This window comes from Natator depressus, chromosome 7 (genome assembly GCF_965152275.1).
Source record: "Natator depressus isolate rNatDep1 chromosome 7, rNatDep2.hap1, whole genome shotgun sequence".
Lineage (NCBI taxonomy): Eukaryota > Metazoa > Chordata > Testudines > Cheloniidae > Natator > Natator depressus.
In genome coordinates, this window is record NC_134240.1 from 44,547,095 (window position 1) to 44,616,099 (window position 69,005).

The following is a 69,005-nucleotide window of genomic DNA, read 5'->3' on the forward strand; positions in this document are numbered from 1 at the left end:
TAATCATAGCAACTCATGATCTGATTCCCTAGCGGAGGGAAGGCACTGCCTGATTTTCCTCCCCATTCTAGGGGAAAGAACCAGAGGGAAGCCCTGCGCTTAAGGAAGCCATTGTGGCAGCTTTACTGCCTGAATATTCTAAAGCCATCACTGGAGAGAGTGACTTTTTCTCCATGTGATATGCAGCAGATTCCTTCAGCAAGAAGGGAGGACAATGTTTAGCAAATTCCCCTTTGCTCTCTCTTTCCTCTTCTGTCCCTTTGCTCCCTTGTTGCCCTTCAGTGGGCTTGGACCAGGTGTAACCAAGGATAGAAAGGGGGTCCAGAGGGTCTACAATGAATAGTCCCCACTAGGACCTGAGCCAGTGGCCCTACTGTTGGTTTGGTAGAGGGCTACAGAGGTATTCACCGCGATGTAGAATGCTTTGTGCCTGACTGTAGATCCTGTTGCCCTGTCCTTTGCCCATTTGATGTCAATGGAGTTCCACTGCCATAAAACAAATGGAACAAGGTGGAAAATTGGGCCCTCTGTTTTACTCTGCTAGACAGAATCCTTCCTTAAGAATTATATTATTTTTAGGTTGCACTGGGCCAGACCTTGAGCTGATGTACATTGATGTAGCTTCAGTGACTTCACAGGAGCCATACTGGTTTATGCCAGCTAGAGATCTGGACCAGTGTGTCCAGAAAGTGTCCCAGTTGCTTCAGTTCTTACCTTGTTTCCAGCCCAAATTTCTGGGTGGGATGCTGTACTGAGCTTCTTAGGGTACGTCTACACAGCAAAAAACAAAAAACAAACAAACCTGCAGCAGGGAATCTCAGAGTCTGGGTCAACTGACTTGGGTTCACGGGACTTGAGCTGCAGGGCTAAAAATAGCAGTGTAGATGTTCAGGCTTGGCCTGGGGCCCAAGCTCGGAAACCCGGTGTTGGGGGTGGGTCTCAGAATCCATGCTCCAGCCCGAGTGGAATCTCTACACTGCTCTATTTAGACTCATAGCTCGAGCCCCACGAGCCTGAGTCAGCTGACCCAGGCTGCTGCAGGGTTTGTTTTTTATTTGCTGCATAAACGTACCCTTAGACTCAGAACAGCACAGAACTCATAGCCCAGGGGTAAGGGAATAGGGAACCTTCAAGCCACCCTTGACTTCTCCCAGGCCTGAGCTGCTGCAGGGGCTGGAGATGCCCCCATATATTTTAGCCATCCCCGGGCCCCCTCCATCCATTTGTTTGGTGGCTGACAAACGTGCAATATATCAAGAATCTGGAGGTTCCTGGCCTTTGCAGCCGGTAGTGATTGGTGTAGGATATGAAATGTGCTGGTTGTAATCCTTTCACTGGCCCTAGTCTATGTTCTGTGTTATATTAAATAGATGAAATATGAATAGCCAGCTTAGACGTATGTTACCTGTTTAAGTAAAGGAGTGATTTAACCGCACCCTTTGCTCCAGGATTATTCACTGCAAAGGATTATTTTGTTTAAAACAAACAGGAATTGCCTAGTAACTGGAATAACCGGTTAAAACAAACATAGCTATGCTCCGCATTGCACTGAAATTGATGTTGAAGAAATGACCTACTTTCTGCAGAGAGAGCTGTCATTTTAAAGCAAACGTTGTTAAATTGATACTTGGTAATATTCCTACTTCCTTCTCAGTTGCTCAATTTTGTAGCATCTCAAGGTCAGGCTGAAATGAAGCAGGTCACCAGATGAGAAATTTGGATGGGTAAATCTCTCAGATCATTTTCTAAAGATGCAGAGACAGATTACCAGTGCAGGAGACACAGACAATGCTCACCCCATCTCTTCATCTCTTCACATTAGTATGTAGGAGATGTTCATTCAATCCTCGTATTGGTTTTTATCTCCCCAACTGAAGCTCCTGCATCACTCTGACTCTGATGAATAATGGAACAAGCTTTTGTTATCTACTGGTAATCCCGAGTTCCAGGACATGCAAAGGGATGCAGTGTGTACCCTGTTCAGTTGTAGAAGGTCCAAGCACCACTCATCTGTGCAGAAATGAAAGCTTATTTTTGCTGGTATTTTTATTTATTTACTTATTTAATCTATTTTTAAAAATATTTTTTGTTCAAAGACCCAGAGCTAGGTTCTTCTTTATGCAAATAGCACCTCTTTAACAGCAGCAGACGTAGTTGCCCCTGCTACTTATCGCTCATCAACCATACCCTAGATTTATAGACTATAAAGTCAGAAGACACTATTGTGATCATCTTGACTGACCTCCTGCATAACACAGGTCACAGAACTTCCCTGAATTAATTCCTGGATGAACTAGAACATACCCTCCTCTTTCTCCTCTTTGCTGCTGTTAAGAGGAGAAACAATCACTTATATATTCTGATTGTTTATTTAGTTCAGTAAGGATGTCTACGTTTCTCGACTAGACCATAAGAAGCTTAGTTGTATTTCGTCAGTCACACTCTAGCTAGGTGAGATCTCTACTTACTTCTTAGCAGGCATTCTGCTCACAGGGACCCAAGAGAACAGCTAGGGCCTGGACTGGAAGGTATACTCAAGCCAAAGAGATCCTCCAGGAAGAGTAACTGGTTTCCTAGATCCATACTGGTGGCTTGGATGGAGGTCTTCCACATTAAGGAGCTAGGTTCTGTCAGCTAGAGAAGGTTGACCCCGCCGAGTCTGGACACCCTGTTGCCACAATGCTGATGGAGCTGGAAAAGCACATGATCTTATCCTGTTAATTTTTTTTTAGTTTTTCATCTGTTTGTAGCTAAAAGGAGTCAATCATATAATTCCAGGCCCCTATACCCCCCAAACACAGCTGTTTCAGGCGAACCCACTTGCAACATAGGATTGATTTAAAACATAGTTGGTTGAAACTATGGTAAAGAACATGATTATCAGCCATATATATGAACATGATATGTTGGGGAAGAGTCAACATGCCTTTTATAAAGGGAAATCATGCTTCACCAAGCCATTAGAAGTCTTTGAGAGTATCAACAAACATGTGGACAAGGTTGATCCAGTGGATATAGTGTACTAGGTCTTCCAGAAAGCTGTTGACAGGATCCCACATCAAAGGCTCTTAAGCAAACTAAGCAGTCATGGGACAAGAGGGAAAGCCCTCTCATGGATCAGTAACTGACTAAAAGACAGGAAACAAAGGGTAGGAATAAATAGTCAGCTTCCACAATGGAAAGAGGTAAATAGCAGGGTCCCCTAAGGAACTGTACTGGGACCTGTGCTGTTCAACATATTCATAAATGATATTATGAAGGGGGTGAACTGTGAGATGGCAAAATTTGCTGACCGTACACAATTACTCAATATAGTTAAGTCCAAAGCTGACTGCGAAGACTTACAAAGGGATCTCACTAAAGTGGGTGACTGGGCAACAAAATGGCAGATGAAATTCAGTGTTGATAAGTACAAAGTAATAATGCACATTGGAAAACATAATCCAACTATAGGTACAAAATGATGAGGTCTAAATTAGCTGTTACCAGTCAAGAAAAAGATGTTGGAGTCATCATAGATAGTTCTCTGAAAACATCAGCTCATATTAGAAGAGATCAAAAAGCCTGGGACTGTTCATCTTAGAACAGAGACGATTAAGGCGGGATATGATAGAGGGCTATAAAATCATGTATGGTGTGGGAAAAGTGAGTAGAGAAGTGTTATTTGCCCATTGACATAACACATGAACTAGGTATCACCTGATTAAATTAAAAGGTAACTGATTTAAAACAAAAGGAAGTATTTTTTTCACATATCACACAGTCAACCTGTGGAACTCGTTGCCATGGTATGTTGTGAAGGCCAAAGCTATAACTGGGTTCAATTAGCCAAGATTGTCAGGAATGCAACCCCATTCTCTAGGTGTCCCTAAACCCCCCACTGCCAGAAGCTGGGAATGGGCAACAGGGGCTGGATCACCTGATGATTCCCCTGTTCTGTTCACTCCCTCTGAAGCTTCTGGTGCTGGCCACTGTCGGAAGACAGAATACTGGGCTACATGGACCAGTGGTCTGACCCAGTATGGCCGTTGTTACATTCTTATGACTCATGGTATTCAGGAATCTGATAAAAATGTTCTCTTTACCATGTGTAGTTTATTCTTTACTCTGGGTTCATTTGCCAGGAGTACAGAGGTGGCTACACAAATACATATACTGAATTGTACAGCATGCACATCAGAATAAACATATATCAGTCTGGCTCCAGAGATACATCGATTATTAGTGACTGGTTGAGATAAAGATTAGTGGGTATTTTACCCCCATTTGAATTTGTGAGAGTTTAGGGTGGGTGAAAGGTGCTGGATTGCCAGTCCTCAATACTAAGACCTCAGTTCCCAGAATAGGTACAAAACCAGCCGGGACAGGGCAAGCTTCCCCCACACATTGGCCCCCCCAATGTGCACAATCCCTGATCTGGAGGGACCATCACTACTAAAGGAGAAAGAGGCACTCGTTGCACATTGTCTGTTTAATTTTTGGCCCCTCTGCTGAAACTGCCCACAAAGATGCCAATTAGCACTACATTTAATGTCAGTTCTTGATGTGGACATTTGCCCACTGAGAATTAGATGGACAGGATTGGGCACTGTGTCATCCTAATCAAGCTCATTTCATAGGCCAGTAAAGAACTATTTGATGGTGACACAACTGACTTGGGCTATATTTGCACTAGTGACCTGGGGGGCCTAAGACACATTCTAAAGCTCCTGGGGCATCCCCCCCATTTTCTTATTTGTTGGACCCTTGTTGCTAGCTCTGTGTAGACTCACTGATTGGGACCCCTTACCTGATTGGGAAGATTTAATATTCTCAATCATAAGGATGGTCTTGTGAGAATTATATGCTCACTTCCTCTGTCACAGCAGCATGATTCAAAATCAAGTTGAGAGTTGGCAGTGCCGTCGGGATATAGTGCTTGTCAGAAGTTATTCAGCTTGGTCACAATCCCTCCCATGGAGACACAGAGTTCAAAGTGCTACGTGTAAGCCCATATGCACTTGTTTTCTGGCACTTTGCACAGCAGATGCGGTGTGTGTTAGAGAGCATATGTGTGAAATACTTAACTATTAGCAAACACGCTGTTGTGGTACCTATCAGACTGGGACACCGCCCTTCTGGGAAAACCTAACCTGTGACTGATTTTCGTTATTTTCTTGTCTCTTTTTTTGCAAAATCTAGGTAACACTTTATATGAAGGTATGTGAAAGATGCACAAGGGGCAGAGCAGTTTCAAAACAAATGTTTCAACACTCTTTGTCTTCAGGTTGTTGTTCACATGCCTCCCAGACCCCAAGGATTCCTTTGCCCTTCACCCACCTCCCATTTGTTTGTAGCTCATTGCCCGCCCTGTGTCATGGAAGCTGTCCTTCTGGCGCAGCGGGGCTGGGTAGAATACCCCTAAGAAGTGTGAAGTTCTCACCAGGAGCTGAGTATGCTGCCTCCACACTACCTTTAATCCATTTTAGACACGGAAGAATAAGCTAACAGAGGGCACCTAAGTCCTTCCTCAGTATGGAAGGACCTATCATGCAGTCCTTACTACAGAAGGGCAGAGTATTACAGAGTGACTTGACAGGCTTTTGACCCAGGGGCGCTCACATACTCCAGTTCCGAGCTGATGTAATAACCTCAGTGCCTCAGGGTGTGTGAACTAGCTGGGAAGAGTAGATTGGTCAGTAAAGTAGCAGGGAAGCACCCTGTTGCAGTGATGTTGTTGTAAAGTACACAGCTGAAAAGATGCACCGTATTTATTTTACTTTTCACATTCAGTAACGATTACTCTGGTGGCACAGACCAGAGCTAATAAATTACTTCCACAAACTGCTCTGCACTGCCTGTTATCCAGCTCCACCCAGCTCTCACCCATCTGACACATGTTGAATCCTTCATGCACCTCCAGGCAGCAATCCAGATGCAGTCTACTGGCTTGGCTCTGCTTTAAGAGCAGGGTTTTGCTGTACATTGATAATCTGTGTGCCAGACAATCACAGAACATAGCCAGATGATCTTCACATACAGTTGCATGCAGTACTCTTTATTTTTTTGATATGCCACTGGGAGGAGGATATTGCTATTTTTAAACCTTCATTCTGATCATTTATCCCTACTCTTTGTTTCATGTCTTTTAACCAGTTGCTGATTCATGAGAGACCCTTCCCTCTTAGCCCAAGACTACTTCCTTTGCTTAAGAGCTTTTGGTGAGGGACCTTGTCAAAGGCTTTCTGAAAGTCCAAGAATACTATACCCACTGGATCACCCTTGTCCACGTATTTGTTGACCCCCTCAAAGAATTCTAAAAGGTTGATGAGGCATGATTTCCCTTTACAAAAGCCCTGTTGACTCTTCCCCAACATATCATGTTCATATATGTTGTTTCAACCAGTTTGCCTGTTAGTGAAGTTAGGCTTACCAGCCTGTAACTGCCAGGATTGCCTCTTTTTTTTTAAATTAGGTGTTGCATTAGCTATCTTCCAGTCCTCTGGTACAGAGGCTGATTTAAGTGATTGGTTACATACCACAGTTAGTAGGTCTACAATTTCATATTTGAGTTCCTTCAGAACTCTTGCGTGAATGCCATCTGGACCTGGTGATGTATTACTGTTGAATTTATCAATTTGTTCCCAAACCTCCTCTACTGACACCTCAGTCTGGGATAATTCCTCAGATTTCTCACCTAAAAAGAATGGCTCAAGTGTGGGATCTCCCTCACATCCTCTGCATTGAAGACTGATGCAAATAATTCATTGAGTTTCTCTGCAATGGCCTGTCTCCCTGAATGCTCCTTTAGCACCTTAATCATCCAGCGGCCACACTGATTGGCAGGCTTCCTGCTTCTGATGTACTTAAAATTTGTTTTTGCTGTTAGTTTTTGTGTCTTTTGGTAGTTGCTCTTCAAATTCGTTCTTGGCCTGCCCAATTATACTTTTACACTTGATGTGCCAGCGTTTATGCTCCTGTCTATTTTCCTCAGTAGGATTTGACTTCCAGTTTTTAAGAGATGCCTTTCTGCCTCCCACCACCTTTTTCACTCTGCCGTTCAGCCAGGGTGGCATTTTTTATCCTTTTCCTGTTTTTGTTTTTTTAATTTGGGGTATACATTCAGTTTAAGTTCTTGTAATAGTGTTTTTAAATAGCCTCCATGCAGGTTCTAGGCATTTCACTTTTGTAACTGTTTCTTTTAATTTCTATTTAACTAGTTTCCTCATTTTTGTGTAGTTCCCCTTTTTGAAGTTAAATGCTACTGCAGTGGGTTTCATTGACATTTTCTCCTACAAGGATGTTGAATTTAATAAAATTAGGGTTGCTGTTTCTGAGCTGTTCAGCTATATTCACCTCGTGGACCAGATCCTGTGTGCCATTTAGGACAAAATCAAGAGTTGCCTCGCCCCTTGTGGGTTCCAAGACAAGCTGCTCCAAGAAGCAGTCATTGATGGTGTCTAGAAATTGTATCTCTGTATCCAGTCCTAAGGTGATATATATCCGGTGAATATGAGGATAGTTGAAATCCCCCATTACTATTGCATTTTCTGCCTTTGTAGCCTTTCTAATTTTCTTGAGTCTTGTTTTGGGGTGGCTGAGAAGCGTGGCTGTTGCTGTATCATTTCATTTCCTACACTGTGTTACCTGCTTTTAGAAATGCTTTTACAAGATTTTTAAACATAATTTAGAAATAAGTTAAAGGAACGTAAAAATATGTGCGTAATAAGTAGATAGGACTACATTCAACCCCCGCATAATAGGTGCATCTTCCATTAAATTTGATGGGAATGTATCCAATTTGATTGGAATGGTAGCCGTGTTAGTCTGTATCCACAAAAACAACGAGGAGTCTGGTGGCACCTTAAAGACTAATTGATTTATTTGGGCATAAGCTTTCGTGGGTAAAAAACCCTTCTGCATCTGAATCATCATCTGCATCACCCACCAGCAGCTGCACCCAGAAAAGTTCAACAGGTGAGAGGTTGTGCTGTGTGCCCTTCTTCACAGGTGTGTGGTATGGTTCAGTGAATAGGGCACTTGCCAGGGACCCGTGAGCCCTGGGTCCTATCCCCTGCTCTGCCAAACCTGTTGGGTGCACTTGGGCAGACTGACTGCACCTCTCTTTGCCCTCTGTCTCTCTTGTCTGATTAGATCACCAGCTTTCTTAGGCAAGGCATGCCTCTCACTTTGTGTTTGTACAGCATTTTGCAACACCAGTGCCCCGGACTTGGCTGGAGACTTTAGATGCTACTGCAAGACAAATAATAACAATGATAATTGTCTGGGGCAGAGCGATGGAGCAAGCGAGTTACCTGCATAGATGGAATCCTCTCTTAAAATGCCTGTGTTATAAAAAATGAAAATCACAGACATAAGGGACACCTTCTGAATCACATCCATTTGTGCATACTCTGTCACAGAGCTTGCGCTGCTACAGACCCCAGCTTCTTCACCATAGTCAGGCACTTCAGGGCCTAGCACAGAAGGTCATTAGTAAGGGTCAGAGGGGCACCTTAAAGCACTGATAACAAAAGCCTGAAGTCCATGTGTCTGGTATATGTGCCAGTGATTGGAAACCGCACCGACCTAACCCAATCCTTTGTTGAGGTGGGACCGTTCCCTATATTATATCCTCCAGTGCTTTGTCCTGCCCTATTTTAAATTAGTCAAGTGACGGGGCTTTCCTAGGAACATTGGAATTGCTAGACTGGCTCAGACCCAAGGTGCACCTAGTCCATTGTCCTCCCTCTGACAGGGCCCTGCACCAGATGCTACAGAGGAAGATGTCAGAACTCCACGGCAGCAGATGTGGGATAATCTTCCCCCACCCCCATCATGTAAGGTATCATCCAGATCTCTAGTAGTTAGAGATTGGTTTATGCCTTGCAGACTGAGGTTTAATTTCCCTTCCCAAATGTTTATTAACATTAGTGTAATTTTGGATATTCTTGTTATACATACAAATGTCTGATCCCTTTCATGGGTTTCCTCTGGAGATTATTTCACAGACTAATGTACTTTAACATTAGGCAGATTTTTCTTTTATCCAGTCTAAATTTTCTTCTACCAGTGCCTCACCTGACCAATAATGTAACCCATTTTTACTGTTAAAGCTGCAGTTAGTCTGTGGAATAAGCCTCATTCACTTACGCGCACACACACACCCTTGCCAGTAATAGATGCTTTTAATCTAATTTTCTTCCTATTCTCAGACTGTGTTTTTTCTTTAAGCCTTTTTTGCCTTACACCACAGGAGCCTTTGGCCTATTTGCTTTATTAGACGCATAGACTTTAATGCCAGAAGGGACCATTATGATCATCTAGTTTGACCTCCTGCACATCACAGGCCACAGAACCTCACCAACTCCCTCCTGTAATAGATCCCTGACTTCTGGATGAGTTACTGAAGTCCTCAACTCATGATTTAAAGTCGTCAAGTGACAGAGAATCCACCATTTACATTAGTTTAAACCCGCAAGTGACTCATGACCTCTGGCAATCTGACCCCAGGGAAAATACCTTCCCAACCCCAATATGGTGATCAGTTGGACCCTGAGCATGTGGCCAAGACCCTCCAGCCAGACACCTGGGAAAGAATTCTCTGTAGTAACTCAGAGCCCTCCCCACTTAGTGCTCCATCTCTGGCCGGTGGGGATATTGCTACAAGCAGTCACAGGTAAGCCACATGCCATCATAGGCAGTCCCATCATACCATCCCCTCCATAAACTTATCAAGCTCAGTCTTGAAGCCAGTTAGTTCCCGCCAATCCCCCACTGCTCCCCTGGGAAGGCTGTTCCAGAACTTCACTCCTCTGATGGTTACAAATCTTCATCTAATTTCAAGCCTAAACTTTCTGATGGCCAGTTTATATCCATTTGTTCTTGTGTCAACATTGGCACTTAACATAAATAACTCCTCTCCCTCCTTGATCTTTATTCCTGTGATGTTTCTATAGAGAGCATCATATCTCCCCTCAGCCTTTGTTTTGTTAGGCTAAACAAGCCAAGCTCCTTGAGTCTCCTCTCGTAAGCTAGGTTCTCCATTCCTCTGATCATCCTAGTAGTCCTTCTCTGCACGTGTTCCAGTCTGAATTCATCTTTCTTAAACACGGGAGACCAGAATTGCACAAGTATTCCAGATGAGGTTTCACCAGTGCCTTGTATAATGATACTAACACTTCCCTGTCTCTACTGGAAATACCTAGCCTGATGCATCCTAGGATCGCATTAGCCTTTTTCACAGCCACATCACACCGGCAGCTCATAGTCATCTTCTGATCAACCAATACAGCCAGGTCTTTCTCCTCCTCTGTCTCTTCCAGCTGTTTTGCAACTTCACATCTACTCCCAATGGCCTCTTTCCTTGCCTAGCATGCAGCATGAGTGACAAGGTTTGTTGTCTTCCAGTATAGTTCTGAGTGGAGAATCCACGTGAGGCTCAAGTGAGGTTAACCATGATGTTCCACAGTGACTGAGAGTATGTTTTGAGCCTCCTTTCATTCCCGCTCCCCCACACTCAAGTGCACTTGGAAAAAAGGTGTGGGACTGGGGTGTGGGTGGAGAATGGATGTGTCTGAGAAAAAATGGGTTTGAGCAGGATCCTCAGCGTATTATCAAGACCTTTAGCTCCTGTCAGGGTTCCTTCCCCACTCTGAACTCTAGGGTACAGATGTGGGGACCCGCATGAAAGACCCCCTAAGCTTATTCTTACCAGCTTAGGTTAAAAACTTCCCCAGTGTACAAACTTTGCCTTGGCCTTGAATAATATGCTGCCACCACCAAGCATTTTAAACAAAGAACAGGGAAAGAGACCACTTGGAGACGTCTTCCCCCAAAATATCCCCCCAAGCCCTACACACCCTCTTTCCTGGGGAGGCTTGAGAATAATATCCTAACCAATTTGTTACAAAATCATCAAAGACCCAAACCCCTGGATCTTGGAACAATGGAAAAATCAGTCAGGTTCTTAGAAGAAGGATTTTATTAAAAAAAAAGAAAGGTAAAAATCATCTCTGTAAAATCAGGATGGAAAATACTTTACAGGGTATTCAGATTCAAAACACAGAGGATTCCCCTCTGGGCAAAACCTTAAAGTTACAGAAAACAGGAATAAACTTCCCTCTTAACACAGGCAAAATTCACATAAAACAAAAGATAAACTAATCCGCCTTGCCTGGCTTACCTATACAGCTTGCAATATTGGAGACTTGGATTAGGATGGGTTGGAGAAGATGGATTTCTGTCTGGCCTCTCTCAGTCCCAGAGAGAACAACCACGTAAACAAAGAGCACAAACAAAAAAGCCTCCCCCGCCACACACCAAGATTTGAAAGTATCTTGTCCCCTTATTGGTCCTTTGGGTCAGGTGCCAGCCAGGTTAGCTGAGCTTCTTAACCCTTTACAGGTTACAGGATGTTGCCTCTGGCCAGGAGGGATTTTATAGCACTGTGTACAGAAAGGTGGGTACCCTTCCCTTTATAGTTATGACAGCTCCATCACCCCATTTTCTGGTATCCTGCTATGGGGGAAAAGTTACTTGGTGCAGGACAGCAGCATCAGGTTGCCCTGCTCTCCCTGTGCTGCAAATCACATTCTGTCTGGCTCTTATACATGAAACACTGTGCTGCTGCTAATCTAACAAACCAAGAGGTGCCCAGGTGCTCTGCAGAACGGCAGGGCATACTCTGGGAATGTAGCCCTGGGAATGAAGCACTGGCAAGGAGCTGCGATGGGAAGGCTCCATTCCCTGGATAATTACACATTCAGGAAGATTTGATCTTATTTTTTTATTATCTCTCATTTTTCACTCTTGGCTGGTTCCTCTAATTATGGGCGGCCAAGTTTAATGGTTTTAAAAATTTCCCACCTGTGGAGCTAGGGGCAGGGCTTGTTAAAGTTGATGCATAAAACGTTTTAACTTTGCAATTAGGAATGGGGATGAGATGCAAAATTCTGATCTGCATCCAAAGCTGTGGGTTGTTCAGACCATCTCTACTCTCTATTCCCCTCCCACATATTCCAGTCCCTTGGACAGCAGGTGAGGTGGGGGAGGGAGACATTAATGGTGGTACCATCCATTGTATATGCGCCAGTGATCGCTAAGGAGATATTGGAAGCTGCAGATAGACAGGCTTTCCACGGACTTGACCATTAGTAAATTGCTGGGCCGAGTGGAAGAAGTGGAAGAACTGTATGTGGAGTATCCAGTGATTTTGCTTTTTGAGTCTCCATTTTCTCTGATAACTGGTGAAAATAGCGATGGTCGGTGGCCCAGAAATGCAGTGTAACAGGCCAGCAGGGTTTGCTAGAAACATCCCACCGCATCTGTGGGTGTTGGTTCTGCCTCAAAAGGGTTAAGTGGATTGTGGTGATTCATTGAGAGTTTTGCTGACTAATTAACCCATCTGATTATAAGGGACTGCGTCTTCAGAGAGAAGATCCTGGGCATGGGCTGAGCAGTCCAGGGGAAGGAACCCTTGAGCAGCGAAACCCAGAAAGAAGGTTGAAACTAAACCACGTTAATGTATAATTGGTTCCCTGGTTAATAATAAAGCTAAGCCCCAGGAGAAGGGGTGAGATTTCCCTGTGTTTGAGAGCAGGGTGGGAAAGATGTCTGCTCACACATACACACGCTGTCTGCTCAGAAGGGTGATTTCTTAAGGCATGAAGTGAGACCATAGGAGCTAGTGTGGAACACACTTTATCTGCTTATTTCATTTTGAAGCACTGCAGGGCATCTCTGTAGCACATTTTCATGGTTTGGAGGATCTGTCACATATCCTTCCAGCCTGCTTAGAGATCTGCTTCAAACACTCTGTGTGCATCTGTATGCATCTAGCCAGAAATAATATGCATGCAGAAAAGAATGCCATACGCTGGCCCGGCAGCAATGATACTTAGCACACTACATAAGCATCCCAGGGAGAGATATTAAAGCAGCACTTTTCATGATGTTATAATTAAAGTGCTGTCTGGGTTTTCATTCACACCCCTATTTTCAGAGATGTATAACTCAGCTGTAAAAATAAATTAAATCTGGGTCAAAACTTGGCACCTGGGCTCTCAGAGCATGAACACATTTTCCTTGGCAAAATGTCCTGAAGATGCAGGAGTGGGAAATAATAATTACGTTAACATAGGGTGTCAGTAAAACCACCTGTGAGCAAAACCACCCATGACTACCTTTGTGTGTTAGTGGGCCATATGCATACCCCAGATGACCTACCTCCAACTTCAAGGGGTTGCAGACCTGTAAAAGAGGGAAGAATTTGACTTCAGGGTATTTAAAATCATATTCAAGTAATTTCTTAGCGCTTTTCTTCTTTCTTTTTAATGCTCTCCATTGTTTGCAAATATTTCTTCCAAGTCTGGTCACAACTTCCCTCTTGATTTTATTTTTCCATTTGACTTGCCTTGATTTCACCACCCCTCCATCCCTCCAATGGAACCAATAGAGACATGTCTGTTTGTGTTTAACAACTTCAGCTTGAGCAGCAGCATTATCCTGCCCGCATATCCTCGGTGTGCAGTGGAAGTCTCCTCATGCGTGTGGTACTGGCAGGAGTGTTCTTTAGTGAATGACCATTCCAGAGCCAGTGTAGCGAGAACAAAGTGTGGATTTTGGGGGGCCTCATGAAAACAGAAGCTAATATTCTTGGCTTTCAGACAGTGGATTTTAAAAAGAAAAAAAATCCCAGATTGGGATCCAAATTCTACTCCCTTACACAGGGGTGAATCTGGAGTACAGTAGAACCTCAGAGTTATGAGCACCAGAGTTACGAACTGACCAGTCAACCACATACCTCATTTGGAACCGCAAGTACACAATCAGACAGCAGCAAAGACCAAAAAAAAAAGTTTTAAAAAATGCAAATACCGTATAGTACTGCATTAAACATAAACTACTAAAAAAAAAAGAAAAAGGGAAAGCAGCATTTTTCTTCTACATAGTAGAGTTTCAAAGCTGTATTAAGTTAATGTTCAGTAGTAAACTTTTGAAAGAACAACCCTAATGCTTTGTCAGAGTTACGAACAACCTCCATTCTGAGGTGTTGCGAGGTTCTACTGCAACTCCATTTAAGTGCATGCAGCTATTCCAGATCAGTATCAATGTAACTGAGAGCAGAGTTTTATCCTTGGGGCCTGTGGTGGGGCAGGTCCCCACCCTCAGCAGGAAGGAGTTAAAGAGCTCCTCTGGGCACAGTCAGCCTCAGCCCGGCATGCCTGTGAAGCCTGTCAAGCCTGGAGATGGGCAGGTCCTGAAGTGTATGTGTGCACTGCAGCTGGAAGATGTGATTCCCAGCAGAGGCAGGCAGATGGGTGCCATTTCAGCTCAAGGTAGCGCACTGAGAAGAGCAGTGTGGACATTGTGGTAAGGGCTGTTGCTCAGGATAGCTAACCCAAGCCTGGCCAGCTTCCTGGGTCCAAGCCTGGGCAGCTAGCCTGAGCCAACACTCGCACTGCAACATCCCCACTGCTATTTTTAGTGAGCTAGCATGAGTCTGTTTACCCATGCTGGGAACGACACCACACAGCTGCAATGTAGACATACCCTAAAAGGAAGGGTCCCTGCTTGGTGCAGGGTAGCTCTCTGGAGCAGGACTGCAAGTCAGAGCTCCCCCTGCCACTGGAATCATGGGTTGCTGACCAGGGAAACACCTTGAGAGTATTGGCCACCCAGGCCCTCTCAGAAAGAAGAAGAGCTGGTACTTTTTCTTTTCTCTTTGGCTTCCCTAAGGCCTAGGACTCTGCTCTCTGTGGGCTGCGAAAGCATGACGACTTTTTGTTTGGATTACTTTAGGTCCCCATGCAAGGGAGCAGAGACCCTGAACAGCATGGCCAGAGGGCTACCCCAGACTCTAGTACAGAAGAGGAGCCTACCATCTCCCCAAGGGAGTGCTAGAGGTGTAAAGCCTACAGTAGGGCCAAATTCAAAGCACTTCAAAAGACTTCTAGATGCATTGCACCTACTTACACCCAGATTTTAGACTCTGGAGGGTTTTCTCTCCCAGGTACTAGCAATATTAAGATGGGTCAGATGCTTTCATAAACTATTTGAGAGCGTTCCTTCCATCCCTGGCAATTGGAGACCTGTGATTTTGCTGCCCGTAACTATTGTGTATGGAGTGGCAATCAGATTCCTATTCACCTTGTGATGTTCAGATCAGAATTTTCTAAAACTCTGAACTCTCCTGATAACTACAAAATAAAAACTTGGGTTTGTATTTGGCAGGACAGGGAGGCTGGCTAAGAGCTTGTTCCGTGTTCTCAGACTCGGTTTTTGAAAAGATTAAATGAAGAGTCACTGTTTGATGATCCTACTTGGATATGACCACAGAGTTTTAGATTGAATGGCTTTAAAATATCAGACTTTTATTTAAAATCCAGGTCAAATGATTTTAAAAAAACTGTTTCAAGGCTAGAAGAAAGTGACTTTTTGGAGTCTATGTATATTATTATTTATATTGCAATAGAACTCAGAGGCCCCATGTGCTAGGTGCTGTACAAATATCACAGAGAGCACCCTTGCCCATAAGAGCTTACAGCCTCCAGTTGTCCCTGTGCATCCACTCACTTTCAGATGGACCAAGCATGCCACATTGTTACCCTCTTCTCCCACCCATTCTTCCTATCCAGGAGCTCTTTGGGCAAGAGCTCCGAAACCTGCAGGCTCGATTCCCGCACCAGCGCCACAAAGGAAAAAGGTCGGCTGTTGGGACACAGCTGAATGGGAGTCACCAGTGGATGGTTCAGAAAGCAGAACCACCTACCCGCTCCCTACGCTCATTACTGTAGTGACTGGGTCTCTCCCAGAGAGCTGCCACATATACAGCTCAGCTTGGCAAGTCATACGGGTTTCCCAAGATCATTATTGTGAGTTCCATAGCTGGAGTTTCCCAATCTCCAACCCCCCCACCCCCACCTCCACCCAGCGGACAGATGAGCTTGTCTAAAAGGAAGCCTTGTTCAGTGGTCTTATGGGGTTTTTTTAAATGTATTTTCTATTTGTTTTTTAATTTTCTATTCTCATTTGATTGCCTTTCCACAGCCCCTGCATGGGGGCAGAGGTGCAGTAACAGAGAAACCTGACCTCACACACGCATGCTGTCAATCATCAAAGTATGGAAAACAAAGCCAGCAATACTACCAGTGTGTAAAATGTGACAAGAAATGAGCGTTGACTAAATACACTGGGCCGTGTTGCCCCTTAGGCAGGATGCTCCTATCTAGTGGAGAGGAAACTCCACTGGTTTCCTTCAGACTATTATCCCCTGGGGTGTTGTCCTATCTCTTCCTCCCCTTCCAGCTCTGTGAACAAGCTGGGATGTCTCTCCCCAAATACACCCAGCCCTGGGACCTATGTAGGCCAGGGCCTACTGCCTGCTAAAGTCCTGAGGGTTCAGAGGTGAGGGAAGATGCTGTGGAGAGGAGCAGCCCCCCTAGACCCATGTGTCCCTTTCCCAGCTGCATCTTCCTCACACACACACACCCCACCCCCACAGCCCTGTGGACTGGTCTCCATGAGGTTGGGCAAGTGGTGGGAGATAATGATGGTTCCGAGGAGGCAGTCTTCCCCCTTCCATGCTCATTGCTGTGCAGAATCCACCCATTCTGTGCCCCCTCCTTCTGCAGGGGATGATATGGCCCTTTGTGACCGATTTGCTGCATGGGGGCGGAGGCAGAGGGCTGGGGGTAATAGCTTCATTTTAGAACGCAAGGGTCACAAGACATTGATCAAAGATTCCACAGATAGAGGTCTGGGGGAGGGAGAAGGCAGGGCTGTAGGGTGTGGATACTGGCAAAGGGAGGAAGCTCAATTGCTGTTTCTATTATGGGATGCAAAAGCAATACTGGCATCAGTTAGATTAAGTCTCTTTCAAGTGAGAAGGTGCTACCAGCAAATTAAACAGGAGATAACAAAATCATACACAGCTCTGATTGAAGCTGCCTGGTGGTGGTTGGCTAGTTATTTAGTGCTGAATGGGGCAGAGGGGCTGGTTATTTGGCAGCATGGTGATGATGGAGCAGGGACAGGTGTTTTTTTTTTTTCCCTGTGCCACTGAAAGAATAAATAAATAAATAACCTCAAACCATGTGTCGTCAGTGCAGCTCAGCAGAGCCAGCTTTGAGCCAGGGTCAGGATGCCACCACCCTTCTCCCTGCTTCACCAAGGCAAGGGCAGTGCCAAGAGATTGACACTGATGGGAAGAAAACACAAGTCATGCAGGATAGATGCCCACAACCCCCAATGCCTGAAGATAATCAGCTGGGGACTTGGGTTGCCAAGGACTTGATTTAAAAGTGTTACTTGGAACTTCCCTTTGAAATGGGAAATAGAATGGGAGTGGGGAGGGGAACAGAGTGGGGCCTCCTTGTCCCAAACTCAATATCCAGAACCTGTGAACTTGCAGGGGAGAGGTGTTTTTGTCCAAAAATTCTTCCAACCTTGGGCCATCTTCCAACCGTGGTGACATCCCAGTGAAATATATAGATGCCTGCCATACATACACTCTGAGGTCACAGCATTTCCAGTTTGTGAAGAAAGGAAATAGACCATATGTTTCAGAGATAGGACCCAGGTGCCAAAGTTTGGATCCAGACTTTCATCTGAATCTCAGTTTCCCCCATGCTTCCAGGGGTGTTTGGATGTGGAATTTAGAGTGGCCTACTACAAAGACAGGGTCAAAGAGGTGACACTCAAATCCCGATCCAAACTGCCCTGGAGTTTTGGGTTTGGTCTGGGTTGGGATCCTTTATTCCAGCCCAGGTCCATCCCTAATTCCTTGAAAGGAAAAGAAACAAAAACAACAGACTAAAAGGTGCCTTAAAGTGTCAGGAGAGAGGCTAACAAGGAAATAAATAGTGATAAGAACAATGGTAATACTCCTAACGTCACGGCAGCTCTGAAATTCAAGTAGTGTGCACGTGTCAAGAGCACTTCCTTCAAGCCTCTGAGGCTCGGAGGTCGGATTGTGTCCCACAGTTCACTGGTACAACCAGCCCCCTCCCTGGTGTAGGCATGGAATTGGGGGAGGGGAGAGAAAAAGTGGATGCAGTCACTGCTGATGACCATGTCTTTACTGTACCCCCTTGATGCCATGCTTCAGCAAGATAAAAAGACATCAAGATTCTAGACTGTTGGTCAGAGGCCCATCAGCTGCACCTCAGAGCTGGAAGGGATATTGCTTCAAATAGTACCCCATCCTCCTGGGTAGTGGCAGCTGGTCCACCTCCACTGTTGACTTGTTGATCTGTAGCCGGCACAGGTGCTGTAGGCTGGGGACACTGTCCTTGCGGCTGAGTGGCCGTATCAGCTTCAAGTGCACTGCCGCAGCCACCATCTCCTTTTGCACGGGGGACAGGGGCGAGGGCGGTGGATAGGGGGCCTCATTCTTATTCTCCACTGTGCAGGACATGACATAGTGCTGGATAAGGCTGACCACATCTGGGAAGGCCAGGATGCGGGGTTTGGACAGGCAGTTCGAGTCGAGCCGGAACTTGCTGTCGGCATATTCAATGCGCACGTTGGTGGGACCCCGGTTGGTCTTGACAGAGAGCGTGAACAGGTAGCTGGGGTGGGTGCTGTCCCGTACCAGGAAGGTACCCTCAGGCATCTTCTGAAGATGCTGCTTGGCCTCGCTGGCTGTGATAGATCCCCAATACCAGCCTGGAAAGGAATCACAGAAAGAGAGTGAGTTCAGAAAGAAAGAAAGGATCGTCACTAGACTGAAAACACAGGCTGCTCATAACAGGGAGGCAGGAGCAGGCTTTATGGGAAATACAGTAGAGATGGCATAGCCAAGCCCTGCAGGGTTTCCATCTTATGTTTTTCATCAGTGTGCTCAGGCTGGAGGAGGGGAGGCCATGCTGCAGTGTTTGGGGCTTACAGAGACAGAGGAGCCAGTTCCTCTTTCTGTCAATGGAGCAATTAAAGGCAAAGCTCCCGTGTATGCTAGTGGTGGGCTACTTTGTGATACAAACACTGGCTGTGTGGTGGCTGAGACCGGGACCACTCATTGCACTGATAAGTTTCCGCTGTAACAGTTTCTGGGGCAAGACACTTACAGCAGACCAACCTTAGTGCCCAGCAACCTTCCTAGGAAAGGAGTTTCTTCTTGGAGGTGGCTCACAGAGAGTTCTTCCCCACACCCTGTGGCCTCCTCACCCAGTGACCTCATGCTGGTGGGTAGAGCCTTACCGGATTCTCGCAGGTAGGAGAAGGTTTTTGCAATGCATAGCAGGTCTTCTTCAGGATCTCGCATCTGAGGCAGGTTATTCTCAGGAGCAGGTGCCATGAAGGCAGGAGCAGATTCTCCTTGGAAGACCGTAACGGAGCGAGGTTGCATGATCTGCTCCGACAAATCCACTGCAATGCCTCTGAGCGACTGTCTCCTGATCTTCTCCTCTGCGAGCAAAGGATGGGGTCTGAAACAAAGGACACATTGTATGATTTTTAGCTTGCCTTGCCTAGGGCTGCATTATCAGCTCAGACTCTGCTATGCGTGCTACAGCATGTGTTCTGTAAACGATCCTCACTATGGTTATGTTTCCAACAGAAGTAGAAAAGGGAAAAAACAAACATCACAGAGCTAAAGATGAGCCCCTTGATGCAGGGAGGGATGGGTGGCTTTTTCCACCTAGGGAGGAACACTAGTTCAAACACTACCTTGAAACTCCAAGAGCCTGACATTCCTCTAATCCAGTGGTTCTCAACCAGGGGTACGCATACCTCTGAGGGGTATGCAGAGTCTTCCAGGGGGTACATCAACTCATCTAGATATTTGCCTAGTTTTACACCAGGCTACATAAAAAGCACTAGCGAAGTCAGTACAAACTACAATTTCATACAGATAACGGCTTGTTTATACTGCTCTATATACTATACACTGAAATGTAAGTGCAATATTTATATTCCAGTTGATTTATTTCATAATTGTATGGTAAAAATGAGAAAGTCAGCAATTTTTCCGTAATAGTGTGCTGTGATACTTTGGCATTTTTATGTCTGATTTTGTAAGCAAGTAGTTTTTAAGTGAGGTGAAACTTCGGGGTACGCAAGACAAATCAGACTCCTGAAAGGGGTACAGTAGTCTGGAACGGTTGAGAGACGCTGCTCTAATATATAGGATACTGCATTTTTAATAAGGCTGTGGGGAGGAGATACAGATAGGGTTCCTGATGACATGCAGTGGGCCTGATTCTGTTTCACTGGTGTAAACTTCACTGGAGTTACCACAGATTTATGACAGTGTGTCTGAGAGGAGAATCAGCTCCTCCATGTTATCCTCCTGTCACTGCAGGTTGGCCTGATCTTGTCATGCCTGTTAGAAGCTAAGCGTGTGCTGATCTTGAAATGCCATCACAGAGGAATAACTAGCCAGTCCCTGGCATCAAATGGCATGAAGGAAACTTAGTGTAAAGTGTAACCACCCAGCCCCTGGCATATTTATCATGGTAGTGCCATGGTGAGCATTGTTCAGTGTGGTTATAAATCTTCAAAGGGAGCAGTATTGTAGCCTTCTAGCAACTAGCTGTAATGTGTCCCATTGCCCTGTGGTCAGTCCTTCTCTGTACCATGGGGAATGCTAAAAGAAGGTGTGACCTGTGGTGAGAGTACAGGATGATGGAGTGTGAGGAGGGAGCTCTCATTCCCAGTCAGACTTCTAAGTCTGAGGAATCAGCCCAGAGTTTTCACTGCCAAGGGAATGTACAAAGCTGCGTGTCCTGCAGGAGTCTGAAAATAAGCAGCACGTGTCTCAGTGCTCTAGGTGAGCAGCACCCCACATGCATTGCTCCTGCATGTGAAAATCCTACAAGAGCTGGCAAGAATGAAATGCAAAATTAAAGGAAAGAGAACAAAAAGAGAGCAGTTGATAGGAGGGCCTGATTGGGCCTGGCTTGGGCCTTCCATCTTCTGGCACTCTTCACCCTCATTCAACCCTGTGCCACAGCATATCTCAAATGTTTATCTCTACTGCACCTGGCACCAAGGTGACCTCTCTAGGGTAAAAAAATATAAGGTAAATGTGTTCCCAGGGAAATGCAATACAATCCCCAACTTGAGACCTAGGGACTGTCTGAAGCTAATGGAGATTAAAAAGGCAGCTGCAGCATTCTCTCACGTCATAGGAAAAAGAGGGCGAGAGAGGACGGATGTCCCTGGCGTTTCTCCTCCAATCTTATCAACTTTGTCCTTTGTATAGACAGTGACATTTAATGGGCACATAAATGTGGACGAGGCAGGGGATAAGGTTACAGACTGATCTTCCCCACCCTACCTTGACTTGGCCCACTCCTCTCTCCAGCCCTCTCACCCTGCTGTGTCCCAATTGTGGGACAAAGACCCAAAAGGAGAGACATATGAAGAACAATAGCATGGAGGGGATTGAAGGGGAGTTTTTCCTTTAAGAGAGAGAGCAAGCTGCAGTCAGAGTTCCATTGTTCTGCATTTCGAATGTAGCTACATAGAGAGTTTTTATGGGGCCATAGGTAAATCTGGCTCTAAAGTGAGGGACACACAGTGTTCTCAAACAATGAAGGGCAGTCAAGGAGGACACACTGATCCCACAAAATCAAATGCTCCACAGACTTTCAGAAGAGACTGTTGTGAGTTAAAACATCAGCCAAATACATCCCTGGTCTTCTTCAGCCAATCCCTACTTTAGAAAAAGCAAGATATGACATGCATGGACTTTGAATCCTGCCTATTAATTTCTATCCTAGAAGACCTCACCTGCTAAATCTTTGTTCTAGCCCCTAGTCTTCACCAGTATTCTCTGATAACTAGTGTACAAAGCGTTTCTCTGTGGCTCTTGTCTTGCAGGCATTGGCTCTGGATAAGATTCCCTTCCATGGTAGCACTGTCATGAAGGAAGCCCAGACACTTTCTCCAAGGAGAGTCTCATCTGGGTATTATTTAGTAGCTTTTGGGCACTGCCTGTACTCTTTCAAAAAGAAAGAGTACAGGCCTGATCCTCCACTGCCTTGCACCTTGTGTAATCACTGTGCAAAGTGGGTGTCAAATGCTACTCTCAGTGGAGGATTCAAATTTGGTAGCTTTCAACACCAGCAGTTTGTGTTGCACAGGTATAAATGACTGCACAAGGTGAAAAGTAAGGGAGAAGGAGTCCCATGGTGCATAGGCCCCATTCCCAGCTCGAGAACAATAACACTGCAGCTTGGATTCCAAAATTGAGCTTGCTTCTTCTTGGAAATGTTTCTGCTATGCCCACAGGCAAAGTCTTGTGTTTAAAGAAATGTTTTCTTGTTGCTAGCATGAGAACCATTTTGCTTTTTAGACACCTGATTTGGGAAAGGGATTAAGATTTGTCTGAGGGAGATGGAGAGATCAGGAAGCGGTTTTGAATGGAATCTTTAGACAATCACTAGGTACCTTAACTGATCATTTATTAGAAAGTTCTGCTCCTGCTTTCACTATGCTGCTTCTGTATCTTCCATTTGTTTCGTGGAATGCTGTCTCTGAACCTCCAGGACTCATCTTGAAGCCACCCTGGGGAGGCCCTTTCACTAAAGGAAGCTGTGAATCCATTCACATTTCACTTCAGAGATGTAGAAAGGGCTCAAATCTTTAAACTCTATGTACAATCATAGGTGCTGGAACTAGGAGTGCGGGAGGTGCTGGCGCACCCTCTGGCTTGAAGTGGTTTCCATTATATACAGGGTTTACAGTTTGGTTCAATGGCTCTCAGCACCCCTACTATAAAAATTGTTCCAGCACCCCTGTGTACAGTCCCCTCTCTGTAGTCACAAGGGCTCTTGTGAAGTGGGGCCAGTGTGGATCGGAGAAAGATGAGGTCACCTACAGTGCTCATCCTCTGGCTCCCATATGCTCCCTGACTATCCTGCCACCTAAAACCCGTGGAGCCCAAACCCCCATGCATTTCCAGAGGGACTTCTTCCACAATATCCAGGGAAAGGCCACAGGGGATGCTGCATGGATTGTGCTCCCCTGTCCCCTCCCATACATATAAAAAGCCTGGGGTGACACAACCTCTAGTGACCACAGTGCAGTGAAAGAAAGTTTTAAAATCCATGTGTGGCAGGAACGTGGACCCATTAATAGAGTCTAATAAATGATGAATCAAAGGTGGCTGAGCTACTAAACAAGACAAAAAGAAAAGAGGTCAAGGATCAGGAATGAACAGAATACACTGTGACTATAGCTGCTATTATGAACCAGATAAAGAACTATGTGGAAGAAACTGTATTTATAAAAATCAGCAGGTCCAGTTGATATGCATCTTTTTGTCCTAAAAGAAGTAGCAAACAAACTTTTTCTGACACCTCGAGAAAAGCCCTGGAGAACGGAGAAGATACAAGAGCGCAGACACAAACGGTACCAATTAGAGTGATCTTTGCCATTCCCTCTGTGATAAGTCAAACTTCATAACAACACACATAGTGAAACAGTACAGGAAGAAGGGTCCAGTCCTACACCCCTTATATTGGCAAACTCCCATCAACTCCCACGGGACTTTTGCCTGAGTAAGAAGGGCAGGATTGGGTCCAAAATGCATACAATTTTAGAGGACAATGGAACTTGGAGCAATAAACAAGCAGCTTTATAAAGACAAACAGTGGACAAACCTCCCCCATTTGAATGAAGTACAGGTTATTAATGGATGATAGATATGCTGTAGATATGACATATTTGCACTTCAGTAAAGCATATGATAGTGTCCTGCAAAGCTTAACCTGAAAAATTAATTTCAAGCAGCTTGACTATGAGCACTGTCATGTGGGCTGAAAACATGGGAGAAATCAAGCAAAGGAAGACATAGGTTGAGCAGCAGGAAAATATTTGTAATATTGAGCTCTATGAGACATTGGAGGCTCTTTGGGGAAGTGGTGGAAATCCCCACACTTGAGTCACTTAAAAGTAGACAGAGCAGAAGTATAACACTGTGAGGAAAATCTTCTAGTGGCAGACAGGATGGTTAAAATGACATCATGGCCAGACATTAATGAAGGTAGGAGCTTGCAAATATTTCCAAGTGCACAAATGCCTGATATATTCATGCAGATCAGGTACGTACATATGTAGATGACCCATTTAGTCCCTACCTGGCCATGTGAGCATGTAAATGCCAATATGCATGCGCCAGCCAGGGGTACTTATATGATAAAATTAGGCATGCACAAGAATTTATTTGCACCTTATTGGCTATCTGGGGCACTAAGGCTTTTCCCCATCTTAAATTTTTATAATGCACTGTATGTATACACATGTATGTGTACACACACACACACACAATCTTGTATAGAAAAGCTATCCAAGAAGAAATATGCATTCATTCTATATATTCATTTGGAATTAGACAAGGACAGTTTAAAAAAAAATCCTGAAAAGCTTTTCCCTGTAAGTAGTTCGTTTCTATGGAGAAATCGGATAGCTCCTATTATTCTGTGCTTCTGTCCTCTGTAGTTTTACATATGATACATTGTATAGCATAGTCAGAATTTTCCCCTAGCTAATTTTTACCCTGTAAGGACCTTGAGTGCCATGTGATTTCTCAGCTATAGAGAGAGCATGGATATCAGGGTGTCCGTTCATGCCCTTCTTGGACAAAAGATACAAAAACCAGAAACACAAGACACTCACATGTACTGAGGGCCAGATACTCAGCTGGTGCAAATCAGCATAGCCCCATTAACTTGAATAGACCTACGCCAGTTTATACCAGCTGAGGATCTGCCCCAGAGTCTGTTATTGACTATTCTCAAATCAAGGGTTTAAAATGAAGGCTGCGAGGAATCTTACCCCTGAACACAGAGGATCATGTCACTCCAGGACCAGGAAAAACGCATTAAGTCTTCAATAGGATGGGAAAACGGTCTTCCCCCTTTTCTTGCCTTCTTCTTCTTTGTTCCCCAGAGGAGCTAGAACAAGTCTTTAGTTAGGAATTCACAGGAAGAAAAGACTGGACTGCTCCCAACAAACCTCTCCCACGGCACTCTGGAGTTCACACACCGGGAGAAGCCAAGCAGAAAGCAAATCAGGCTGCCCAGAGAAAGACTTTACTGATTTTTCAGCAACTTTAGCTAGGAAAATATGCGCAGTCTTGGTACTTTTGAAGATAAGAAAATATATTCTTGCTCTGATTAAAAAGAAAAAAAAATTTAAAATGACCAGAGAAAAGGAAAAACGATTTTAAAAGAAGGAATGAAATCTCCTTCAGAACGACCTTTCAAGTCAGGATAAAGCTCCTCCGAAATAACAATAAATATCAATAAATAATCTCCCTGAATGTAGAACTGGGAGAGCTGCAACCTACTTGAACGCTGGCTCCAGGAGTAATGAAGCTCTGGGAAAAAACACAACTAAGTAATCTTTTGTTTGCCCCTTTTAATCTGTTCCAGGAAGTGACGGATTCCTGGAATTGTATTGTATTCACATCACTGTTCTGACATTAAAAAACAAAAAGTATAAATAGACGTGTCCATAATGGACATCTTGATGTCAGCACTGCACTCCAGAGAATTGGGGGGGGGGGGGGGAAGAGGGAAAGGAAGAGCCTCCAAAATATACCAAAATCCCCAAGGAAAAAGGCAGGATCAGGTCAGATTGGTCATCTCCTTCCAGGGACCCAGCTGAAAAGTTGTAAATTGTTTTCTGTTTTATAAAGCATTTGGCTGCTGTCCCTCTATGTGTTCAAAGAAATACCTTTGATAGATTTCCAAGAACTTTCCAGGAAAGCAGGGCTGGACCATAGAGCTCTGCCAATCAGAGCAAACCGAGGCTGGGCTGGACCTCAGAGCTCTGCCAATCAGAGGCGAATGAGGCTGGGCTGACGCTGGAAGCTGCAATGAGCTCAGCCCCACAGTCACAGGGAAACGCACGCACACAGCAGAAAAGAGGGGGGGAAATGCAGGCAGCATTTACAATCACCAGGGGCATATGACTAGGAAAAAGCGAGATTAGAAACCTCGCTGACCATTCCCAGATGGCTATGTGAAAACAGAGAGTTGCTGTAATGCACCCCCCTGCTGCAAATATCAGCAAGTAACCTCCTTGTTAGGCTGATATGTACCACAAGGCTGTGATCAAGAAATTTCCCCTCCTCTAGTTTTAACTTGAAGCATCAACCTTGCCAATACCCCCTGCTTTCTCATAAAAACAAACAATCTTTCCCTTTCCTCACCAACCTGGCAGCGTCTGGCCAGACAGGCTGAGATTTCAACACTGAGATTCATGTTTTCCAAGTGGATTTGGTGAAGGTGAAAGGTGCTGAGTTGACAGCCCCAGAGATAATTCCTCTTTAATTCACAACACAAGGACAGCAGGGGCAACAGCTGAGCAAACGCCTTCTAAGGAATATAGAAGGTAAGACTGGAAGGAACTTCCTGGGTCATTGAGTCCAGTTCCTGCTATTGCAGGCAAGCCCATCCTATAATCCCATTAATAAATTTATCATGTTCCCTCTTCAAACTAGTTAGTTTGTTTGCCCCCATTCCTCCTACTGGGATGCTGTTCCAGAGCCTCACTCCTCTGATGGTTAGAAACCTTTTTCTGTTTTCCCACTTAGATTTATTAATGGATAAATGAATAAATTCAATACCACCCAGGCCAATGCATCTCAGCCACTGACCTGTGGAGACCATCTTAAGGGATAAGACAGTAAGCAGGTCGAGCGCTAGAGCAGTGGTCAAACTCTTTACCTCACACTCCCCTTTACTCCTGTCTGTGCCCCTCCCGGCCGCTCTGGGTGTGGGGTGGCAGATGCAGACAGGAGTAAGGGGGCCAAGGCTGGGGCCACAGCTGAGGGTGGAAGAGGGGGCATAGCCTCAGGCATAGGCTGAGGCCAGGGCCAGGACCAGAGTTGGGTAGTGCTCCCTTCCCACCCCCCTGTAAGGGCTGGCCTGGCCCCAGCCACACCTCCCCCCCCCAAAAAAATGTTCCTCCATGCCCCACTAGGAGAGTGCGCCCCATAGTTTGGGGACCTCTGCTCTAGAGAAATTGAATCTTTGGAACCTCCACTGGGACTGTCTACAAGAGTGCCAGTGAAGAGTCTCTTATAGTCAGAAAGACAGCTGAACACTAGACAGTGGGCTGTATAGGGTGGCCAAGTGCCCTCGTAACCTGGGAATTTCCTAGGCTTTGAAGGCCACCCTAGCCTCCGGGTAAGGTTTATAAAACCAGTGATTCCCCCTACCTTCAGAGACACTTTTAACATAGCCATGTGGCCTCAGGAAAAGGGAGGGGGGAAGAGAACAGAGCAGGTCCCCTACAAGCTGCCAAAAAATTCCATTTGCATCTTCCTGACTTTCCAGGTAGTAGTCTCTGGCAATGACTAACCTTTACATTCACAGTGCATCTTCCTCTTCAGTTATGAACAGGAGTTAAGAGCATAAGAATGGCCATACTGGGTCAGACCAAAGGTCCATCCAGCCCAGTATCCTGTCTACCGATTGGCCAGGTGCCCCAGAAGGAGTGAACGTAACAGGTAATGATCAAGTGATCTCTCTCCTGCCATCCATCTCCACCCTCTGACAAACAGAGGCTAGGAACACCATTCCTTACCCATCCTGGCTAATAGCCATTAATGGACTTAACCTCCATGAATTTATCCAGTTCTCTTTTAAACCCTTTTATACTCCTAGCCTTCACAACCTCCTCAGGCAAGGAGTTCCACAGATTGACTGTGCGCTGAGTGAAGAAGAACGTCCTTTTATTTATTTTAAACCTGCTACCCATTAATTTCATTTGGTGGCCCCTAGTTCTTATATTATGGGAACAAGTAAATAACTTTTCCTTATTCACTTTCTCCACATCGTTCATGAGTTTATATACCTCTATCATATCCCCCCTTAGTCTCCTCTTTTCCAAGATGAAAAGTCCTAGCCTCTTTAATCTCTCCTCATAGCCTCTAATCTCTCCTCATTGAGATTATAGATTTATTATATTTTAGGCAGGAGCACTGCAGCTCCAGTAGGACATGGAAAAGGCATCTTCACAGATTTCTTAGGTTTGTAATCAGGCTCTATCTAGTGGCCATTTTCTGAAAAACACTTCTCTCCCCCCCCCCCCCCCCCGAGGAGTAGGAGTACATAACTAAGTACTGAGTGGCAAATGCCAAGAATCAACAAATGCACTCAATTTGATAACTCGGTTCTTTGGTGCTGTGGGAGTGGTGGTATGTGGGTGAGCACATCAGTAAAGAAGTATACTGGTGTGTGTATATGTAACTCAGTTTGGTAATCCCCTGAGAGGTGGTGGGTAAATCTGTTCCAATGAATGTCCTGTTTCTAAGTACTAGATCTATTACTAAAACCTGTCACCAAAATATGGAAGGAGAACAGCCACATTTTAGTCAGATCTACACACACTCCCGCTTCTGTCTGTATTTAACTTACAGATGGTGAGGCAGATCCTCAAAGTTCCATTGACTTCAATAGCTCTACGTCATGATACATCAGCTGAGAATCTTGCCTCTCATTCCCACTCCTGACATCCCTGATGCTTGCACCAATGCACAAAAAAGGTAATAAACAAAACAGAGAGCCTGATTCACCATTGTCCCTCACCTTGTGTAGTCATCTACCCCTGTGCAAAGCCAGTGTAACCCACTGCCATTCCGACTAGGTAGGCTTCTATACCCTCTTTGCGCTCACTGGTGTAAATGTCTGCAAAAGATACAAATCAATGGAGAAGAAGGACTTTGAATTGGGACTTAAAAGACACAGCATTACTTACTGCTGACCAAATGGAAGAGAATTTGTTTAAGAGAGAATTTCAAAGGATATCAAAGCTCTGGGAGGGTTTACAATAATGATAATGGAAAGTAAAAAATATAAAAGTGAATAAGATGACAACCTCCCTTAGGAAATTTCACCAACACACTATCACCATCTACTGGTAAATGCCTGTATATACGAAAAGATAAATGGGCCTGACTCTTCTTTTCACTGATACTTTACACAACTCTAGTTGTGCAAATGGCCCTTAAAGTGGGTTTAAATATAATTGTTGCCCACTTTAAAGTTGCTTCACACTGCCAGAGGGGTGTAAAGTGGCCTTATTGTAAATGAGAATCAGGCCCAGAAATGTTTCACATGCAACATTTACCCCTAAATGTAAAATGTTATACCCACAAAGGACAGGAAATTCTTAGGTCAGGTTTTCACAACAGCCTTAAATCTAACCCAACTGCTCAAGTCTGCTATCATTTGATCCCTAATCCCTGTAGGATCCTTTGACAAGGGGGCAGAGCTAACTGCAGGTTTAACAAGCCACCTCCTAAGCCACCAGAGGAGCTAGCAAACAGGAGTAGGAAACAGCGGAGTTTTGCAAGGGAGCATGAGAGCCAGTCACGCCTAACAAACACACTCTAAATTTAGGCCAGTAATCCCCCCCAAAACAAAGAACGAACAAAAAACCCCACAACAGTAAAAATAATGCAGGCAGAAATGCAAGAGCAGATGGGGGCTATCCAATTCATTGCACTGAATGCAGCATGTACAATTTCCTGCCTTGTGAGCAGGTGGCATGTGTGTACATTTGGTGCAATCAACTCATGGCCCTCAGAGACTGAGTACTGGCTCTTGAGAACCGAGTGGCTGAACGGGAGGAGCTAAGGGAGACAGAGATGAACATAGATGAGACCAGAGATCGGTAACCTATGGCACACGTGCCAAAGGCGGCACGCAAGCTGATTTTCAGTGGCACTCACAGGGCCCGGGTCCTGGCCGCCAGTCTCAGGGCTCTGCTGCTGACCTGGGGTTCCATCCGCTGGCCCCCTGCCAGCCAGCCCCATTCAGCCCGCTGCCGGCATGGGATTCCAGCCGCCGGCCCCCTGCCAGCCGGGGACCCGGCCGGCGGCCCGCTGCCGGCGTGGGATTCCGGCCGGCGGCCCGCTGCCGGCGTGGGATTCCGGCCGCTGGCCCCCTGCCAGCCGGGGACCCAGCTGCCTGCCTTGCTCAGCACGCTGCTGGCCTGGGGCAGGGCCGGCCCACAACATTTTGGTACCTGAGGTGCGAAGCTCAAATGACACCCCCATGCCCCCTCGCTTGGGCCAAAATTTGGAAAGGTCTCAGTTCTGCCTCCTTCCTGTTCTACTCCTCTCATGGTACTGCTCTGCTACCTACCCCAATAAAGGAGAACTAATAACTTAAAATGCCTTGTTCAAAAATGTTAAGGAACACTTAACTTTCAAACGCCTGAACAGCAAATGTAACTTTTCTTGTCTGCATAGTAAACACTGGCATTGAAGAATCAAAATGGTGCTTTCCGTGCCTTCTTGGTTGCAAAGTTTTGAACTGCTTCCTGAAGGTCCACAGTCTGGGCCAGCTCATGCTCTATTGAGATGGTTGCAAGGTTGACCAGCCTCTCCTGTGTCTTTGTGGAGCATAGATGTGTTTTTATTAACTTCAGCTTGGAGAAGCTGCGTTCTCCACTGGCAACTGTTACAGGAAGTGTTAGAAGTATGCACAGAGCAACAAAAGCATCTGAAAGAGGGTGGTCATCTTATTTGTGCACATATATTCCAGAACAGCCTTTGGAGTTGATCCTGCTGAAATGTATCTTGAAAAAGAGCTTTCAGTTCATCACCTAAATCACTCACATCAATATCGCACATGTCATCATATGTCAACACTGTCTCTAGTGCCCTGCATTGCTGGTGTAGGTCTTTTTCAGGTATAGTGAGGAGTTATGGAATAAGCATACAACATCCCAAATGTACTGCTGTGTTTCTTGAGCTGCATGAAACGTTCTTCAACTGACTGTATTGCACAATCTAGCCCCTGGTTAAAGAATTCAACTTTGAATTGTTGTTTGGGGTCTCTTATGGGGTTATCCCATGCCTCGTAATCAAAATGTCGTCTTCTTCTTCGGTGACTCTTGTATTCTTGAACGGGTGGGGAAATAGCTTCAGTGTCAAGTTCCTCTGCCAACTTCTGTGCACTCTTCAGAACGTTTTAAAATCCCTCATCTGACCGGTAAGACTGTAGGTACGACTTTGCTTTGTCCAGTTCTTCCATTGCTCCAGATATATTAAGGTCAATACCTTGGAGTCTCTTGCTTACAACATTTATTTCAAACAGTATGTCATGCCACAACAGTAAGCCACACAGAAATTGGAAGTTCTGTATGTTTCTGGTGATTCCGTTTCCCTCTGCCTCTGTTCTCCCACGAACAGTTCCTGTCATAGCATTATCCTCCATAATGGCAACTATGGCATCAGCTATCTTCCCTATTTGGTGTTTGATAGGCTTTATCTCCTCCACTCGACTTTCCCATCGAGTGGCACTCAGTGGTTTCAGTGTCAGAGAGGATGTTCCCAGATGTTGCTTCAAAATTTGCCATTGATGAGTTGATGCAGAGAAAAATACACAGATGTTTTGAATTACATTAAAAAATTCAGCAGCCACACTAGAAGCTGATGCTGCATCACTGACCACCAAGTTCAATTAATGAGAACTGTATGGGACAAAAAAAGCTCGAGGGTTTGACTCTCTGATCCGTGTCTGCACTCCTCTGTTCTTTCCTCTCATGTTGGCACCATTATCGTAGCCCTGACCTCTCATGTCAGCTATCGCAATTCCCATGTCTTCCAGCTTTTTAAGAAGCACATTTGTCATACCAGCCCCTTTAGTATCATCAATGTCAATAAATTCTAGAAAATACTCTTTGACAGTCACCATTGCAGGGACATTTTCACTAGGTTCTGTTGTTGTTACAAAATGCACCATTAAAGTCATTCGTTCCATATGGCTGATATTAGGTGTGCAGTCCAGAATAACACAGTAATATCTTGCTGACTTCAGATCTGCCACAATCTTCTGTTTGACTTTTGTCACCAGTAACTGTATGATCTCATTTTGAATTGTTTTTCCAAGATAGTGGTGGGTGGTGACTCTTCTTAGATGCTCCTGGAATATAGCATCAAACTCAGTCATTGGCTCCAGAATTTTAAGGAAGTTTCCCTCATTTGGCACATACAGCTGATCTGAAGTGCCAGGCAGTGCTAGGTTTTGGGTAGCAAGCATTCTCACAATGGCAATGAGCCTTTTCAGAACATTTTGCCAGTAAAGAGACTCTGATGCAATCTTCTCTTGATGCTGATCATCTATGGTGGCCTTTAACCTTAGTCTCATCTCAACCTCTTTCCACCTAAGGAATGCTCTCTGGTGATTTGCTGACTTCTCATGGCATGCCAGATTTCTAGCCAGATTTTTCCAGTCCTTTGTTCCTGTCGAACCCAATGTGGCTGGAACATTAGACTGGAAGAGTTTGCAACAAAAACAGTATGCAGCATTCTGGATTTTTGAGTACATAAGCCATGGCCTCTCCACTTTGTCACCATTGGGAATTCCACGCCAGTAATGTGTTGGATGGAAACTTCTATTTTCATTGTCTTTGGGGAACATGAAGTTTTTCCCTTGCTGTGGCCCATGCAGTACAAGGAAGTCCCTCAGGCTACTGCTCAAGTGGGTCCACAGTCCTGGATCATCTAGACTTAAGGAACTCAGCAGCAGCTGTTTCTTGTGCCTCCACCACACTCTTCTCTGATCTACACTTTTCTTCAGGAATGTGCAGGGTTACATCCATTTGAGATGAAGATATGAATGCTGCAGTAGCTGCCAGGTCACCTGCACTCTGACTAACTGGAAGATCAGGCATCTCTTCACCACTCATATCCTCACTGGGGCCGGAAGGTTCACCGTGAACATTTGTGTCTATGTATCTCAGGAGAGCTTCTTCCTGCTTAGATAGAAAAGCTTCCTTTGCTTTCTTTCTTTTTCTGAATGCTGCCTCGGAGGGGCATTTGTTTCTTTCACTCATGACTGGTGTTCTGTGCCAGCTATAATGGCTCTCAGCACTCAGTTGAAGGGGACAAATAAGCAGGCTGGTAGCCGGGCCTGAGTGAGGGAAGATATCAGCGTCTTAAGGACCTAACTGGCTCCTACTGCTTCAGTTGACTGCCTGTTCTCCTCCAGTGGGTTCAGGGAAGCAGAAGAAACAGGAAGCTCCCTGAGAAGCTGGTGTTAATCAGTCCAGGCTCCTGGGGGTGCTAGACAGGTACATAAGAGGCTCCTCCGCCTTTCTCTCCCTGCAGCTCCTGCTGCTTTCTGTTATTTCCTGTCACCTTTTCTCCTGCCTGCCTGTTATGTCTCTTGTGCCCTCCTTCCTCCAACACAGCACTCCACCAGCTCTGTGCATCTAGAGCAGAGAGAATACATATGCACCAGCAGCAGACACAATTTTCTACACTCTGGGTCCTAGTGGTGTCCCCCCCCCACAGTCTGGCACCTGAGGCAGCCAGCCCTGCTCAGCCTGCTGCCGGACTGAGGTACCGTCCGCCGGCCCCTTGCCAGCCAGGGTACCAGCTGCCAGCCCTGCTCAGCTCACTGCCGGCCCCAGGTCCTAGCACTGGTCTGGGGGCTCCGCTGCCAGCCTGGGGTACCAACCACCGGCCCGGGGTACCAACCACCAGCCCGAGGCTCTGCTCCTGGCCTCAGCCCGGCGTTCTGCAGCCGCCCCCAGCTGTGGCCCACTGGCCCCAGCCTGGGGCAGTGAGGGGTGCAGACAGGGGCAAAAGGGGGCACAGCTCAGCACCCCCACCTTAAAAATTGTTCCAGCGCTACTGAGATATTTTTAAGTCCTGATTTGCTGTTTACATCACTATCACGCCACGTGGAACAGCGCACTGTGTTTGACATTGTGCGTGCTGTCAGTCACAATTTTTTTCCCAACTGTGAGTTGAGGGGTACATTTGACAAAATGTTAGCTCCTAAGAAAGCAAAGTTAGATGTCCATTCATTTCAGCCTTCTTGGATAGACACATCTGGATTCATTCAAAAGAAGGACCGTGCTGTTTATGCTTTCTGTTGTGAAAGTGTTGTTTGCCGCACATCAAGTGTTTGACGCCATTTTGAAACGAAGCACAAAAAAAAGCAACACCTTTCTTGACAAAGCAGACAAGACTGAATCAATCAAAAAAGGCAGTAGCAGGATATGAGAAGCAAAGCAGTGTTTTTAAATACTGAAATGTAAGTAAAAATCAAGCCACAGAAGGACGTTACAAGATTGCACAGTGCATTGCAAAAACTGGAAAGCCATTTACAGTTGGGGAATATATAAAAGAAGTTTTTCTCAGCAGTTCGGAGGTTTTGTTCAATGATTTGCCAAATAAAGATATGATCGTATCTGGAATAAAAGAACTGCCTGTCTCTGCTAGAACAGTTGGGAGATGCGTAAGCGAAATGGCAGAAAAAACATTAACTAAAAGCAGACAACTGCATTAAAAGATACAGCAGTGTTTAGTGTTGCAGTTGATGAGAGCGTGGATATAAACGACATTCCATGTTTGGCAGTTGTTGGAAGATATTCTGCTTCTGATGAAATCCAAGAGGAACTTTGTTGCCTAAAACCCCTGCGTGGCACAACAAAGGGAGAAGATATAGTAGAAAGTTTTGTAAACCATTTTGAAGAACGAGGAGTTGACATCAGAAAAATATTTTATGTGACAACAGACAGTGCTCCTGCCATGGTCAGAAAACAGAAGGGATTTGTAAAGTTACTTGAAGATCAAATTGGCCGTCTGACAGTCAAATTTCACTGTATCATCCATCAAGAAAACCTGTGTGCTAAAATTTCTAATTCAGAGCTTAATAATATGATGAATACAGTGGTGCAAATTGTGAATTTCCTTGTTGCTCGATCTGCTTTGACTCACAGACTGTTTCAAGCACTGCTAGAAGAGATGGACAGTGCTTATAGCGACATCCCACTTCACAGCCACATTCGGTGGCTAAGTCGTGGCAAGGTTTTGGTGCGCTTTGTGAACTGTTTTGATGCAATCAAGGCCCTTTTGTCAGAAAAAGGACAAAACTACCCCAAACTGGATGATGAAAAATGGCTGTGTAAGCTCATGTGTCTAACTGACATCACCGCTCCCCTAAAGGAACTCAACCTCTGTCTCCAGGCTGCTGGGCAAACGGTTCCGGGTCTTTATGAAGCCTGGAAGTCATTTGTTGTAATACTAGCAGTTTTGTCTCGGGATATTCGAACTTAAACTTTCCACTACTTCCAACACGTAAATGAGCTATCGACACGTTGCACTGTCAGTGTCGATGAGATTGGAATGTACATGCAAGAACTGGAATCAGAATTTTCCGACAGATTTCAAGATTTCCAGCGTTTTGGCCCAATGCTTTCGTTTCTAATTAAAACCTGAAAAGTTCAACGAAAGTGTTGCCAGCACCCAGTGCCGAGAGGCAAAACAACAGCAGGGGTTTGTTACCCGGTATGTTTCACTCAATAATCACAATGCCTCTTTGCTTCCTTCCTTGCTTTAGCTATGACCTGTTCTCGTTCAACCTCAGTCAATAATGTTCGCAGAAGGACATTACAGTCACCCCAGTCTGGCTTGTAGCTACTAAGACATCCCTCAAAAACCGATACAAACTTGCTTGGGTTGATAGAAAATTCTCCAGCCTGTGCTTTGAAAGCGGCCAGGTCCATAGGATTAAAAGGTGCATGAGTATAGACCTGCATGGTAACAGCTGGTCTACCTTCCGCTGCATTCCGAGCAATTTTAGTCTCGGTAAGTAACGGGTATAGTCCAGCAGATGGAGCTCGAACCTCACTATGAGATTCACTAGGAATCTTACTCTGAGCCTCGCTCTGTGTGGGTGTAGGGGCCGAAGGGGACACACTCTGTGTGGGTGTAAGGGCCGAAGGAGCCTCACTCTGTGTGGGTGTAAGGGCCGAAGGAGACACCGGATCTGCCATTACATTTGGGGTGGGGGTCCGGGGACTGACATTAATTGCTACCGGGCCAATCAGGGTTAAATTACAGCGTTGTAAAATATCAGTACGAGACCACAAGGTCATAAACAAGTAAGCATACGAATGCTCATTCCACTTCCCCATTCGCTGACAGAACAGGAGTAACTGGAGGATTGTATTATGATTTAGTGATCCTCCGGGAGGCCACTGTTCCTGGTCCTCTAATTGGTACTGAGGCCAGTCAACCGTACAAAATCGCTTCAGTTTACCCTTAGTCATTGGATCTGATCCAAATACCTTCCAATTTACTAAAATACACTCTAGGGACGTGCACCGTACCCTACCTCCCGTGCTCTGTTCCTGTCCCATACCTACAGGGTAACTCTGGGCGTCCCCAGGTTCTAACAAAACATATAATCCGGATTTCAAAAGATTTCTACCTTATCCAAGGGACCGGTTCCCCACCGTCGCCCACAGCTGCTTCTCCACTATGTGAGTGCGTTGCACCGTTGTGCCCTCCGGGGTCGATCAAACTGCGTCTCCTCTGAGGCCCCCGATGAACTCACCGGTGCGCGCTGGGCGTCGGTTGTTGTTGCAATCCTCGACCTCCGGAAGGGATCCGGGCAAGGCTAAATTGCAGCCTCATCGCCCCACGTTGGGTGCCAAAAGCTGTTGCCGGCACCCAGTGTCGAGAGGCAAAACAACAGCAGGGGTTTGTTACCCGGTGTGTTTCACTCAGTAATCACAACGGGGTGGAGAAGCAGAAAAGTTTATTTGCAGCTGCAAACAAGGTACAGGGAGAATAGAATCTCAAATCCTGCACACCAGAGCAGGTCATTACACACACTTTTATATTCCTTAATGCTACTGCACTACACATCAGCCAATTAAAACTTTGCACAAATACTCTGCCTTCCTTATATGGGTTACAACAATGTTTATTTCCTGCAACCTCTAACAAGCATTCCTAGCAACTTAAACAACCAACACATTCTGTCTGGCCTTGTAACTATCTCCTATTATCTTTAGCTTGGCGTCAGCAAACCTTACACTATGAGGCATTATCTGCGGCTGCAACATTATTTTAAGAGCAAAAGAGCTTACTCAAACCAGCCAAGCCTGAATTCTATTAAGGGGGGTTGAGAAGAAGCCCTGAGGCCTTCAGCAGGGAGACTTCCTCAACCCTTATGGCCTTCCATCCCCTCGACTTAACTAGTGGCCATGCCCTGGGGTCTCCAATAAAAGCGACTTGGATTTGTCTGGTTTCAGAGTAACAGCCGTGTTAGTCTGTATTCGCAAAAAGAAAAGGAGTACTTGTGGCACCTTAGAGACTAACCAATTTATTTGAGCATAAGCTTTCGTGAGCTACAGCTCACTTCATCGGATGCATACTGTGGATTTGTCTGTATTTCAGTGGATGGGTGTTGAAGATTTTGAAATGCAGCTCATTCAGTTTAAAAGCTCAGAATTGTGGGCATCAAAATTTGGAGATCAGCAAAGTGCACTTGAAGCTACCGAGAGAGATCATGGGGCCTCTGTTCTGACCTGTTGGACATCCCTGCCAGTGAAATTTAACTGTTTGAAGAAAATTGCATTTGCAGTGCTTTCAGCATTTGGATCCACATATCTGTGTGAACAGGTATTTTCATACATGAAATATGTCCTCTGTCCCTCTTGGAGCCGGTTAACAACTGATCGCTCAGAAGCCTGTGTGCAGCTTAAAGTATCCAAATACGTGCCAGACATTGGAAAACTCAGCAAGGAAAAGCAATGGCAAAGATCACACCAAACTGACAAGATCTGCATTTTAATTTAATTTTAAATGAAGCTTCTTAAACATTTGAAAAACCTTATTTACTTTACATACAACAATAGTTTAGTTATATAATATAGACTTATAGAGAGAGACCTTCTAAAACGTTAAAATATATTACTGGCACACAAAACCTTAAATTAGAGTGAATAAATGAAGACTTGGCACACCACTTCTGAAAGGTTGCCGACCCCTGGACAAGACTTTCAGGGACACAGTAGAGTGATCCGAGCCCAGTCTGATAGCCTCTGTGCTGTTGAGGAGGATAAAAGTCTCAGGGAAGGAGAACATCAAGCTGGAGTGGAGGGAAATGATCCCAGATGATGTTGTGATATCCTCTCACACTGAGGATACTCCTCCTGGGGAGGGAACCCCAGTTATTAGGAAGAGACAGGTAGTAGTAACCGGGGAGTCGATTATTAGAAATATAGATAGTTGGGTTTATGATGACCAGGAGACCCACATGGTGAATTTCCTCCCAGGTGTGAAGGTTGCAGATCTCTCAAGACACCTGGACAGACTTATGTGCAGTGCTGGGGAGGAGCCGGCGGTTGTGGTACACGTAGGTACCAATGAAATAGGGAAAGGTAGGAGAGAGGTCGTGGAGGCCAAATTTAGGCTGCTAGGTAAGAGATTAAAGTCCAGCCTCCATGGTAGCATTCTATGAAATGCTTCCAGTATCATGTGCAGGGCCAGTTAAACAGGCAGAACAGCAGGGTCTCAATGTGTGGATGAGACAATGGTGTTGAGAGGAATGATTTAGGTTTATTAGGAACTGGGGAACCTTTTGGGAAAGGAGGAGCCTGTACAGGAAGGATGGGCTCCACCTAAAACAAAACTAGATGGCTGGCATGTAAAATTGAAAAGGTCATAGAAGAGTTTTTAAACTGAGGGCTGAAGCAAAAGCCAACTGGTGCAGAGGAGCCCATGGTTCAGACAGACATATTCCTTAGGCAAGGATTTATTAAAGGGGATACTCTATATCCCAGTAGAGAGGAGAGAATGGAAGTGGATAAAGTACAGTAGGAACTGAAGAGACAGTCAAATGAAAAAGAGTCCCATTCAATTATATCACATGAAGGCAGACAACTAAGTGCTTTTGTACAAATGCTAGAAATGTAAATATTAAGATGGATGAACTTGAGTGCCTGGTATTAAATGAGGATATGGATGTAATAGGTATCACAGAAACGTGGTGGAATGATGATAATCAATGGGACACAGTAATACCAGTGTACAAAATATATAAGAATGACAGAGTAGGTCACGGTGGTAGGAAATGTAACATTATATGTGAAAGAAAGCAGAGAGTCAAATATAGTAAAAATCCTAAATGACTCAAATTGTACCATACAAACTGTATAGATAGAAATTCCATGTTTGAAGATTAGGAATATAGCAGTAGGAATATACTACTGACCACCTGACCAGGATGACGACAGTGATTGTGAAATGCTCAGGGAGATTAGAGAGGCTACAAAAACAGAAAACCCCATAATAATAGGGGATTTCAACTATTCCCATATTGACTGGGTACATTTTACCTCAGGATCTGTTGCAGAGATAACATTTCTAGACACCATTAATGACTGCTTCTTGGAGCAGCTTGTCCTGGAACCCACAAGAGGAGAGGCAATTCTTGATTTAGTCCCAAGTGGAGGGCAGGATCTGGTCCACAAGGTGTATATAGCTGAACCACTCAGTTATAGCCACCGTAATGTAATTAAATTTAACATCCTGAGGCGGTGGAGGGGAGGGAGGATAATACCAAAGAAACCCACCAAACATTTCACTTCAAAAAGTGGAACTACACAAAAATTAGTTAAACAGAAATTAGAAGGAACAGTCACAAGGGTGAAATGTCTGAAAACTGCATGGAAACTATTTAGGACTCAAACTAAATATTTACCCCAAATTAAAAAAAACTGTAAGAGGATCAAAAAAATGCCACTATGGCTAAATCACAGAGTAAAAGAGGTGGTTAGAGGGAAAAAGTCATCCTTTAAAAATTGGAAGTCAAATCCAACTGAGGAAAATAGAAAATAGAATAAACTCTGGCAAGTCCAGTGTAAAGTATAATTATGCAGGCCAAAAAAGAATTTGAAGATCAACTAGCAAAAGATAAAAAAAATAAAAATAGCTGTTACTTTTTGTAAGTATATCAAGAGCAGGAAGCCAGCCAAACAGTCTGGATGATTAAGAGCTAAAGGAGCACTCAGGAAGACAAGGCCGTTGCAGAGAAGCTAAATGAATTATTTGCATCAGTCTTCACTGCAGAGTTTATGAGGGAGATTCCCAAACTTGAGCCATTCTTTTTAGGTGACACATCTGAGGAACTGGCCCAGATTGAGGTGGTTTTGGAACAAATTGATAAATTAAACAATAATAAGTCACCAGGGCCGGATGGTATTCACCCAAGGGTTCTGAAGGAACTCAAAAATGAAATTGCAGAACAGCTAATTGTGATGTGTAACCAGTCACTTAAATCAGCCTCTGTACTTGATGACTAGAGGGTAGCTAATGTAACGCCTAATTTTAAAAAAGGCTCCAGAGGCAATTCTGGCAGTTATAGGCTGGTAAAACTAATTTCAGTACCAGGTACATTGGTTGAAATTATAGGAAAGAACACAATTATCAGACACATAGATGAACATAATATGTTGGGGAAGAGTCAATCCAGCTTTTGTAAAAGGGAAATCATGCCTCACCAATCTATTAGACTTCTTTGAGGGTGTCAACAAACATGTGGACGAAGGTGATCCAGTGGATATAGTGTACTTGGACTTCCAGAAAGCCTTTGACAAGGTCCCTCACCAAAGGCTCTTAAACAGAGTAAGGAGTCATGGGCTAAGAGGGAACATCTTCTCGTGGACCAGTAACTGGTTAAAAGACAGGAAACATAGGGTAGGAATAAATGGTCAGTTTTCACATTGGAGAGAGGTATATAGCGGGGTCCTTACTGGGACCTGTGTTGTTCCATCTATTTATAAATGATCTGGAAAAGGGTGTGAACAGTAAGGGGGCAAAGTTTGCAGACAATACAAAATAACTCAAGATAGTTAAGTCCAAAGCTGATTGCAAGGAGTTACAAAGAGATCTCACAAAACTGGGTGACTGGGCAACAAAATGGCTGATAAAATTCAATGTTGATAAGTGCACACTGGAAAACATAATCCCAACTATACATACCAAATGATGGGATGTAAATTATCTGTTACCATTCAAGAAACAGATCTTGGAGTCATCATGGATAGTTCTCTGAAAACATTTGCTTAATGTGCAGCAGTAGTCAGAAAAACTAACAGAATGTTAGGAACCACTAGAAAAGATACAGATAATAAGTAAGGCTACAATTTAGTCATGGGTATTTCTAGTAAAAGTCATGGATAGGTCACAGGCAATAAACAAAAATTCAAGGCCTGTAACCGATCCACGACCTTTACTATAAATACCCCTGACTAAATCTTAGTTGAGGGGCCCCCCAAAGCCAGCCCCACTGGCTGCTGCTTGGACGGTCCCCGGGGCCAGGAGAAAGGGGCTGCCGATCAGCAGCTGCTCAGGGTGACTGCTCTGTCCGCCTCCAGGACCACTGCTCAGGCGGTCCCTGGGGCCAACCACACTGGCTGCTGCTTGGGCGATCCCCAGGGCCAGCTGCCTGGGGCCGCCTGAGTGGCTGGCTGCGGGGCCGCTCCAGCAGCAGCTTTCATGGCTGTTCCTGGGGGTCACCTGAGCAGCTGGCCCTGGGGTCAGCCACACTGGCCGCTGCAGAAGTCACGGAGGTCACAGAAAGTCATGGAATCCATGAGTTCCGCAACCTCTGTGACAGAGATGCAGCCTTAATGATAAGACAGTAAATATCATAATGCCATTGTATAAATGCATGGTACCTTGAATGCTGCATGCATTCAATCACACCTTGAATGCTGCATGCAGTTCCAGTCACCCCATCTCAAAAACGAAATATTAGAACTAGAAAAGGTACAGAGAAGGGCAACAAAAATTATCAGGGTTATGGAACAGCTTCCATAAGGGGAGATATTAAAAAGACTTGGACTATTGGGCTTTAAAAGAGATGACTAAGGGGGGATATGACAGAGGGCTATAAAATCATGACTGCTGTGGCGAAACGGTAAATAACATGTCCTTATTCACTTTCTCATAACACAAGAAGTAGGGGTCACCAAATGAAATTAATAGGCAGCAGGTTTAAAACAAACAAAAAGAAATATTTCTTCACACAATCCACAGTCAACCTGTGGAACTTGTTGCCAGGGGATGTTGTGAAGGCCAAAACTATAACTGGATTTAAAAAAGAATTAGATAAGTTCACAGAGGATAGGTCCATCAATGGCTGTTAGCCAAGATGGTCCAGGATGCAACCCCACCTTCAACTGCCAAAAGCTGGGACTGGAAGACAGGGGATCATTCAAAATTGTCCTGTTCTGTTCAGTCGCTCAAAAGCATCTGGCACTAGCCATTGCTGGAAGACCATTCTTATGCTTGAGCTGTGATGGATTGTTTCAATAATAAGGCCACAGAACACTGGGGAAGCTGACCTCCCCGTCAGCAAATGTTTATTTTACAGATATGGGTGAACAATGAGCAGGTACAGAAATGTATCATACTGCACCCAGTTAGACTATCTGGATTATATGACACAGGAAAAGTTGACCTTGTCCCTTCACCTGACTCCTACTCCTTCCTCTGCTCCTGCCCCTCTCCCCACCTTGTACCTGTATTCATTGGCACCAACTTCCTTTCTACCGGGGGAAGGGGGTACTCAACCCCACCCTCTGCCCCAGGCCCCACCCCCACTCCATCCCTTCTCCTAAGCCCCTGCCCCGCCCCACCCCACCTCTCCCATCCCCGCTCCGCCCCCACCCTGCCTCTTTCCACCCTCTCACCTGCGCGCGCCCCGTCCCTGCTCCTTTCCCTCCCTCCCAGCGCCTCCTGCACAATGCAGAACAGCTGATCATGTGGGCCAGCAGGCACTTGGAGGGTGGGGGAGGAGTGGATCAGCAGGGTCATGGGTGGGCGAGAGGCGCTGCGGGGAAAGGGAGTGGGGGGGGAGCTTGGTTTAGCACCCACTCATTTCTGTCCCTGCCTCCAGCTCCTAACCCCCTTTCCCCGGATTCCTATCAACCTCACCCCCCCACCCCCACCCCCGGGTTCCTGTTCCTGCCCCCGCCCCCGCATTTCTTCCCCCTTGCCACAGTCTTCCTCATTCCTCTGCATTAGAGAATCAGGCTGAATTCCCCTTCTCCAGGCCACCTGAGTGCCAGCAGGGGGAGCATTAAGAGCATAGAAGAGATTGGTTTCCCTGCTTTCAGTTCTGATGCCTGATGCCACGGCAGGCCTGGCAGCTTGCGGGATCAATTGCAGGGAAAGCCCTGCTAAGTTCCTGCAGCCCCAGCATGGAGCACACTCAGTTGCTGTGTAAGGATGGCACTTTTGGCAAATGTGCAGTCCAGCTGGTATGCAAGAGATGCAAGGGGAGGGAGGATGTTCCGTGCAGATGGAATCTTCAGAGAATTTAACTGCCAAACTAATGAGTAAAAAGAAAAGGAGTACTTGTGGCACCTTAGAGACTAACCAATTTATTTGAGCATGAGCTTTCGTGAGCTACAGCTCACTTCATCGGATGCATACTGTGGAAAGTGTAGAAGATCTTTTTATACATGCAAAGCATGAAAAAATACCTCCCCCCACCCCACTCTCCTGCTGGTAATAGCTTATCTAAAGTGATCACTCTCCTTACAATGTGTATGATAATCAAGTTGGGCCATTTCCAGCACAAACTAATGAGTCTCTACTGAGCATGTGCAAACAGATTTTTCAGAGGCTGATAACTTGGCCAAATGTAATGAATTTTAATGGGGGTGACAAAAGGCATATAACTGACAGCGTGCCAAATATCAAGTCCCTGCGCCAAAGGATGGAGGTGGTAGATCTTCTCAGCTAAACAGTTATAAGGATATTTTCATGTAGGCAAAATAATGTATTTTTCCCTAACTTCATTCTCAGGTATAGCAGAACCATTTTAGCTTAAAATTTCCCCAAAAATTCAGCCTTAGGCAGACACCTGGCATAGAAACTTTAAGCCTGAATGGTTTGAATTTAACAAAATTATAAGGATTTGAAAAATGGGGTCTTAAAATGGAAAGTGTCAGGTAACCTTAACTATAGGCATCACTGATTGCACCACATATTATAGCATTCTTATATACAGTAGAACCGCAGAGTTATGAACACCTTGGGAATGGAGGTTTTTCATATCTCTGAAATGTTCATAACTCTGAATAAATTATTAGGGTTGTTCTTTCCAAAGTTTACAACTGCACATTGACTTAATACAGCTTTGAAACTTTACTATGCAGAAGAAAAATGCTGCTTTTAACCACAGTAATTTAAACGAAACAAGCACAGAAACAGTTTCCTTACTGTGTCAAATCTTTTTTCCAAACTTTTCCTTTCCTTTTTTTCAGTAGTTTTCGTTTAACACAGTACTGTATTATATTTGCTTTTTGTTTTTTGGGGTTTTTTTGTCTCTGCTGCTGCCTGATTGCTGCTTTCAGATGTGTGGTTGACTGGTCAGTTTGTAACTCTGGTGTTTGTAACTCTGAGGTTCTACTGTATATATAGTCGGTTATATTCTCCAGTCACTACTCACTTATTTGCAACATGACTAAGGAAAAGTACGAAGACCAGGCTGAGGGATGGATAATAGTTGGGGAGACTTTCAATGACATTATCTTCACAGATTGGGGAGATGGAGACACACAGAAAAATGTCTAAAGCTCCTGCAGGTAAGGGTTCTGTTCCCTTGCCCTGGCAACACTAATGGGGGGCAAAGTATCCATGCCCTCATGTACCCATTCATTACCCTTTCCCTTCCTTATTCCTGCTGGTTTCCCCTCCCTCCCCAAACATCCCTCCATCATTGTCGTTAATCCCTTGAGGTCAAGGATGATCTCTTTCACAGGTTTTATTTTTTTTCGGTCCTTTGGTGCCTGAGGAGTCTGATCCTTGAGCCGAAGGCTCATTGGCAGATGTTACAGGTAGCGTTGGAAGTCAGGGTTGGGCCACAATTGCTGCATGATGGTGGTCTGTCCTTTCTTTTCTGGCATTTTTCTGTGACCTTTTCCCTCAAAAGTGGACATTTCTTCTCTGACAAGTCTTCACCAGTTATCCCTGTCCTGGGCTGCTGTCTCTCAGTGTGTTATGTTGATGCCACATCTCTTGATGTTTATCTTGAGGATGATTTTAAAGCATTTCTTTTGGCCTCCCGTTTCCTTTCTCCTTTGTTGAATTGGGCATACAGCAGTTGTTTTGGTAAGCGTACCTCAGGCATGCACACACAGTGCCCACTCCACCTCAGTTGGTGCTGGATAATCAGGGCCTCAACACTGAAGATGTTGGCCTCTGTGAGGACCCTGACATTAGTGTGGCGATCCTCCCACTTTGAGGAACTTCCAAAGAAAGTGCTGGTGCTGGCTTTCCAGGTTTTTCAGATATTTTCTGTAGGTCACCCAAGTCTCACAGCTGTAAAGGAGAGTTGGGATTACTGCTGCTTTATAAACTAAAAGTCTAGTGTGTGTTCTGATGTTGCGATCATTGAACACCCGGCGAGACAGTCTGCCACAGCATAGAAGGAATCAACCCTGCCCTCTAGCATTCTTCTTTTCCTCATGTAGCCCTCACAGAAATGCCCCCTAGCCTCAAGGGATGTGATTTCCCTCCTCCTCAGGTAGTGCCTTTCTGATGAGCTTCCTTTTGGCTTGTCAGACCAATAGTCCCCCCTGTTGATTATCCTGCAGGAGGCCTGCCTGTTGAGGAAGCTGTGCAAGGAGCTATGGTGGCCCCAGAACTACTGTGACAGCCCCAGAGATAAGGCCTCTTCCTGCCTCCACACTAGCAGCCTTGCTCCTCAGATTGCTTGCTGCAGCTGGAGCTGCAGGATGAGCTGAGCTGTTAGCTATTCTCCTGACAGAGCTCCAGTACTGCTCTTTCCCTCTCCATGCTCTCTGTCTGGTTTGGAGGTTGCAGAGAGAGGGAGGGGCCTCAGGATGCAGAGTACTAGCAGGCTGTGGATTGCTAGCAGTCTGTCATAAGAACGGCCATACTGGGTCAGACCAAAGATGGACCTATCCAAAAGAGCTAGAGGATAGGTCCATCAATGGCTATTAGCCAAGATGGACAGGGATGGTGTCCCTAGCCTCTGTTTGCCAGAAGCTGGGAATGGGCGACGGGATGGATCACTTGATGATTATGTTGCTGGCACCCAGTGCCAAGAGGCTGAACAACAGCTTGAGTTGGTTCGCTACCCGGTGTGCTACACCCAATAATCACAATGGGGTGGAGAAGCAGAAAAGTTTATTTGAAGCTTCAAAAAGGTACAGGGAGATTTGAATCTCAAATCCTGTACACAGAGCAGGAAGTAACACAGGCTTTTATACATCCTTTTTCCCAGCATACTTATCCAATAGCAAGCTGCCCTAAGTATCCATATAGCCAGCCAATCCAGTTCCCAGCTAGTTCCCTGGTTCTCTGTATCATTTGTTAAACTATACATAAAGCTGCTTTATTCAGCATTGTTCTTCCATATCTGCCCTGTGTGGCCTTGCTTAGTTTCAGGCAGTCTGACTCTGCAACATATTGTTGCAGATCCTCAGCATAACTGCTGTGTGTGCCTCCAGGCGGGGGGGCCAAGGACACTTGGGCCTAGTACGCAGAGCTGCTGCGAGTGCCTCCAGGCGGAAGGGGGGGCCAAGGACACCTGGGCCTAGTGCGAGGGGGCTTCATCGACACTCGTGGTCTTCCATCCCCTCGAGTTACCTAGTGGCCATGCCCCAGTGTCCCCAACAACTACCTGTTCTGTTCATTTCCTCTGGGGCACCTGGCATTGGCCACGGTCGGAAGACAGGATACTGGGCTAGATGGACCACTGGTCTCACCCAGTTTGGCTGTTCTTATGTTCTGGCAAAGAGTTCCACAGGTTGTGTGAAAAATTACTTCCTTTTGTTTGTTTTAAACCTGCAGCCTGTTAATTTTATTTGGTGACCCCTAGTTCTTGTGTTATGAGAAGGAGTAAATAACACTTTCTTATTTACTTTCTCCACACCAAACTATGATTTTATAGACCTCTATCATATCCCCCTTAGTCATCTCTTTTCCAAGCCGAATAGTCCCAGTTTTATTAATCTCTCCTCTTATGGCAGCCATTCCATACCTAATTATTTTTGTTGCCCTTTTCTGAAACTTTCCAAGTCCAATATATCTTTTTTGAGATGGGGCGACCACATCTCCACGCAGTATTCAAGATGTGGGTGTACCATGGATTTATATAGAGGCAACATGATATTTTCTGTTTTATTATCTATTCCTTTCTTAATGATTCTCAACATTCTGTTAGCCTTTTTCACAGCCGCTGCACATTGAGTGGATGTTTTCAGAGAACTATCCACAATGACTCCAAGATCTCTTTCTTGAGTGGTAACAGCCAGTTTAGACCCCAGCATTTTATTTATATACTCGGGATTATGTTTTCCAATGTACATTACTTTGCATTTATCAACATTGAATTTCATCTGCCATTTTGTTTCCCTGTCACCAAATTTTGCCACCTCACTGTTTACCCCTTTTTCCAGATAATTTATGAATATACTGAAAAGGGCCCAGTACAGACCCGTGTGGGACACAACTATTTACCTTTCTCCATTCTGAAAACTGACCATTTATTCCTACCCTTTGTTTCCTATCTTTTAACCAGTTACTGATCCATGAGAGGACCTTCCCTCTTATCCCATGGCAGCTTACTTTCTTAAGAGCCTTTGGCGAGGGACCTTGTCAAAGACTTTCTGAAAATCTAAGTACACTATATCCACTGGATCCCCCTTGTCCACATGCTTGTTGACCCCCTCAAAGAATTCTAGCAGATTGGTGAGGCATGATTTCCCTTTACAAAAACCATGTTGGTTCTTCCCCAACAAATTATGTTCATCTATGTGTCTGACAATTTTGTTCTTTACTATCGTTTCAACCAGTTTGCCCACTACCGAAGTCAGGCTTACCAGCCTGTACTTGCTGGGGTCACCTCTGGAGCCCTTTTTAAAATTTGGCGTCACATTAGCTATCCTCCAGTCATCTGGTATAGAAGCTGATTTAAATGATAGGTTACAGACTACAGGTAGTAGTTCTGCAATTTCACATTTGAGTTCCTTCAGAACTCTTGGGTGAATACCATCGGGTCCTGGTAACTTATTACTGTTTAGTAGGGCTGTTGATTAATCACAGTTAATTCACATGATTAACTCAAAAAAATTAACTGTGATTAAAAAAATTTATCGTGATTAATCACACTGTTAAACAATAGAATACCAATTTAAATTTATTAAATATTTTGAATGTTTTTTTACATTTTCAAATATATTGATTTCTATTACAACACAGAATAAAAAGTATACAGTACTCACTTTATATTATTTTTTATTACAAATATTTGCACTGTAAAAATGATAAACAAAAGAAATTGTATTTTTCAATTCACCTCATACAAGTACTGTAATGCAATCTCTTTATCGTGAAAGTGTAACTTACAAATGTAGATTTTTTTTGTTACATAACTGCATTCAAAAACAAAACAATGTAAAACTTTAGAGCCTACAAGTCTACTTAGTCCTACTTCTTGTTCAGCCAATTGCGAAGACAAACAAGTTTGTTTACATTTACGGGAGATACTGCTGACTGCTTCTTATTTACGTCACCTGAAAGTGAGAACAGGCGTTCACATGGCACTTTTGTAGCCAGTGTTGCAAGGTATTTACGTGCCAGATATGCTAAAAATTCATATGCCCCTTCATGCTTCGGCCACCATTCATAGAATCATAGAATATCAGGGTTGGAAGGGACCTCAGGAGGTCATCTAGTACAACACCCTGCTCAAAGCAGGACCAATCCCCAATTAAATCATCCCAGCCAGGGCTTTGTCAAGCCTGACCTTAAAAACTTCTAAGGAAGGAGATTCTACCACCTCCCTAGGTAACGCATTCCAGTGTTTCACCACCCTCCTAGTGAAAAAGTTTTTCCTAATATCCAACCGAAATCTCCCCGACTGCAACTTGAGACCATTACTCCTTGTCCTGTCATCTTCTACCACTGAGAATAGTCTAGAACCATCCTCTTTGGAACCACCTCTCAGGTAGTTGAAAGCAGCTATCAAATCCCCCCTCATTCTTCTCTTCCGCAGACTAAACAATCCCAGTTCCCTCAGCCTCTCCTCATAACTCGTGAGCTTCGCGAACCAGCTGAGCGGCGGCGAACCAGCTGAGCAGCGGGGGACAGCAGAGCAGCACACAGCAGGAGTTTGCCTGGGATTGGTGAGTATCCGAGTGCTTGTTTGCTGAGTAAGTATCCGAGCGTGTGTGTGTTTGCTGGGAGGGCAGTGTGAGAGCCTGAGCGAGTGTCTGATTGGCTGGTAGCCTGCAGGGGGCGGGCCTTGGGGCTGTCTGCTTGTTTGTTTCAGGGAAGCCTGGCTGTTTAAAAATAGCCAGAGCTTCGCGAACCAGCTGAGCGGCGGCAAACCAGCTGAGCAGCGGGGGACAGCAGAGCAGCACACAGCAGGAGTTTGCCTGGGAGTTCGCCTGGAGTGAGCCCAGGGAGGCTTACAACTTGCCAACTTCTCCGAGGAAGCTCATAGTAGGAAGGTGATATGGAAGGGGGGGGTTCAGCTGTTGTGACCTGCACTGGATGTGCCATGTTTGTCTTTCTTCCACAGGACAGAAGCGACTTTGTCTGTACAAAGTGCAAGCTGGTCTCCATATTGGAAGAGAAGATTGAAGGTCTGGAGCAACAGATAACGACTCTGCGTTGCATACGAGAATCTGAGGATTTTCTGGACAAACGTCAGGATATGCTTCTACAGGCGCAAAGCTCTAAAGATTTAGAGCAGGTTGCACTGCGGAGCCAAGAGGCCAGTGAAGAAGCTTGGCAACATGTGACCTCCAGAAGAAGAAGGGGGAATGTCCGGGTTCCAGCAACGCAGACACAGGTAACTAACCGCTTTCATGTTCTCTCCACAGGTACCATTGCGGAGAGTGGACCAGACGATACGTCTGGGGGGAGAAAGCAGAAGGAGACTCCGCTGGTTGGAAGGCATGAGATGCGATGTCCTGAGGTTGGGGGTTCCACGACCACCACTCCCAAGAGAAGGAGGCGGGTGGTGGTGGTCGGGGACTCTCTCCTCCGGGGGACTGAGTCATCTATCTGCCGCCCTGACCGGGAAAACCGAGAAGTCTGCTGCTTGCCAGGGGCTAAGATTCGCGATGTGACGGAGAGACTGCCGAGACTCATCAAGCCCTCGGATTGCTACCCCTTCCTGCTTCTCCACGTGGGCACCAATGATACTGCCAAGAATGACCTTGAGCGGATCACTGCGGACTACGTGGCTCTGGGAAGAAGGATAAAGGAGTTTGAGGCGCAAGTGGTGTTCTCGTCCATCCTCCCCGTGGAAGGAAAAGGCCAGGGCAGGGACCGTCGAATCGTGGAAGTCAACGAATGGCTACGCAGGTGGTGTCGGAGAGAAGGCTTTGGATTCTTTGACCATGGGATGGTGTTCCATGAAGGAGGAGTGCTGGGCAGAGACGGGCTCCATCTTACGAAGAGAGGGAAGAGCATCTTTGCGAGCAGGCTGGCTAACCTAGTAAGGAGGGCTTTAAACTAGGTTCACCAGGGGAAGGAGACCAAAGCCCTGAGGTAAGTGGGAAAACGGGATACCGGGAGGAAGCACAGGCAGGAACGTCTGTGAGGGGAGGGCTCCTGCCTCATACTGAGAACGAGGGGCGATCAGCAGGTTCTCTTAAGTGCTTATATACGAATGCACAAAGCCTTGGAAACAAGCAGGGAGAACTGGAGGTCCTGGTGGTGTCAGGGAATTATGACGTGATTGGAATAACAGAGACTTGGTGGGATAACTCACATGACTGGAGTACTGTCATGGATGGTTATAAACTGTTCAGGAAGGACAGGCAGGGCAGAAAAGGTGGGGGAGTAGCACTGTATGTAAGGGAGCAGTATGACTGCTCAGAGCTCCGGTACGAAACTGCAGAAAAACCTGAGTGTCTCTGGATTAAGTTTAGAAGTGTGAGCAACAAGAGTGATGTAGTGGTGAGAGTCTGCTATAGACCACCGGATCAGGGGGATGAGGTGGATGAGGCTTTCTTCCAGCAACTCGCAGAAGTTACTAGATCGCACTAGATTCCAGAGGACATGCTTCCATGCTGATGATGCTTATTAAAAAATAATGTGTTAATTAAATTTGTAACTGAACTCCTTGGGGGAGAATTGTATGTCTCCTGTTTCACCCACATTCTGCCATATATTTCATGTAATAGCAGTCTCAGATGATGACCCAGCACATGTTCGTTTTAAGAACACTTTCACAGCAGATTTGACAAAACGCAAAAAAGGTACCAATGTGAGATTTCTAAGGATAGATACAGCTCTTGACCCAAGGTTTAAGAATCTGAAGTGCCTTCCAAAATCTGAGAGTGACGAGGTGTGGAGAATGCTTTCAGATGTCTTAAAAGAGCAACACTCCAATGCAGAAACTACAGAACCTGAACCACCAAAAAAGAAAATCAACCTTCTCCTGGTGGCATCTGACTCAAATGGTGAAAAGGAATATGCGTTGGTCCGCTCTGCTTTGGATCGTTATCGAGCAGAATCTGTCATCAGCATGGACGTATGTATTCTGGAATGGTGGTTGAAGCATGAAGGGACATATGAATCTTTAGTGCATCTGTCACATAAATATCTTGCGATGCCAGCTACAACAGTGCCATGTGAACGCCATGTGAAAGATGTGGGCAGCATTATCTCCTGTAAATATAAAGAAACTTGTTTGTCTTAGTGATTGGCTGAAGTAGGACTGAGTGGACTTGTAGGTTCTGAAATTTTACATTGTTTTATTTTTGAATGCAGTTTTTTTCTACATAATTCTACATTTGTAAGTTCCACTTCCATTATAAAGAGATTGCACTACAGTACTTGTATTAGGTTAATTGAAATATTCTATTTCTTTTGTTTTTTAGTCAAAAATAAATATAAAGTGAGCACTGTACACCTTGTATTCTGTGTTGTAATTGAAATCAATATATTTGAAAATGTAAAAAACATCCAAAAATATTTAAATAAATGGTATTCTATTATGGTTTAACAGTGCGATTAATTACGATACATTTTTTTAATCGCTTGACAGCCCCACTGTTTAGTTTACCAATTTGTTCCAAAACCTCCTCTAATGACACCTCAATCTGGTACAGTTCCTCAGATTTGTCACCTAAAAAGAATGGCTCAGGTTTGGGAATCTCCCTCACATCCTCAGCCGTGAAGACCGAGGCAAAGAATTCATTTTGGTTTTCCGCAATGGCCTTATCATCCTTGAGTGCTCCTTTAGCATCTCGATCGTCCAGTGCCCCCACTGGTTGTTTAGCAGGCTTCCTGCTTCTGATGTACTTAAAAAATGTTTGCTATATTTTGAGTCTTTGGCTAGCTCTTCTTCAAATTCTTTTTTGGCCTTCCTAATTATATTTTTACACTTCATTTGCCAGAGTTTATGCGCCTTTCTATTTTCCTCACTAGGATTTAACTTCACTTTTTAAAGGATGCCTTTTTGCCTCTCACTGCATCTTTTGTTTTGTTGTTTAGCCACAGTGACACTTTTTTGGTTCTCTTACTATGTTTTTTTAATTTGGGGTATACATTTAAGTTGAGCCTCTATTATGGGGTCTTTAAACCGTTTCCATGCAGCTTGCAGGGATTTCACTTTTAATTTCTGTTTCACTAACCTCCTCCTTTTTGTGTAGTTCCCCTAGTTCTGCTGCTTTTTACTTCCAAAACCAAGATCTGATACGTTTTTATATTTCAAATGGTAGCCCTTGCTTTTGCAACCACACACTGGATCTTATCAAGGGGAATCTAATGAGATATGTTTGCTGTGTTCCTACTCATTGTTTTTTCCATAGCTGTTCACAAAAAGTGTTCAAAGAATTTTGTACCTTTAAAACAGCTGATTTTTAGGGTGCCTTATGTTGGGAACCTCTTGGTCAGGGGAATTCAAAGTTTCCCTCGCTCCAGACCCGACCTCCCAATTTTCAAGCTGATTTTAAATTTCCTGTGGATTTTAGAGAGGATCCAAAAATTCAGCTTTAAACAGAAACTTAGCTGCAACCGTAACTGTGGAGTGAATAGCAGTCACTCCGTAATAGTTGTCCTGTGAGAGGATGAGAACAGAATCCCATTTGTTTGAGTTTCTTGCCTGTCCAGTGGCTCTTCAGATGATGATGTGAGACAGCCACTACACTGAGGTTAGCTGGAGCCAGCACAAAAGTCCTGCAGGCTAAGTGTGGCAGATGGCAAAAGTCTCAGCTGGCTCTCTAGGTCAACACATTTACCATGTGGACTAGCAGTGTGAGGTGGCAAAGAGATGGAAGCCTCTGCATGTTAGCACAGCTCTGGACACGATAGATGCATATATGTGTTTGGCAGCCTGCTCACAGATGTCTCTCTGTGATGCAGGGCATCCCTGCAGGTTATGAGTGTGAGATCTCAATCACGGGAACTGGGTCATTTCAGCCTACTGGATCGCGACACAGCCATCCGTGCAGAACTTACATTCAGTTCCTCTGGGTGAGCTTAGCATACAATGTGATTTGGGAGACGACTGCAGTGTGCTGCTACTGTCTGCTGTTAAAAACACCGCTAACATTATATGGCAGGGGTGGCCAAACTGTGACTTGTGATCTGCATGCGGCTCTTTTACAGTTAAAGTGCGGCTCGCAGAGGTCCCCCCCCCCAATTCTCCACCTACCAGACTTGCAGGGAAGGGAGCTCAGGACCTCTGTGTTGCAGCAGAGTGGTGGAGTAGGGGCTTCTGCCCAGCAGGGTGGGGGGTATCAGCGCTTCAGCCTCATGGGGCATGCCCCAGAAGGTGTGCCCCAGCTCTCGAACTTCTGAAGATTGTTGTATGCGGCTTGGAGGGTCAGTAAGTTTGGCCACCCCTGTTATATGGGTTGGAGACAAGGTAGTGAGGTGGGGTAGCAATTGGAGGAGGAGATAAGAGAGGACAGATTGAAGCAAGACAAAAAAAGGTTAGAGGCAAAGTAAAATCCAAGGAGACAGAAATCGGGAGAGATGCTGCTAGTGACACAAGAAATGACAGAATCCAACCCTCCAGAAACTTTTCCTCTTGTTAATCCCATACAAGAATCATAGTTTCTAAAGAAATCAATTCAGGAGTGATGCAGAAGGCCATGCCAAGCCTGTTCAGACAGTGCTGCCATACCTGCAGTTGTACAGTCCCCTGGAGCCACATAGTCCCACTCCATCAGGGGCAGGTGATGCTGCTGTGAGTCACTGCTCATTCTCCATTGGTGTGTGGTATGGCGCACAAGCTGCTACGGTTTGACTGGGAGCTTTGTGAGGATCACTTGAGACCCCTGGGGAATGTTTCCCCTTTATTGCTGGTTTCCCAGCTGCTCCTCCTTTTTAACTGGAACAGTATAATGCCCTCACCTCTACCCCAGCTCGCTCCATGAACACACATACACAGTTTGCTACGGTAGCACCCAGTGACCCCACCTGAGATTGAGGCCTCAGCATGCTAGGTGCGGTATACACACTGTAGGACAGTCCCTGCCCCAAAGAGGTTTGAGTTTAAATAGACAAGATAGAGTGAAGGGAAAGAGAATCAGTGATTTGCTAAAGGTTAGACAGTACCATGGAGCAGAGGCAGGCTGGTCTCCTGATTTATAATCCAGGGCCCTTTCCTCTAGAGATGCTGCTGGACATGTATTGCAGCTTGTCTCCCCCTGTTCCTGCCCCCAAGGGATTAAAGCTCCTCAGTTCGCACTGGCCTTTAGGGCAAGTGGGTGTAGGATGGAGGTATATCAGATTGTACGTTTAAATCTTGATCCTGGTAACAGGAGGCCAAGTTTGCTTGCATTAACCCTTGGGCCACCTCAGGCAGGAAAACAGGAGGCAATAGAGAGGTATGACCCTTACTTTTAATTCCTGACCTCCATTTTTCTTCACCCATGTAATCTATCATGGAGTGGCACTGTAAGAGGGAGCAGGGCCATTGCACCTGTGCCAGGCCAGCTGACCCCTGGTGGGCTATAAGGGAAGGCATCTGGGCCTTGCAGAGGGGAAGTATGGGTGAATTCTATCCAAGAGAGTAGACAAGGGGCTGCTCGTTGCCAGCTCCCTGGGAATTGGAAGACAGGCCTGAAAAATTCCCTGAAGTGACCGACAGAGTCCTCTGGGAGGTGAAGCAGCAGGAGCCTGTTGAGAGAGATGTGGTGAATCAGGTTGCTGCAAGAAGCAGGAGCAGCAGGAAGCTCCCTGGGAGATGAGGCAATGGGCACCTCCTGGGGGAAAGGAGCTTCTAGGGAGAGAACCCTGGGGATTGTGCTGTGTGAACAGAACATCAAAACTTCCTGCAGGAAGGGCTGAGTGATACAGGGGAAAACCCCCTGAGAGCCGTAGCCCAGGGTGTACTGAGGAAATGGTTTGGTTAATTTTGTCTGTATTGGGGAAAATAAAACTGCCAGGAAAGAGACTCTGGGTATGGTGGTGGGCCCTTTGCCAGCAGGGCAGAAGGCCAGCTGGTTAGGCTGTCCTCCTTGTTGGTGTTTCTGAACTGAACACTCAGCCCTCCTCCTATGCCGAGTACTGGAATTTCCATTACCAGTACTGCTGGCTAGATGTGTGTGACTGCCATGGCACAGGTGCCTTTCTAGGGCCCACAACTTTTGCGGCAAGGTGTGAATATTGGCATGATCACAGGCACAAGCCCACGTCAGCACAGTAGCCCCACAACCCAACCATATGAGACAGCTACCCTCACAAATGTTGCAGTTTGTTTGAGACATCTCTGACCTCAGAATGGGGTAGCCATCAATAGAGGAGCAAGAGTGGGAAATAGTAGAGCCTTCTGGATGACTAGTGGGCCTGCCTTTAATAGAGTGTATGAGCCCAGGGTATTAAAGGGAAATCTCCTAAGCTAATACCACCCTGTCCTAGGTTTTCCTAGAATAATATTGTGATGGCATGTACCAGGTATCTTTCCTCCCCTTCATGCATCCTACCCAAAAGGAGTCCTTGAGGGGGAACAACTCCCTGAGTTTAGGAACTGCTTAGGAAGGCCACCCAGGACAGATGTAGGTGGAACCAATGAGAATTGGTCCTCCAGGGACTAGAAGGACTGGGAGCAGGCAGAGGCCAATCAGGACCCAGCATGCAGGATAAAAAGGGCTGGCTGCTTCTCCTAAGGGATGAATTCTAGGACCAAGGATGAAGGCTTGCCCCCCCTTAGCCAAAGAAGCCTGGCCTAGTCAGGGCTAATCTTTGACTGCACCTTTGTTTCAGATCAGTGAAAGACTACTTTGTGGAAGGAAAGGCCTAGGTGTGCCATGCTGAGTTAATATTCATTTGACTGTTGTATGACTAAGGAAGCATGCTTTGGGAGATGGTACCCTGGCTCAGGCGAGCCTGTGACAAATAGCTGTGTGAATGTGAATATGGAAACTGATGGGGAGGAAGCAGTGTGGAGTTCATAAAACAGCTCATGCTGATCCTTTGTTTTTAGGACAAAAGGCTAATTCAGTAGGCTGGCACTCCTGACTCTCCTCAGTTTCCAGTTAGTGTCTTCCCTGAGATCCCCGGAAACAGGCCTCGTCCAGGGCCAGGCATGCTGAGAAGGGTATACATTTTACAATTAGCTAAGATTTTTGCATCAGATCAACCTCAGCAGCTATGTTACTGCAACTGAACAGAAGTGGGGTCAGGCTCTGCTGATAGGTTTTCCTGGAAGCTGTGGGTAAGAGAAGCTACTCACTTTGGTTTTTTTGTTTTCTTTTTTCTTGTCTTTGTAAAGAGTTTGAGGCAGATGCAGAAAATTCTTCTATAGAGGATAGACTGGAAAAGAAGATCCTAGGCAGCAAGAGACTTTCCTGTTTTTATAAATTCTACAAATGTGCCTTGCCCTTGTCCACCTTCCCCTATACCTCCCTCCCCCCAAACCCCATAAAACCCTTATCTCTAAGAAAGCCTCTCCTGCATTAGCAGTGGATAGCAACAGGCCTATTGTCTGGCCCCTCTGAAGGCAAGATGAGGATAGATTGGTTCCTAAAGACATCAGAACTGAAGGGGGTTGTAGACTATCAGGCTGTCCTGCCCCTTTTTCTGGAAGGTTGTGTCATAGTTTCAAGATAACTACATCTGTATCGCTCTTCTCCCCCTCCCCTGGCTCCACCCCAGGAGGGCCCAGTCAGGTCTCCAGCCATCACCTGTTTTTCTCATTCCTTTCAGGAAGTTTTAAGGCTTCTGTAATATCCCCAACAAGCCAGTCTGCCTAAAGGCCAGCGCCTATCGGTTGCTTTCTCACTCAATGAGCAGTATATTGCCAGTAGTTGCAAGTTCCCACATAGCTCTTTCTAAGCAAGCACATTTATTCTTGAGGTAAAAGCATTACAGAGAAAACAAACAGATTTAACCACACACTAAACATACTAGGAGTCACCCATCAGGCTTATGGGTCCCTAGTAGGTCAAAGTTTTTCCATCGCTATTGCAAGGGCTGGGGAAGCGCCCTTGCACAGGAGGTCCTGTCTGTTTGTCTGAGTCCATTTAAAACTAGCTTTGTATATCAAAATAACCTTTCTTTGTGTGTTGGTCTCTGGAAAACCCACTTTGAACCAATATATGCAAGCTGGGCCAGGAGGAGCACCTCTCTGGAGGTGGTTACAACTTAAATGACTCACATTAATCACTCCCTAACATGCTGGGTTTTTTTGGTTCCTGGAAGAGCTGTGATAACCACTTCCCTCTTCCCCGCATCGAGTTGCATACAATTCCAGACTCACAGAGATGCAGAAATTTAATACAATATAGTCCAAGATAGTACATGGGATTGAAATACTTGGCACAGGGTGTCTAACATATGGATTATGATACAGAGTATATGAAAATGCACAGACCTGAGGGACCTGCACTTAAGATGACTTCCAAAAGGCAATATCCCATTTTAAAATATACTCGTGATTTCCAGTACACATTTTTTGCCATTGAGTTGAAGGCTCAGTTTAGTGAGGCAACTGACTTTTGCTGGTCCTAAGGATAGGTGCAGAAGATTTCATTGTATTCAACCACAGGGCCTCTGACGGGCTAAATCTTCAGCAAGTCATGTGGAAGGTGCGGATGCCGTAGATAGTGTAGTTTTGAAGAGTTGCTGCTTTTTCAAAATCCTAGATTTATAATACTTTGTGACTTGATTAATGATCCAATGACTGAGGACTTGTCTTCACTACTGCGCTAAATCAGCACCACAGTGATTGATGCAGTGGTGTCGATTAGTGCACCTGATGAAGACAGGACAGGAACACGCTCTGTCACCATAATTAATCCACCTCAAGGAGAGTCAGAAGCTGGCAGGGGAGTGTCTCCCGCTAACATAGCATGCTGTAGACACCACATTAAGTCAATGTGAATTATGTTGCTCAGAGGGGTGGTTTTTTCACACCCCTGAGCAATGTAACTTACATCAACTTAAGTGGTAATGTAGACAAAGCCTGAGATGTACCTCCTTTTCCATGGGGACGCTTCTGTCAACCTTCATAGGGGGAAAAAAAACCACATTTTTGCAGAGAGAGAATCTCTGTCACTATCTACAACCATCACAGATGCATCGCTTCCCGAAGAACCTCCTGGGAAAGTTTAACAAGGGTATAGTAATTGCCCAGTCAGCCAAAGATCTGTCCTCACTTGATCCCAAAAAATATAGAGTGTATCAGCTGCCTAGTGACAGCCTACATCACGCAGCCTGGATAGTGGAGTTCCCACAAGACAAAAAAAAAAAATAGAGATTGCTCAGAGGAGGTGATATTCGAAAGAAACAAGTCAATATGTTTTCTTCTGTTGGGGTTTTCTTTATTGAAACTACCATTATCCCCTCAGGAAGTTGCCACTGAAGAATAAATTTCTGAATAATTCACCATTTGTAGACATAAAGACCTAGATGACTTCAGAGTTTGCATAAGAGAAGGAAGACATGAGGACTTTAGATCCTCTGGCTTTCCGGATGATTGTGGGATGAGAAATCTCATTGCTTTTCTTGAAAAGAACACACAGTGTCTGAACAGGTGCAGAGCACAGATGTTTCTCAATAATCACTGAATGGATATTACCGAGTGAAAGCGACATGCAATGTGTGATAGCCAAAGTTAGCCCCTCCCCCCTTCTGTTTAAATATTATTGCCTCCCTATAAACCTAGATGAACTCTAATTGGACACTCCCACACCAATTCCTGTATCCAATCATTCACCCATCTACAATAACAATCAACTCAGAAGTGCACAAAACAGAGCACTCAGATATTTAAAAAAAACAACTTGTGAAAAAATGTAAATAGCGGGCCATATTTAGAGGGGAGTCTAAGAAAATCTAGAGGAGAACTAAACGGGTGTAATGTATGCTTTCTTCTGCTCTTCTCAGTGTGTATGCTACACTAATTTAGGACCCCTCTAGAAGCCTATAAACTGACTTAAATTCCCATAGGTTTACAGGTCCTAACAAATGTAGAACTTACTCTGCTCTTACTCCTTATGCAGCACCTATAAATTTGGCCTACTGAGTCTAAGCTGCTGTAACGGGCTTGTAAGATGGTGTGAGGTCACAGACCTTCCGAATTAAACACAGACTCTGCTGCTACCACTCCAAAGCATGTGAGGAGAGCCTAGGAACCTGCCAGGCTGAGACACTCCAGAATATGAGCCAAATTCAGAAGTGGTGTTCAAAGAGTTGTAAACTAGATTCCGTTACAAGACTTAGACTCAGAGTCCTTCAGTCTCACTGGCACCCATTCACCAATGCATAACTGTAAGGGGATCTAAACGGGTGTAATGTAACTTGTGGGGGAGCCAGAAGAAAGTGGAAGTTTAAGTGCACTTTCTTATCCTCTTGTTTCGTTTCTTCTTCTCCTGGCTATGTTTCTTCCTTCAGGTGTTGAAATTTTAGTCACCCATTTGGACTCCCTTGCCCTCTGAGTTAGTGGACCAGATACAAAGGTGATGTGTAAGGTGGGATACAAGTTATGCCCTGGTAAAGGAAAGTCAAGTCTGGTAAGGGCCAGTTATTACCAGTTGCGATGGAAGTTTTTTTGACATGGAAAGTGCACTTAAACTTATACCTTCTTCTGGCTCCGCAGTGAGTAATTAGGAAGCTAAGTCCTGTCATCTTGTTGCCTATATTGTATGCCATCAGAATTTTGACTTCTTAATGATAAGTGCTTTGCCTCGTGTTTTAAAATCATGTGTATTATTCATTTTTAGTTTGGGATAATAAAAAAATCTAAAATGGCAGCAAATGTAAAATAGTATAAATATGACAAAATTCCAGTATGAGAAGAGTTCGGTCACAGAGACCACCTTGGGACTGTCACCTGATATGCTGAGACTACCTCGGAGCCCATTTTCTCTGCCAGTTTGGGCCTCCAGAACCCTGTCTTATTGAGCCAGATACACTAATCTGCTGCAACACAAACCCAGGGTCTGACCTACGCCCCCAAAGCTGCAGATATAACTGAAAATGGCTCACCAAGTGCTCCTGTCTCTAGCACCCAGTTCCCAATGGGATCCAAACCTCAAATAAATCTGTTTTACTCTGTATAAAGCTTATACAGGGTTGTGATGGTGTTGGGACTCACCACCGTGGCACCTCCTGTTGGTAACTCTGGGAATTAGCTCAGTCCATGTGGCATGCCCTCCGCTGGTGTGTCCTGTCCATCTCTTGCCCTCTGTTGGCATCCAGACCTGTGTTGCTCCCTTCTCGCAGCATCCACTTCCCTAATCCATGCTCACCCCCTTCTGGGGGAGGAGGGGCATTAACAGTAGCCTTTTCGCTTCACCCCAGCCACAGTGGCCAACCACATCCCCAAAGTCTAAACCCTTCTATCAGGGGGTCAGGTGCAGTCCGCTATGGCCACTTCTAACGGTTGGGTGTAGTACAAGAGGGAAGGGGGGGGACCCAGGCCTGCCCTCTACTCTAGGTCACAGCCCAGGGATCTTTTGGCAGCAGCCTTCCTTCTCTCCCTGGGCCATTTCTCCTTCAGCCCTTCTGCACCACCTAGGCCCTTTCCTCAGGGCCTGCAGCCTGGCAGGTACCAGGCTAGAGTTCCCGTCTGCTCCCTCTGTCTGCCCTGGGTGCTGATCTCCTCACACAGGAGACAGACCTTCACCCTCTGAAGGCCTGGGAGAGACTCCCTGCCTTTCACCTGGGCAGCCTTTATATAGGGCCTAGCCTGGCCCTGATTGGCTGCCTCTTGCTCAGCACTGATTGGCTGGCTATCCGCAGTCACTCTGGCCTGCTGTAGCCCAATCTGGCCTGGGGGTGGGGCACCACCACACCACAAGGGTAAACTCATAAATTGTCCACCCTCTATAACACAGAGAGAGATGCACAGCTGTTTGCTCCCCCAGGTATTAGTCACTAACTCTGGGTTAATTAATAAGCAAAAATGATTTTATTAAGTATAAAAAGTAGGATTTAAGTGGTTCCAAGTAATAACAGACAGAACAAAGTAAGTTACCAAGCAAACTAAAACAAAAGATGCAAGTCTAAGCCTAATACAGCAGGAAACTGAATACAGGTAAATCTCACCCTCAGAGATGTCCCAATAAGCTTCTTTCACAGACTAGACACTTTCCTAATCTTGGCCCAATCCTTTTCAGACCAATATTGTGGCTTATGGCCTGGGTCCAGCAATCACTCACACCCCCATAGTTACTGCCCTTTGTTCCAGTTTCTTTCAGTCATCTCTTTGGGGTGGAGAGGCCATCTCTTGAGCCAGCTGAAGACCAAAATGGAGAGGCTTCCAGGGCCTTTTATATTCTCTCTCTTGTGGGTGGAAACCCCTTTGTTCTTCTGTGCAAAGTCACAGCAACAAGATGGAGTTTGTAGCCACCTGGGCAAGTCACATGTCCATGAATGATTTCAGCTTTTTGCAGGCCAATGCCATTGTTTACATGTTGGTTTGAATGTTCCCAGGAAAGCTCAGATGTGGATTGGTATCTCCCAAAGTCCATTGTCAGTTAGGTGTTTCTTGATTGGGCACTTACTGAGAATAGTCCTTTCTCAAGAAACTGACCAAATGCTTCACTGAGGCTACTTAGAATCAAACACATTGAGATACAAATACATAGCCAATATTCATAACTTCAAATACAAAAATGATACACACAGCATAATCATAACCAGCAAATTACAACCTTCCTGTAGACACTTTACTTGACCTCCTTTGTACAAGATTTGGTGCAACTATAGGACCTGGGTTACAACAATGATCTATATGGTCACAGTTCATGTCAATAATGTCACTAAGAGTACCACCAAATATCCAACAGGAAAAATCTAGAGCCTCACTGGGGTTTCATGCAGGCTGAGGGGTCTGCTGGCACACAGCTCATTGCAGGATTGGGACCTATACTTGTTCACCACCACCACCACCACCCACGGACTGCAAGTTTTGGGGCCACGGCAGAAACAGGCTGACTTTAAAATTCTGAGATTAAAATCTGTGGTTTATTTTGAGTGAAACCTGGATTAATATTTAACTTGCACGCTTAGGTTTGTTTTATTTAAATAAGGATGAAAGGACTCTTGCCCCTGCTGGGCTCTTATCCAGCAACAGTAATGCTCTTCAGAGAGCAATAAAAAAAATGCTATCCAAAAGAAAAATGCCCCATTGCCCTCTCAGCTGCAGTGGGCCTGTCAGCATCCCCTTCATTAGTATCTCAAAAGGATTCTAAGCCACTAGACCTGCCAGAAGCACAAGGGAAGCAGTAGGATCCACAGTGCAATTTCTGGATCACATTTAATATCATCAGTCCCCAGGAAATCTAAGACTAATATTTGAGGGCAGGCACAGCACAGCACATATTGCAGAGGTTTCTACAGCCAAAGGTGCAGAGAACGTGATGGTACAGAAGTTCCATTCTATTCTCTTGCCCCAAATGTGTGGGGTGGGGTTAAACTGCATCCTCAGGTATTTCTTGACCCAACATGCTTGCTCCTTCAGAAAGCTTGGCAGAGAAATTATAAAATGTTAACTGGCTCAAGAGAAGAATATTGCACATATGAATATCCGTACTTAGATTGGAGAAGTCAGGATTTTATGATCAAAAGAATTTCAGAATGGTCATTCCAGCACAGAGAGCTGCATGGATTATGACCTTAAAAAGCATGAATTATTCAGTATGGCTGAATCATTGTAACACTGTTATGCCTAAAACAAATGATTATTGGTTCTCCTTCATTTTGGCCAAACTAACACGAAATGAAAAGCACTAAGTGGGAAGGGAAATCAGGTTGAATAAGCTCCTGTTCTGGAGGAAAAGGAGTTTTAAGGAGTTAATAGGAGAGGATTCATTCTATGAGCAACAGGTGTCTGTAGCTGTCATGAGTTGCTCATTAGAGGCAAGTGGCTACACTCCACAAGTGCTTAAAAACAGCCTACTGAAGAAGGAAGTTAGAGGAACTTTTGATTTAACAGTATTAAGGAAAGAACATTATTGCAACCAATTGTAAGGACTTTGTACTAACTGGGTGAACTATTTGTGTTTGGGAAACCTGCCTAAAAAGAGCAATTTCTGTGCCGAGCAAGATAACAAGTGTCTTCTCTGTTCTCTGGCAACAAATTTGGATTCAGTAGCCCCAAGTGGTGAGGCTATTAAATACTTGAGCTGATGCTGGAAGGGATTCTTCAGAGTATACAAAAGGTGAAACTCACTCCTGTGAAGAGGACTGCTATAAAACCCTCTTACTAAGCACTACTCAAGCCATATGTTGAAGATGTAAGTGGTGCATAGCCTCTATTCTGGCTCTCTGCAAAAGGATATGCTTTACCTGCTAAGAATATATCCTACTAACATCCAGCCATGAACTCAAACCAGTGCTTGAGAGCTATTTCTGTGATACAGCACTTTAAATAGTGACTTCATAACACCTACCTATAAGGGACTGCTATTTAAATTTGTCCTGTTGAGGAACTATTTATTTGTTTGCCACTTATGAAAAGACTGTTCCTCTCTAGTTTGTTTAGAACCAGGAAATGTCAGAGAGTGGAAGACAACAATCTCATTCCTTCATTTTATTTTGTATGGGCAACTCTGTACTGTGTGCATTTATTAGTCTCTCATGATACTTGGTTAGGAGAAATGGTGACTTGTTAATTAACTTTTTGGCTGAAGATGCACCTTATGGGCTCCAGAGATGTACCTTAACACCAGTGATTTCCTAGGGAGGTTCCAGTTTTGGATTCATGCCTTCTCTTGTGATTGACATTGCGCTGGGCAGGGTACAGATCATCTTGTGCTAGCATTAAACAGGGTTAGCTGCCTGCTTTGATCAGGCTGAACCTTTCAGCACTTTTTGATATGACTGACCATGTGGTGTTACTTTGTTAATGAAGGGAAGTTTGTGGCTGGAATCGCTCCCCAGTGGCTCTAGTTGCATCTTTCAACATAGTGATGGTAGACAACTCTCATTGCTGTGGGAGTTCAGATCTAGTAATCCATCAGTTCTCCTTCATCTCTCATGCTTCCCAACATGTGAGCCTTATGGCAAGGTCATTTCTCTACATCAAATATGGCTGTATGGCTCATATTTTGAGATTGGAGCCGTGACTAGACAGTCCCTCTTTGTCCCACCAGTGGGACAGATGGTATAAACAGGCTTCCAGGCAGTAGTCTGCATTTAAACACCATGTTACTTAATTCTGTACAGGATGGTCTTCATGACATGATGCTTCAAACACCAGCATTTGTCAGCACGTTGTCTATGGATAGTGAGAGCTGCATAGGTGGGAAAAATCAGGGAAAGCTTCTTAGTGTACACATTAGTGTAAATGTTGCTGCAACAAAATGGGGATTGAGGGGCCCAGAGAGGGAGAGAAGACTAACCATGTAGGAATACTCTGCTTCTGGCTGCTCCAAGGCAGGGCTCTGAACTTGTTTAAATCCAACTTCTATTTTGATCCTGAAAATCACTTTAAAAACCAAACAAAAACTTACTGTACACACCCCTGCATACTGCAGGAATGCTCAAAAGCAAAGTCAGGCAGAACAATGCGGTTCTTGCTATCAGAGTTAGACCTTTGATACAAAGAAGAGACAGCTGTAATAAATTTAACACATGAACACTGTGATACAGCTGTGATCACAGCTAAATGTTAATGCCTGTCAGAGGATGCTGATATCGGTGATTACTATTACCGCATTTGCTTTTCGTGAGGAACACATAGCTTTCTCTTTGTGTACAAAAGGTAACTTTTGGGGAGGACTGAGAGGGCAAGTAATGAACTGGCTAAATAGAACACTTAAATTAATTTGATCCACAGTGAAGTGTGTGCACTCAAAATTAGACCAGCTCGTAGTTGGGAGTGAATGAATTGTGCACAGAATGACACAGTAACTGCAGCCTGTACTCTACACCTTTGAACTAGTTAATGACCTATGCACCCAAAATTATTGAAACCTCTTTCTTGTGGGGCATGATCTCATTGAAGTCCATGGAAACAGGCCCATAGATCTCTGGATGCTCCTAACCGATGTGTTCCCAACATTAGCATTTTGATGGAATAGCTCAATGTGGCTAAGGGAGACCACCTCAGACAATAGTAGAATAGTAGAATCTGGACTCCTCAACACGTTAAAAGCATGTTGGAAAAGTGAAAAATGTCATGCTTTGAGCTAAATCCTGTCCATCTGCCCAAGAGGAGGTGAAGGAGGATGGGCTGTCTAGGGGATAGGGTGCTAGCCTGGGACTTGGGAGACCCAAGATGAATTCCATGCTCCACCACAGACTTCTCTCCATCTGTAAAATGGGGATAATAGTACTTTCCTATCTCCCAGGCACTGAGGATAAATGCATCAGACAATGAGGTGCTCAGATCATACAGTAATGGGTTCTATATAAACACCTTAGATAGAAAATGGAAGGCATATTAGAACAGACAAGATACATCTAATAATGCATACTACCCAGATAGTTGACAATGCTTCAGAGGAAGGTATATAACCACTACAGTGCACCTAAATGTCTACAGCCAAATGCAGAGGGTTCTTCCTAACTGTAACAATGTGGTCTGTCCCTTTTAAGGGGTGTCAGGCCCAGGGGCCTGCCAAACCCCTTTGCCAAGGTAAACCTCTTTAATGGTAAGTATTTCATCAGAATGGGGGCCAGGTGTTTTAATAACATGCCTACAATTCTTAGCAGGTAAAAAGACGGGGGGGAGGGGTAGAGTCTGAAGAGAGGTTCCCTGTAACCTGATAAGGATAAACTAGGGAAGCCCGTGAGGATTACAGCACAGTCCCTGTGCGGGGAGGGGGCTGTGATAATCTTGTCTCAAGACAGAAGGAAGTTTGGGCTGAGGAGGAGGTGCTGGGAAGGAGAAACAGGACAACTTGAGGGGCAGAAAAAACTGATTATTTAGGATTTCCAGGTCTGGGAATTCATGGCAGAGGGAGGGTGTGGGTTCTCCCTAGGCTACCATCCTGGTAGAGAGTGCAGCAACTGGTGTTGCTAAGAGGAGGTAGAAGGAACTAACCAGAGCCCAGGAGGGCTGGAATTTGAGCCTGGGAATAGAAAGCCAAAGCCTGTTATGTGACCGGCGCAGGTCCAAGATGGAAGACTGATGTTTTTCTTTGGACTTTGATTACCCCAGAAGGGTTGGACTTAGCCAGAAGGCCAAGCCACCTCAGAAGCTGAGTCATTGAAAACCCAGGAGGGAAACTGAGGCAGGTTGACTGCAGTGCCACACCACACAGGGGCCTACTCTGGAACTGCACCCTGCTATGTTAACCCCATTTTATACTCTGGGGGATTCATGAACCACTGTAACTATTATCCTACCCACTATAATTGCAGATGCTGTTATTTTATGTAAAATGTGAAATCTCCCTTTTAATCCCTAAGGAATGGATACATGGAGATCCTTGCATTGAAACAAATACAGCTACTTTTCAATGGAATGATTAATATCTTCACATGTACAAAAAGCTCAGCATCTCACATCCACATAACAGCACTCTGTGCAACAGTCATGAGTGACGGTGTGAGAAGTATCATATTTTTAATATCCTGACTGAGCATCCAGATGTGTAATGAAACATTGCACAGCTGAGGAGGGTTGTGTGTGTGTTGGAGGGGGTGTGTGAATTGGATATCCATGTTGAATATTCCAGTAAGCTGCGTATCCATGGAGATAAAGCCTGTCCAAATCACTTTACTGATTCCTTTTGCTTAGCTGTGTAGAAGAAATTTTACAGGTTAATAAACTGACTTTATTGAGACTGAATGTGACAATCCTTTCTCACTTTTAAAATACAGGCGCAGGACACAAATTTGATGCAGGCTTTGGGAAGATTGCTTCAATCTTCCCTGTTATGCTTTACCAGTTTGCTGTTGGACTTGTTCTAGAGATATGCCCATTATCACCAGAAGGTGTCATACTGCTACCATATCAGAAGTGGAGTGTTACCAAAATTCAAAGAAGGCTAATGCAGCTGCGTTTTGTAAGTGGTTTCCTCCCCTTTACTGATCAATCTGTGCCTCAAGGAAGAGTGTTACTGGCAGTGGTACTTGGGATTCTACTCCCCCCCCCCCTTTTTTTTTTTTGGACTATAGTCTTTCTTCCCAGGACCTGTTGCACTGATACAGCTACTGACTCATCTGTTAAGGGAACAGGGCAAAAGCGTCTGTAAGCTAGGCTTCTTTGCCATTAGTAACCCTTCACTACAGCTGAGGGTGCCCTAAGAAAGGAGTGACAATTCCTTTGCTGATGTTTTAGAGTCTCAGGTTTTGTCACAGCCCTTTCTAGTTTTGGTCTGCTGCTCATTGGTCTTCTAACAGCTTCATCATGCATGCATGGTATCCCCATCATGTAACTACTGTGACAGCTGTCTTAAAAGACCATCCTAAATTATCCCCAGCTATACTGAATGCATCTTCCTTCCCCTTGCATCCTAAAGAGTGGGCCATAGAGCTGGTGCTGGAGCCTTTCATCTCAGAGTATGCAATGCAAGCCTGATTGCCTGCTGCTGGAGAAGCATGTCCTTGGCTTTCTTGGTGAGGAAGAAATACAGCTCTTTTGTTATTGCCTCTCTCGTACATGTTGCCTGCATCTGCACACAGGCACTGAAGTGACAACTGGGCCTTGTCCACCCAAGGGTCACTTTGCAAAAAATCCACCGAGTTCAGCTACACTACTGTGAACAATATTGGGGTGCCTGTAAGGATGGGCTGCTGCAGTGTCTGAACATATTGATTAGAGATGGTCTGAACTGGGTTACTGGACACAGTGGTAAAAATACTCCAGGTGTGTCTGTTTCCTGCCCTCTACCATCGTACCCTCTGGGGGAGCTGCAGCAGCAGAGACTACAGTACCTCAATTTCCCATTGTAGAAGAAAGCAAAGGAGAATTGAGTCATAATGCTCCCCATGGAAAATTATAGCTTTATCAGTTCTGTGAGCAATACTTTATTGGCATTACAAGTGTTGCCAAAAAAAAAAAAAAGCAAACAGTTTTAAGGAAGAACTCTCGTGAAGTTTGTCAGTGCTACATTACAGCAGGCACGGGGGCCTTCAGCGTGGGTTTGTGTCTTTATTTTTATTCCCCTGTCTCTACTAGTCATGCCTGCCTCACTCACCAGTGATAAGGTTCTCCCTGCCCTCTGACTCACCCTTTTGCTCTCTACCAGGAGGGGATTCACTTCAGTGCTTTTTGCCTCAAAGCTGATTTCTGCCTGTTCCCCCATCCAACTAATTAATCCATAATCCTTATGTCCCTCCCTACCACAACCCACAGCCCTGGCAATGTGTCCCTCCTTCCAGGAGGAAGGTACGTGTACCCCTTCATGATACCACCTCTTCCTCTGCTATCTTGTGTATCTGACCTGGCAATGCCCCTGTGGCTAATGCCCCCTGCCCTTTGCACGTATCCTAGTCAAGAGGCTGGTGCTTGGTCCCTGCTCTCCCTCCTAGGCTGGCGGGTATCCTGTGTGCCCCCCCCCCCAGCTGGTACCTTGTGTGGTTCCCCCTCTCCCCGCCTTGCAGGTATACTGTGTCCTCCCCGCCTGCCTGCCTGGTTCATACCATGTGCATTCCCCCCTTGGCTAGAGGGTACCCTGTGCCTCTCACCCCTGGCTGGCTGGTACACTGTGCACCCCACCCTTCTCAGCTAGCTGGTACTCTGTGCGTCTCCCCCCATCAGTCCACTCCCATGGTTGGCTGGTACCCTGTGCATCTCCCCCCTCCACAGCCCACTCCCCATTGTTGGCTGGTACCCTGTGCATCCCCCCCCCCCATCCTGGCTGGCTGGTTCCCTGTGTGCCCCACTCCCCCCCGGCTGGCT

General features: G+C 45.2%; 1 protein-coding gene across 1 annotated transcript; it reads right to left on the reverse strand.

Moving 5' to 3' along the window:
- Positions 1 to 15,932: 15,932 nt before the first annotated feature.
- Positions 15,933 to 25,478, reverse strand: CISH (cytokine inducible SH2 containing protein). Its single transcript, XM_074959851.1, has 3 exons — positions 24,763 to 25,478; positions 19,180 to 19,406; positions 15,933 to 18,648 (listed from the first exon to the last, which is right to left on the reverse strand). The coding sequence occupies exons 1-3, from the start codon at positions 24,807 to 24,809 to the stop codon at positions 18,146 to 18,148; spliced, it is 777 nt and encodes a 258-aa protein (XP_074815952.1). The 5' UTR covers positions 24,810 to 25,478; the 3' UTR covers positions 15,933 to 18,145.
- Positions 25,479 to 69,005: the final 43,527 nt, after the last annotated feature.

Coding starts and splice junctions, on each gene's coding strand:
- CISH (XM_074959851.1), bottom strand. CDS start 24,809: ATGCGTTTTTCCTGGTCCTGGAGTGACATGATCCTCTGTGTTCAGGG. Junction 19,407..24,762: donor ATGATCCTCTGTGTTCAGGG/GTAAGATTCCTC, acceptor CCTTTGTTTCAG/ACCCCATCCTTTGCTCGCAG. Junction 18,649..19,179: donor CTCCTACCTGCGAGAATCCG/GTAAGGCTCTAC, acceptor ATTCCTTTCCAG/GCTGGTATTGGGGATCTATC.